Source organism: Nicotiana sylvestris, chromosome 7 (genome assembly GCF_000393655.2).
Source record: "Nicotiana sylvestris chromosome 7, ASM39365v2, whole genome shotgun sequence".
Taxonomy (NCBI): domain Eukaryota; kingdom Viridiplantae; phylum Streptophyta; class Magnoliopsida; order Solanales; family Solanaceae; genus Nicotiana; species Nicotiana sylvestris.
In genome coordinates this window covers 173,193,712-173,263,599 of record NC_091063.1, presented here as the reverse complement: position 1 = coordinate 173,263,599, position 69,888 = coordinate 173,193,712, and the positions used below count along the sequence as shown (strand labels likewise).

Below are 69,888 nucleotides of genomic sequence, written 5' to 3'. Positions count from 1 at the left end.
AGTTGAGATTTTTAGACATAGGGACTCAATTCCCTAGTCGCCTTTTGTCAACATACGACTCCAATCCCTAGTTGAGATTTTAAACATAGGGCCTCCATTCCCTAGTTGCCTTTTGCCAACATATGGCTCCAATCCCTAGTTGAGATTTTTAGACATAAGGCATCTATTCCCTAGTCGCCTTTTGCCAACATAAGTCTTCAATCCCTAGTTGAGATTTGTACACATAGGGCCTCCATTTCCTAGTCGCCTTTTGCCAACATAGGGCTCTAGTCCCTAGTTGAGATTTTTAGACATAGGGCCTCCATTTCCTAGTCGTTTTTTGCCAACATAGGGCTCCAATCCCTAGTTGAGATTTTAGACATAAGACCTTCATTCCCTAGTCGCCTTTTGCTAACATAGGGCTCCAATCTCTAGTTGAGATTCTTAGACATAGGGCCACCATTCCATAGTCTCCTTTTGCCAACATAGGGCTCCAATCCCATAGTTGAGATTCTTAGACATAAGGCCCCCATTCCCTAATCGCCTTTTGCCAACATAAAGCTTCAATCCCTAGTTGAGATTTTTAGACATATGACCTTCATTCCCTAGTCGCCTTTTGCCAACATAGGGCTCCAATCCCTTGTTGAGATTTTTAGACATAGGGCCTCCATTCCCTAGTAGCCCTTTGCCAACATAGGGCTCCAATCACTAGTTGAGATTTTTAGACATAGGGGCTCAATTCCCTAATCTCTTCCTCCTAAAGGCACACAATCCTTATTTTATCGCTTTCACAAAAAAATAGTTTAGATCTTGGTTACAAATATCTCACAAAATTTTCCTACTGAAAACTGGGGCAGAAAAATTTTGTTCGTTTGTTTGTTTTGGTGTCTGAACAGGTTTGACCTCGAGGCACAGGGTTCGAGACGACCAAAAGAATGAATCTCAATCCAAAATAAGAAAAAGAAGAAAAATAGCAAAAGAAATGAACTCAAAGGTCTAAAGTAGAGAAGGATGCGGACTGCTCAAGATATGATTGAAGTCACAGGCTTCGCGTGTCCCACCTTGATCCAAAGCCGAAGAATGAACCAACGGTTTACAGCTAACGAGCATCAAGATTCAGATTAGAGTCTGCAGCAAGAACCAACAAAGACTTAAGATCAGGCTTCAGAAGATTTATAGATAGGAATCTTGTAACTCATAGTTGATAGGCTTAGCTAGTTTAGCTTTTTATTTTTCACTAGTATCCGTACCCGCGCGTTGCGCAAAAAATAATAAATATAATCTTTTATAAGAAAATATATTCTGAAAAAGACTGTAGATACAAAGGAGTATGATAATGCTATTAATTTTTGGAACATGTAAATGTAATGAATATCGTATAATGAAGTAATAAGAAACACAATGAAGAGAGTCCAATAATGTTCTTTATAACTTCAATAAAGCAAGTCATGAATGGCGGCTAGAGTGCCACATATAAAGGTTTCTAATGGCTTAAAAATTCAGAAATACGACAAAGTCATAGTATTTTGAGATAGAAAAATCAGACCTCATAACATACCGTTACGAAAAAATAATTACTCCCCGCTTGCACAACCTTGACATCCACAATGTACACACTCTATCACAATAACTTCCCTGAGGTGCTTGGGACATGACATGTTGCAAAGTTGTGATTCCGAGGCTATATGCAGTGCAGGCAGCAGAGACGCTCATATCCAGGCTGCATGTCAAAACATAGAAAATGAGAAAAAAATTAAATATAAGAAACAAACAGATTATATAAGTTGTAGAGGATGTTGCCTTCAAATACCTTCGTCACCTTTTAATATGCTGCTCTACCAAATGCCATGAATCTTTTTAGCACATGAAGTGCATTGCTTTTTCCTCCCCAAACTCTCAAAGTTCTCGATATTGAAATATTTTTAATCATGTGGGATTACGTCACCTAAGAAAAAGAAAGAAAGAAATTGAAGGAAACTTGGAGCGAGCAAAGTTACACAAAAATAAAAAAGAAATAAATTGAATGAAGTCGCCTACTGTTTTATTTTACCGAGTGTTGAACTTGATCAACTAATAGAGTGCAGAGAAGAAAGGAAGAATATACAATGTTGTCTCTAATGACGCTATTATGATGGTATAATATTTTAAAATCTAACATAAAATTGAGTCGGAAAAGGAAAACATGAATTCCAAAAGGGCAAAGATAGAAATATGTCATTCTTTTTGGAACAAACTAATAAGGAAAGTATATCATCTAAATTAAAACGGAGGGTGTTGTATGAGTATCACTTTGGTTTCATGATTCACCTTATTTGTCATACTTTCATATACTTAAATTTTACATAAACAAATAATATAACTATAGACAATGAAAAGGTAAATCAGCTAACACCTTTATAAGAATGACATTAAAGAAACATACTTTGGATTCAACAACATAACCCCCACATGAACCAAATGACTTTGTGAAAGTTCTTATTATTATGTTCACATCAGCCGTGTCAATTCCCAAATTTCACAGACACCCCAAACAACTCCTATGTTGTGAGCCTCATCTGAATAAATATTGGAAGTATGGCTGAATTTGTTACATAACCCATGCCTGTAATGATGCAGCTGGCTTGCCAACAAAATTAGCCACACATTCTTTCAATTCTTTATGGATGATTGTAGTACCTGAGAAGATAAAATTTTAGAACCAAAGTTCACTACTGAGGGAGACACAACAATTTTTTTTTACAAAATCATGTTTACCTCCATCAACACAGGCAGTGCAAGTGCTTGCAGAAAACTTTATAAAAGACTCAATGATGCGAGGTGTACAATATATTCATTTGATGCAGCAAAACCAAGAACTCTCATTTTCAAATTCAATTGCATCGAATTGCTTGAAATTTCTCTGATTTAATGAACTGGTGAAGCCATCCTTCAAAAGTTATTGTAGTAAGGAGATTATTCAGAGCAGAGTAAAGAAAATGAAAAACTAATTTGGAAAAACAAACGACATAAATAGTAACTGCGTAGGAGAATGTAGGAGAAGTGGAGAACGCGGAGGTAGATTAGGATTGTAACTTCAAGCCACGTTTGCGTAGGAGATCGTATGGTTTAATTTTGGGGTGTTCTATATTTTTTTTTCCATGTATATGTGTAAAAATAAGTATCAAGTATATAAGTAAAGTTCAAAAAAAAACTTTTGTAATCGGCAGAAGGAAACGTGGTTTAAAGATTTTTACCATAAATATTAACTGCCAAGTTTGAAATTTTTAACTTCTTTTAAAAAAAAATTAAAATTCCAACAAAGTTGGAGAATTGTCCAAAAAATTTACATGTGCCACTTTAATATAATGTCACTCGTCATCATAACCTTCATTTGTCTCTCCTATTATATGTAAAATGATTTTGGTGTAATAAGGAGCTCAGCCAGCAGAAACAACAGCAACAACAGCGAAATCACAGCTTCTCGGTAGTCCCAGATGTAGACATGTGATTTTTGACCCTCCCCAAGACTTTTTATATTTTAGCATGTAAATATTTAATTTAGGCCTAATATAGCTATTTCAACTCATTTTGACTCTTTTACTTTATTTTATTATAAGAAAAATAAAAATTACAAAAATTATTTTAGTTTATGTGTTTTTCATAAATTTTAAAAAAATATAATACATAAATAGTACCTTATTTTTATCTTTATATAATTTCGAAAACACAAAAAATAGTTTCATGTTTAGTTTAATTAATTAGGATTAGCTTTGGCATTGTGTAGTATTTCAAATCATAAAAATATAATATATATATATATATATATATATATATATATTGCATCTGCATTTAGGATTTTATTTTATTATTTTTTAAATTAATTAAGTAAGTTGTTGTTTGACAAAATAGAAAAAATCATAAAAAATAGTCATGTTGCATTTTACTCTTTCATTTTTGAATTTTGGAAATTTTATTTTAATTTGATATTTAATTAGTTGGGATAATTATTATTTTGAGTAATTAATCCAATTTGGTAGGCTGAATCTTGGGTCAATTTGACCCATTTGATTTTTGAAGTAATTAACATGGGGTTTTAAGGGTAGTCTAGGGATTGTTTAAATTGGGGAGTCTTACCTAACTAATTAGGAAGCTTCTAGAGTGGTGGGGTTGGGAGTGCATTATTGAATAGAGTAAAGAAAAGGATATAAGTGGAGAACACACTCACAAAAGGGAACAATAAATCTGGGGGGACTGTAAAGCAAAAAGGGGAGCAGACAAAAAAACAACCCCGCCCCCTTTGGATCGTGGTTTTCACGAGACCATCCCCGGGCCTCGTTTTAATGGCTGGAGCAAACGAGAAAAAAAAGGAGGAAAAGGGCTGAGGAAGCAGCTGACATAGCTGCGCAAGGAACGACGCCCCCCCCCCCCACGCGCATCGTCTTCCCCAAACGAACTTACTGTCGTTCTCATGCCTCTTCAGTATCAATCTACGAGTTGTTTCTTCTTGAACGAGAGCCAAGAGAGCCACTGCTCATCTGCTTCTTCTTCGAGACCGACGATCGTAGCAGGCCACTTCAAGCTCGCCGGAGAAAACTCGTCGTCGACCCCCACTCGTCCTTTTCTTCTTCAGTAACAACCATCATCCACCAGCTCCACCTCCGTCGAATACCAGACGCACGACGCCACCAGTGACCCCTCGTCGAAAAACGTCTAGCAATCCCATCACCGGAAACTTGCGTACACCACCTACATCCATCTCCCTCAACGCACACAACCACACATACACACACTCGACCCAATCTCACTTCCCTTCTCCATCATCAACAAACCAACCTTAACTCCACCTAAGGTCGACCATCCACACCCTAGGAAACCATTGAAGTCGCTGTTGTTTCTTCACTCTTGAACGCTCGAAGCAACAGCCGATCTCGTCACTTCCATCAGCCAAGAAACAACTCCAGATTAGGAGCTACTGTCATGGAGTTAGTCGGGTCTGTTTTCTGGTTTAGTTTGAGCTTTCCGACGAGCGTCGAGGTTGTCGTTAGTCGTTGTTCGTCTCCGTTTCTGTTCGTGGTTGCCGGTCTGGGATATATTTTGTTGAGGTCGGGTTCGAGGATTTGTTTGTCTCTCGTCGTTAGATCAATACCAGCCTTTCTCTGTTGTTTCACAATTCATGGAGGTTTTGTATTGAATCAAGTATTGGAAAGGACTCAGGCTAAAGATTCTCTTAAAGGTTTAGTTTCTTAATTTAGATTTCCTTCTCTTTTGATAAATTTGCTCGTTTGATGAACACTTTTGACTGATTCATTACCCATTCGCCAATATTCCCCTCCCCTTTTGTTTTACATCGGTAGCTTGCTTTATGCGCATAATAAAGTGTCATAGCTACGGGCACGGTTCCCGTGTCATAGTTGTGATACATAATTTTAAAACTCAGGTGCGCATTTATGTGACCCAAATCTAAATCTCAACAATGTTAGATAAAATATATTGTGGATCGCAGGTGCATTTATGTAGCGTGGTTCGAAACGTGTTTTAATAACGTTGCAATTTTCTTTAAAAAATGAATAAAAATGGTTTAAGTTAAAATTTGCACATAGGTTTAAACATATACTAAAATCGGATAATATGCCAATTATAACAGTTGAGCGACTGTGCTAGAACCATGGAACTCGGGAATGCCTAACACCTTCTCCCGGGTTAACAGAATTCCTTACCCGGTTTTTTGTGTTCGCGGACTGTAAAACAGAGTCAATCTTTTCCTCGATTCGGGATTTGAACCGGTGACTTGGGACACCATAAATTATCCCAAGTGGCGACTCTGAATTTTTAATAATAAATGAATCCCGTTTCGATTGTCCTTTAATTAGAAAAACTCCCTTATATACCCTTCCCCGAGGGTGTAGTAAAAAAGGAGGTGTGACAGCTCTGGCGACTCTGCTGGGGATCCAACCCAGAATCTCTGGTTCAGGGTTCAAGAATTCGAGCTTAGGATAATTGTTATATTGGGCTTTATTTATTATCTGGTCTTATTTACATGTTTGGGCCTAATGTGTTAAATGTTGCTTTTTGCCGCTTTGATATTATCTGAACTGTATATAAATTGCTACGAAACCCCTCTCGTCTCTCTCCCGAGGAGTGCACGCTGGTCGTGACTTCTTTCTGTTAGAGTCCTATTCCAAATAGAATGAGGTTAGGACAAGTTGCAAAGCCGGATGATCTTTTGGTTACCGGTACGCAGCCCACCCTCGGCTCGAGTTATCCGCTCGGGTAAGCCAGGTCTAGAACAAATAAACCCAGGTTTTTAAACCTAGTATGACAATACCTCATGCCGGATCCCTAATAGGAACGTTTGTTTGCATCATGTGCATTTTGACTTTGGAGACTCAACACAGAGGTTGGGTCTATCTAGGACAGGTGTATCCAAAATTACTGACCATCTTGATGCATCCTATGTGCCATATGTTGCATTTCTTCGAAGGTAAAAGGGTCATTTGGCGGACTAATGATAGTTGAGGGCAAATGAAAAAATGAAAATGAAAATAAAAAGAGAGGGTGAATTATGAATAGAGTGGGCCCCAATTATGTTTTCTGTCACATTTTTTGTTGAGGGGAAAGAGCTTGAAAATTCAAAAGAAAGATTTTGCACTTTTTCATCGTTTTCAAAAATAAAAAATCAAAAAAAGGGAAAAGAAAATCCAAAAAAAAAAGATGTTGCATGTTTCATCATTTTCAAGGAAAAGATAAAAAATAAAAAAAAATAATAAACTATATTTTCTCTAAATTAGTTATTTTTGTTTTAATTCTCGCCCGTATCCAAATTACCCGAACTACGCATACCTGATTCTCTTCTTTCGGGGCATGATACGTAGGAAACCCACATAGAGTCCGGTCTTTCTAGTAAATGTTAGGTTCTTGGCTTTGCGGGTCTTAGCTAAATTTTGCATTTCTACCACCTTTTGGCCAAATAAGCCATTTTGCAAAAATAACCGCAACCATGTCTTGCATGTGTCTAGTAGGGAATGTTATTGTTTCACATAGTGTTGGTTTAAGTTTTCTTATACAGGTGTGGATTTACTTACTGGAGTTTGGGCATGACAGATACCCCAGGATCACTGCATTCAGAAGTTGCTCGAGGAGTTATTTTATATTTTTGAGTCAATTGTTCATATTTTACTTTCTAGTCATGTATAGTAGTATTCGGTCTTTTAGGTGATGTTAGACTTTGTAATAGTCTAGTTAAGTTTGTCTAGTCTTTTGTTATTGTATTCCTTATTTGGTATTTGGAAATGTGTTACAAGTCCAAAAAAAAATTGCGTTTTATATTTTCGTTATAAGTTTTCTTTAGAATACTAATTCTATATATGGAAAAAATTTCCTTTGAGGTTTTTTGCCGTTAGGCAATTAATATCAAAATAACTTTTACATTTCCTTTAGTATATTAAGACCAAAAATTAAAAAAAAAAGAGAAAGAGAATTTTCTTTAGTACCTCTTTAAAAGTTTTCTTTTAAAATATTAAATCCGAAAATCCAAAAAAGATTTTCTGTTGAGGTTTTTCTTTGGGAAATTGATGAAAAATAACTTGAAAAAAAAATCTTTTAATTTAAATTAGAACTTTAAGACATTGTACATATAAGAAAAAGAAAACAATAATACTTTTTCTTTGGTTTATTTTCAGAGTTTCTTCCTTAGGTAATCAAAAATTCAAATCCAAAAACAGTTTTTTTTTATTTATCTTTTTCATTTCTTGTTTCGAAGTCTTTTCTTCAGGATATCAAGTGAAAATTCAAAATATTTTTCTTTGGTATAGCCTTTAGATTTCCTTCTTAAAAATAAAAAAAAAAGAAAAAGATTTATATTTTTTTTCTTCTCTTCTAGAGTTTTTTCTTAATAGAGTATTTGTTTTAAAGAAAAGAAAGAAAAATCCGTTAAGCTTGAGTTTAAAATAGGTTATAGAACATTAAAGAAAAAGAAACGGAGAACGTCAGTTTGTTTCCTTTATTCATGATCTTCCAGAACTATGCAAAGATCTGATTCATGCGGGGTCATGATACGTAGGCAACCTACATAGGGTTCGATTGAATCACTTTTCTTTTACTGTTAAAAGAAAGGAAAAAGGGAAACGGAAAAAGAGAGGAAAAAAAAGGTGAAGTCATGGGATGTGGGAAATGAGAAGGAAGAAAAAGCGCGATAATCAGAAAGAAAAAGGGGAAGGAAAATGAGCGAGCTAAGAAGTACCAGAAAAACAAAGAAAAGAGAGGTTGAAATGAACAAAATGGGATGATGCAAACTGACCTTTGTACCCTCGAAGTCATTTTAGAACCGATAACTGTGGCTAGGTGCATTGCACATGAAGTGAGATTATCTTATGTTAAATGCCCTAACGCTAACGTGATGGTTTCCTTTTGTTATATTCATAGCAGAAGGGTGGTTGGTTTGTGGTTTTTAAAGTGGTAACTTTTCTCCACAACACAAAGTCAAAAGGCAATGGCAGACAACAACAGAACTGAGTTGGTTGATACCGATGCCCGAAAGCAGTTGGTTGAACATGATAGGGGGTTGGTTGAAGAGGTGAGGATGTTAAGACAACACATGACGGACATGTATCAAGCCTGGATGACTGGGAGGGCACCACCCCTCCACAAACTAGCTTCCTAAATGCTACCCTTACCCAAACACCGGTCACAGTTCCAGATGATCCCCCATACTCTCCAAATTCACCTGCTTACCATGGCTTTCCCAACCACCCTAGTAGCTCCGTCACTCATCTTCCAATTACCTTTCCTAAAAATTGTCCTCCTGTCTTTTCCACCATCCCCAACAATGAGCACCCACTCAAAGCTCACGATGCCCGATATTACCCCTCAGAGGTTGCCCACAAAGTTCCCAACTCATACAAACAGAGCCCTCGGGATAAGTTGCATGTTGAAAATGAAAGGTTCATAGGAAGAGAAAGGAAAGAGGGGATACCCAGGAGGCTTAAAGGCATAGAACAATCCTCGAAGAACAAACAAGAAAGGGAAGATCAGGGCAGCATGTCCTACAAAGAACTGTCTGTGTCCCCTGACGTTCGCCTGCCCGCGGGGTTTAAAGTGCCAAAGTTTAACTTGTATGATGGGTGTGAAGATCCAGTAGCCCATTTGAGGGATTATTGCAGTAAAATGAGAAGTGTGGGCGAGAAAGATGATTTGTTGATGGCACATTTCAGTGAGAGTCTGACTGGGGTAGCTTTGGAATGACATAATCGTCAAGATGTTGGTAAGTGGCCTACATTGGGTGACATGGCTCAAGATTTTTTTCGGTTCTTTCAATACAAATCAGGTGTTACCCCAGACCTCTCCTCCCTATCTAAAATAGAAAAGAAGCCGGAGGAAAGCTTTAGGGAGTTTGGGCTCAGATGGAGGGAGCAAGCTGCTCTAGTCAGTACCCCGATTGGTGAAGAATAAATGGTTGAGCTTTTCCTACAATCCCAGGGCCCCACCTACTTTAGTCATTTGATCCCGGCCTTGGGAAAGCCTTTCAAAGATGTGTTAAAAATGGGGGAGCTAGTAGAATAGGGAATCAAGTCAGGCAAAATCATGAGTTGTTCGAAAGACATTCAAAACATCCCAGTAAGCTTGGGTGGAAGAAAGAGAAACAGAAAAGATGATCCGATGGGCTTTCCCGATCAACACTTCCAGCCTCGACATCGTCCCCGGGGATATGCTAACGCACCAGATAATCCTTCCCAATGCCACTTCTCTCCACGGAACTCCCAAAATCGTACATCGCTCTCTCAGTACCCAGCTCCACGAAATGCCTATCCACCCACACGAGCCTACCGAAAACCCTCTGGATCAGGTTTCTGGCCCAATCAAGCATTTAAGAATGAGAGGTTGCTGAAAAAAGAAAAGGCTTTCACCCCATTGGGAGTGTCATACGCCAGTTTGTTCCAAAAGTTGAAGCAATTGGACATGTTGAAGCCGATCTAGATAAAAATGTCAAACCCTCTTCCAAAGAAGTTTGATTTTTCTCAAAGGTGCACATATTGCTCAAATGCCCCAGGGCATGACATATAGAAGTGTTAGAATCTGAAGAATACGATTCAGAAGCTTATTGATGCAGGCGATATTGTTGTGCAAAATCCAGATACAACAGACACTAGCCAAAGTCCATCGCCTATGCATAATGAGACGCATATGATGGGTATGATTTATTTTGAAAAGGAATATGAGAATTCTTCTGAGAACATCGTAGGTCCACATGCTACAAAGCTTTCAGCGCTATTAGAGGTTGATCCTAAGAAAGATCAGGTAAAGGGAACCCAAAAGAAATTTGTTAAGAACAATGTGATGGAAGTTTGTGAAGGTCCTAGTAATGTTGATGCGGAATTCAGTGGCTAAGATGCCGAGCTTGGCAATTGGGAAGACGCTCCTGTCTTGGTTAGCCAGGGAGGAGTTTTGGTGGTTTATTTTGTTGTCATTTCTATTGTCCTGGTTATCTCAGGGTTGTAATCTAGACATTGTCTCGTGGTTAAAACCCTTTTATCCTTTTATTTTGCTTAGTTTGTTTAGTCATAATAGCCCGTCTAGTGTCGTCTAGGTTTGTTCTAGGTTTGTGACCCCAATTTAGTTTGTTTGTTTTGTTGTTCAAACCCTTTCACCATCTGTCTAATGCAATTTTCTGTTTTCTGTAATTTCTAGTCATTTTCATTTAGTTCTCTTTTCTTTTTATGATTCTTTCCTGATTGACTCTAGTGACATGACATGCACGTGTAATTCTCAGCATGGTTTTAAAAGTCAATTTAATCACGAAGCAATGAAACAATGTTGAAGATGTAAGGACATTTGAGGGAAATAAGTAAAGGTATTTCGAGATCACTTCAAGCCCGAATTGTGTGAAACTGGAGCAGGTAGAACATAAAGAAAACCCTACTAAAATGCATCATGCCGCATCGGGTTGAAGCTAAAGGCAAGTTTGCCCAAATTGACAGGGGTCGTTCGTGATAATGAGAGTGGGAGTGTTGTCCAATGGGATTGGGTAATTAACATATGTAAAAGGCAAATGTGTGGATATGGTTATCAAGTCTAGTACAATCAAAAGATATAATTTTCCTTGGTCTGTTTAATTGTGTAGTTTGCACTTGACATGTTTTGGAGATTGGAATGACGAATGCATTCTGTTCTGCTATCTAAACACTTTATCCTTCGTTACCCCTTTGAGCCTCATTTATTTTCTTTCATACCCCTCTTTTGGAATCATTAGCAAAGATCAGAAACGCAAGCGCAAAAGATAAGTAAAGGAAGAAAAAAAAAGAGAGAAAGAAAATAGAAAAAGAGAAAAGAAAAGAATGAAAAGAGAGAGAAAAGAATGAAAAAAAAAACAACAAAAAGAGAAAAAGAAAGAAAAAAAGAGAAAGTAAGAAAGAGAAAAGAGAAAATCACAACAACAAAGTAACCCCTATGTCATGAACTACATTCAACCTGATTCCTTTTAAGGATACGTAGGCAGCCTCACGGTTCGGTCCCGACAAAATAAAAATCCAAAAGTTCCCAAACAAGAAACTAGGGGTAGAAGTTGTGGTTGTTGTAAGAAATTCGGTTCCAAAAGTTGTAATTTTGAATCCATGATGAGTTGTTTTGAGCCTTTTGATACCCTTTCTTCCTAACCCCATCCAAAAGATCACATTACGGTCCAAAGAAAGACCTTTCGACCAGTTTTCGAGAGATGCCAAGTCAAGCGAGTAGAGGTGAATCATATAAGGGGCAGCACTCTGGTCCAAGCAGAGAAATAAAATGAGAGTCTTAGAGGTGAAAACCTTCACGGGCAACGTAAGGCGATGTGAGCTAAGAGAAATAAAAATGAGAGAGTCTTATTGGTGAAAACCCTCGCGGGCACCGTAAGGCGACAGTAAGTTGAGAGAAAGAACAAAATGAGAGAGGCTTGATGGTGAAAACCCTTTGGGCATTACAAGTCGAATAAGGACTGTGAATCAGATTGGATAATCAGAACATTGAAGCCCAGTTTCACGGTTTAGGGGTATAACAGGAATTGAACATTAGACTTGCTCAACAGAATAGGCCACAGGTGCATGTCATGGTCATTAGAGTTGGTATCCACATCTAATGGTTTCTACTTTATAATTTTCTTGTTAGGAATCATCTCTTTCCTTTGTCCTTTACTCTGTTCCTCTTGTCTTATTTACTTCCTCTTCCTGAGTCTGTTTGGTCAAAATAAGTGAGAAATGACTTCAAAATTTGCCACCGGCTGTCCAATTGCACAAAACGGGGTCTGGCTAACACATCGAAATGTCATAATTCAAAAAAGAACAACAAGCGCATTGAGCTGGTAATAATCAACATGCTTTGGGATCCTTATGAAATACAAAGGTTTGGTACATATCAATTCAAGGACAATGCAACATATGGAGGGTGTTAGGTGAATAGATTAAGGGTATTTTCTGTGATAAGATTCACAAAAGTGGTTAACCAATGGCAAGCGAGGTCTTCCAAGCGGAAATCAAAGTTATCATGGCAAGCGAGGGAGCAGTAGACCTCAAGGCCAGGGCCAGTGGTTTAAGTCAAGGAAGAACAACATACACACTGAGTTGGTAACAATCAACATGCGTTGGGATCCATGTGAAATACAAGGGACAAAAAAGGTGGTAAACCAGTGACAAGCAAGATCTTCCATGCAGAAATCAAAGCTATCATGGCAAGTGATGGAGCAATAAACCTCAAGACCAAGGCTAATGATTTAAATTAGGAAAGAACAATGTGCGCATTGAAGTTGGTAATAATCAATATACCGTGGGGATCATGTGAAACACAAAGGTTTGGTAGATGTTGGTTCATGAGCAATGCAACAAATAGAAGGTATTGGGTCTGAATGGAAGAGGTATTTTCTGTGGTAAGGATGACAAAGAAAGTGATTAGTCAAGGAACAAGCAAGGTCTTTGAGTGGAAATCGATTATCATGAGAAGTGAAGGAGCAACCGCCCTCAAAGTCAAGGCCACAAACCAACCACCACATTTTAAACTAACAAGATTTTTCTTTGATTTGAAACTGGGGCAGAAAACTTTTCTTTGTTTTTGTCTATTTTGATGAAATCAGGTACCCGCCTGGAGAGCAAGGAATACATTTCAAGTTGAAGTCAGGAGCCCACCTGGAGAGCAGGGAATACATTCAGCGCAGCAGTCAGCATCCCGCCTGGAGAACAAGGGAGTACAATTTAAGTTTTAGCTTTCAAATTTTTTGTTTTGTCTATTTTAAAGTCAGGAGCCCGCCTGGAGAACAGGGAATACATTTCAAGTTGAAGTCAGGAGCCCGCCTGGAGAGCAGGGAGCACTTTCAAGTTAAAGTCAGGAGCCCGTCCGGAGAGCAGGGAATACTTTCAAGTTAAAGTCAGGAGCCCGCCTCGAGAGCATCGAATACTTTCAAGCGCAGCAGTCAGGAGCCCGTCTAGAGAACAAGGGAGTACAGTTCAAGTTTTAGCTTTCAAGTTCTTATTGATATTTGATAACATGATTCAGTTTACACTCACATATGTGCCCAACTACCAAATCGGGCCAGAAATTTTTCTTTGTTTTTGTCTATTTTGTTGAAATCAGGCGCCCACCTGGAGAGCAAGAGAATACAATTCAAGTTTCCGCAATCAGGCGCCCACCTAGAGAGCAAGGGAATACAATTCAAGTTAAGTAATCAGTCTAATAATATTTTATTTTATTAAAATAAAAATTTAATAACTTTGAGTATTTAAATTAACTTTAGGTGCTACTGTTTTGAACTCATCATTGGATGTATATTAAATTGAGGTGATAAGAAATTTATCTTCATATTTCAAGTAAACAAGAACCCGCCTGAAAAACGAAGGGAAGAAGCAATTCAAGTTCAGGCAAATAGGCGCCCACCTAGAGAGCAAGAGAATACAATTCAAATTCAGCAGTCAGGAGCCCACCTGGAGAGCACGGGAATACAATTCAAGTTCAGTAGTCAGGAGTCCACCTGGAGAGCAAGGGAATACAATTCAAGTTCAGCAGTCAGGCATCCACCTGGAGAAAGGGAAAACATCTCAGATTACAATTCAAGTCGGCAACAAAGGGATTTCACCGGGAGAATACAAGTTTACATGGAAACAAGAGCTGCAAGATCAAGTTTGAAGATGTAGATAGGAATCTTGTAAACTCGTAATTGACAGGCTTAGTTAGTCTTTTTCATTTCTTTTGATTTTGATGTAATAACAGGACCGCGGATCGGAACCTCGACGGAACGGCACCTCGACAGGCTCTCCACCTCGACATACTCAATCATCTCACTCACTTCTGAACTACACGTGACCTGATTCCTTTATAGCCAAGGATATGTAGGCAGCTTAAATACCATGGCTCGGTCACATTCCCCCTTTTCTCTTAGTTTTAGTCTCTCCAAATAAGGGTCGGGTAAAAAAAACCCTATCTAGTCGTTATTTGTCTGAAAACTCTTCATGTTTCCAATCAAATAGGGGCAGCTGTAGACATGTGATTTTTGACCCTCCCCAAGATTTTTTATATTTTAGCATATAAATATTTTTTATATTTAATTTATGTGACCCAAATCTAAATCGCAACAACGTTAGATAAAATATATTGTGGAACGCGGGAGCATTTATGTAGCGTCACTTACGACGTGTTTTAAATAACTTTGAATTTTTCCCGAAATATTTAAAGCGACTAAAATAATAGTACCCTTTTGCTTTTGCTTTTGCTTTTGCTTTAACTTTAGCTTTAGCTTAAACAAATGTACAGCATGAGCCGATTGTTCTTTTGGAGTATATTTAAGTTTGTTGTCATATGGTTGAAGCTCATGAATCAAAGTTTAGTTTTTAAATTAACTTTAGGTGCTACAAGTTTGAACTCATCATTGGATGTATATTAAATTGAGGTGATAAGAAATTTATCTTCAGATTTCAAGTAATCAGGAACCCACCTGAAAACTAAGGGAAGAAGCAATTCAAGTTCAGGCAATCACGCGCCCACCTGGAGAGTAAGGGAATACAATTCAAATTCAGCAGTCAGGAGCCCACCTGAAGAGAACGGGAATACAATTCAAGTTCAGTAGTCAGGAGTCCACCTGGAGAGCAAAGGAATACAATTCAAGTTCAGCAGTCAGGCATCCACCTGGAGAAAGGGAAAACATCTCAGATTACAATTCAAGTCGGCAACAAAGGGATTTCACCGGGAGAATACAAGTCAACATGGAAACAAGAGCTGCAAGATCAAGTTTAAAGATGTAGATAGGAATCTTGTAAACTCGTAATTGACAGGCTTAGTTAGTCTTTTTCATTTCTTTTGATTTTGATGTAATAACAGGACCGCGGATCGGAACCTCGACGGAACGGCACCTCGACAGGCTCTCCACCTCGGCATACTCAATCATCTCACTCACTTCTGAACTACACGTGGCATGATTCCTTTATAGCCAAGGATATGTAGGCAGCTCAGATACCATGGCCCAGTCACATTCCCCCTTTTCTCTTAGTTTTAGTCTCTCCAAATAAGGGTCGTGTAAAAAAAACCTGTCTAGTCGTTATTTGTCTGAAAACTCTTCATGTTTCCCGTCAAATAGGGGCAGCTGTAGACATGTGATTTTTGACCCTCCTCAAGATTTTTTATATTTTAGCATGTAAATATTTTTATATTTAATTTATGTGACCCAAATCTAAATCTCAACAGCGTTAGATAAAATATATTGTGGATCGCGGGTGCATTTATGTAGTGTGATTTACGATGTGTTTTAAATAACTTTGAATTTTACCGAAATATTAAAAGCGACTAAAATAATAGTACCCTTTTGTTTTTACTTTTTCTTTTGCTTTTTCTTTAACTTTAACTTTAACTTTAGCTTTAGCTTAAACAAATGTACAACATGTGCCGATTGTTCTTTTGTTGTATATTTAAGTTTGTTGTCATATAGTTGAAGCTCATGAATCAAAGTTTGGTTTTTAAATTAACTTTAGGTGCTACAGTTTTGAACTCATCATTGCATGTATATTAAATTGAGGTGATAAGAAATTTATCTCCCGATTTCAAGTAATCAGGAACCCACCTGAAAAATGAAGGGAAGAAGCAATTCAAGTTCAGGCAATCAGGCGCCCACCTGGAGAGTAAGGGAATACAATTCAAATTTAGTAGTCAGGAGCCCACCTGGAGAGCACGGGAATACAATTCAAGTTCAGTAGTCAGGAGTCCACCTGGAGAGCAAGGGAATACAATTCAAGTTCAACAGTTAGGCATCCACCTGGAGAAAGTGAAAACATCTCAGATTACAATTCAAGTCGGCAACAAAGGGATTTCACCGGGAGAATACAAGTCAATATGGAAACAAGAGCTGCAAGATCAAGTTTAAAGATGTAGATAGGAATCTTGTAAACTCGTAGTTGACAGGCTTAGTTAGTCTTTTTCATTTCTTTTGATTTTGATGTAATAACAGGACCGCGGATCGGAACCTCGACGGAACGGCACCTCGACAGGCTCTCCACCTCGGCATACTCAATCATCTCACTCACTTCTGAACTACACGTGGCCTGATTTCTTTATAGCCAAAGATATGTAGGCAACTCAGATACCATGGCTCGGTCATATTCCCCCTTTTCTCTTAGTTTTAGTCTCTCCAAATAAGGGTCAGGTAAAAAAAAACTGTCTAGTCGTTATTTGTCTGAAAACTCTTCATGTTTCCAGTCAAATAAGGGCAGCTGTAGACATGTGATTTTTGACACTCCCCAAGATTTTTTATATTTTAGCATGTAAATTTTTTATATATTTAATTTATGTGACCCAAATCTAAATCTCAAAAATGTTAGATAAAATATATTGTGGATCGCGGGTGCATTTACGTAGCGTGGCTTACGACGTGTTTTAAATAACTTTGAATTTTTCCCGAAATATTAAAAGCGACTAAAATAATAGTACCCTTTTGCTTTAACTTTAACTTTAACTTCAGCTTAAACAAATGTACAGCATGTGCCTATTGTTCTTTTGGAGTATATTTAAGTTTGTTGTGATATAGTTTAAGCTCATGAATCAAAGTTTGGTTTTTAAATTAACTTTAGGTGCTACAGTTTTGAACTCATCATTGGATGTATATTAAATTGAGGTGATAAGAAATTTATCTTCAGATTTCAAGTAATCAGGAACCCGCCTAAAAAACAACGGGAAGAAGCAATTCAAGTTCAGGCAATCAGGCGCCCACCTGGAGAGCAAGGGAATACAATTCAAATTCAGCAGTCAGGAGCCCACCTGGAGGGCACGAGAATACAATTTAAGTTCAGTAGTCAGGAGTCCACCTGGAGAGCAAGGGAATACAATTCAAGTTCAGCAGTCAGGCATCCACCTGGAGAAAGGGAAAACATCTCAGATTACAATTCAAGTCGGCAACAAAGAGATTTCACCGGGAGAATACAACTCAACATGGAAACAAGAGCTGCAAGATTAGGTTTGAAGATGTAGATAGGAATCTTGTAAACTCGTAGTTGACAGACTTAGTTAGTCTTTTTCATTTCTTTTGATTTTGATGTAATAATAGGACCGCGAATCGGAACATCGATGGAACGGCACCTCGACATGCTCTCCACCTCGGCATACTCAATCATCTCTTTCACTTCTGAACTACACGTAGCCTGATTCCTTTATAGCCAAGGATATGTATACAGCTCAGATACCATGGCTCGGTCACATTCCCCCTTTTCTCTTAGTTTTAGTCTCTCCAAATAAGGGTCGGGTAAAAAAAAACCCTGTCTAGTCGTTATTTGTCTAAAAACTCTTCATGTTTCCAGTCAATTAGGGGCAGCTGTAGACATGTGATTTTTGACCCTCTCCAAATTTTTTTATATTTTAGCATGTAAATATTTTTTTTATTTAATTTATATGACCCAAATCTAAATCTCAACAACGTTAGATAAAATATATTGTGGATCACGAGTGCATTTATGTAGCGTGGCTTGCGACGTGTTTTAAATAACTTTGAATTTTTCCCGAAATATTAAAAGCGACTAAAATAATAGTACCCTTTTTCTTTTGCTTTTGCTTTAACTTTAACTTTAATTTTAGCTTTAGCTTAAACAAATGTACAACATGAGCCGATTGTTCTTTTGGAGTATATTTAAGTTTGTTGTCATATGGTTGAAGCTCATGAATCAAAGTTTGGTTTTTAAATTAACTTTAGGTGCTACTGTTTTTGAACTCATCATTGGATGTATATTAAATTGAGGTGATAAGAAATTTATCTTCAGATTTCAGGTAATCAGGAACCCGCCTGAAAAACGAAGGGAAGAAGCAATTCAAGTTCAGGCAATCAGGCGCCCACCTGGAGAGCAAGGGAATATAATTCAAATTCAGCAATCAGGAGCCCACCTGGAGAGCACGGGAATACAATTCAAGTTCAGGAGACAGGAGTCCACCTGGAGAGCAAGGGAATACAATTCAAGTTCAGCAGTCAGGCATCCGCCTGGAGAAAGGGAAAACATCTCAGATTACAATTCAAGTCGGCAACAAAGGAATTTCACTAGGAGAATACAAGTCAATATGAAAACAAGAGCTGCAAGATCAAGTTTGAAGATGTAGATATGAATCTTGTAAACTCGTAGTTGACAGGCTTAGTTAGTATTTTTCATTTCTTTTAATTTTGATGTAATAACAGGACCGCGGATCGGAACCTCGACGAAACGGCACCTCGACAGGCTCTCCACCTCGGCATACTCAATCATCTCACTCTCTTCTGAACAACACGTGACCTGATTCCTTTATAGCCAAGGATATGTAGGCAGCTTAGATACAATGGCTCGGTCACATTCCCCCTTTTCTCTTAGTTTTTGTCTCTCCAAATAAGGGTCGGGTAAAAAAAACTTGTCTAGTCGTTATTTGTCTGAAAACTCTTCATTTCAGTCAAATAAGGGCAGTTGTAGACATGTGATTTTTGACCCTCCCCAAGAGTTTTTATATTTTAGCATGTAAATATTTTTTATATTTAATTTATGTGACCCAAATCTAAATCTCAACAACGTTAGATAAAATATATTGTGGATCGCGGGTGCATTTATGTAGCGTGGCTTACGACGTGTTTTAAATAACCTTGAATTTTTCCCGAAATATTAAAAGCGACTAAAATAGTAGTACCCTTTTTCTTTTGATTTAACTTTAACTTTAGCTTTAGCTTAAACAAATGTACAGCATGTGCCGATTATTCTTTTGGAGTATATTTAAGTTTGTTGTCATATGGTTGAAGCTCATGAATCAAAGTTTGGTTTTTAAATTAACTTTAGGTGCTACTGTTTTGAACTCATCATTGGATGTATATTAAATTGAGGTGATAAGAAATTTATCTTCAGATTTCAAGTAATCAGGAACCCGCCTGAAAAACGAAGGGAAGAAGAAATTCAAGTTCAGCCAATCAGGCGCCCACCTGGAGATCAAGGGAATACAATTCAAATTCAGCAGTCAGGAGCCCTCCTGGAGAGCACGGGAATACAATTCAAGTTCAGTAGTCAGGAGGCCACCTGGAGAGCAAGGGAATACAATTCAAGTTCAGCAGTCAGGCATCCGCCTGGAGAAAGGGAAAACATCTCAGATTACAATTCAAGTCGGCAACAAAGGGATTTCACCGGGAGAATACAAGTCAACATGGAAACAAGAGCTGCAAGATCAAGTTTGAAGATGTAGATATGAATCTTGTAAACTCGTAGTTGACAGGCTTTGTTAGTATTTTTCATTTCTTTTAATTTTGATGTAATAACAGGACCGCGGATCGGAACCTCGACGGAACGGCACCTCGACAGGCTCTCCACCTCGGCATACTCAATCATCTCACTCACTTCTGAACTACACGTGACCTGATTCCTTTATTGCCAAGGATATGTAGGCAGCTTAGATACCATGGCTCGGTCACATTCCCCCTTTTCTCTTAGTTTTTGTCTCTCCAAATAAGGGTCGGGTAAAAAAAAACTTGTCTAGTCGTTATTTGTCAGAAAACTTCTCATGTTTTCAGTCAAATAGGGGCAGCTGTAGACATGTGATTTTTGACCCTCCCCAAGAGTTTTTATATTTTAGCATGCAAATATTTTTTTTATTTAATTTATGTAACCCAAATCTAAATCTCACCAACGTTAGATAAAATATATTGTGGATCGCGGGTGCATTTATGTAGCGTGGCTTACGACATGTTTTAAATAACCTTGAATTTTTCCCGAAATATTAAAACGACTAAAATAGTAGTACCCTTTTGCTTTTGATTTAACTTTAACTTTAGCTTTAGCTTAAACAAATGTACAGCATGTGCCGATTATTCTTTTGGAGTATATTTAAGTTTGTTGTCATATGGTTGAAGCTCATGAATCAAAGTTTGGTTTTTAAATTAACTTTAGGTGCTACAGTTTTGAACTCGTCATTGGATGTATATTAAATTGAGGTGATAAGAAATTTATCTTCAGATTTCAAGTAATCAGGAACCCGCCTGAAAAACGAAGGGAAGAAACAATTCAAGTTCAGGCAATCAGGCGACCACCTGGAGAGCAAGGGAATATAATTCAAATTCAGCAGTTAGGAGCCCACCTGGAGAGCACGCTAATACAATTCAAGTTCAGTAGTCAGGAGTCCACCTGGAGAGCAAGGGAATACAATTCAAGTTCAGCAGTCAGGCATCCACCTGGAGAAAGGGAAAACATCTCAGATTACAATTCAAGTCGGCAACAAAGGGATTTCACTGGGAGAATACAAGTCAACATGGAAACAAGAGCTGCAAGATCAAGTTTGAAGATGTAGATAGGAATCTTGTAAACTCGTAGTTGACAGACTTAGTTAGTCTTTTTTATTTCTTTTGATTTTGATGTAATAACAGGACCGCGGATCGGAACCTCGACGGAACGGCACCTCGACAGGCTCTCCACCTCGGCATACTCAATCATCTCACTCACTTTTAAACTACACGTGGCATGATTCCTTTATAGCCAAGGATATGTAGGCAGCTCAGATACCATGGCTCGGTCACATTCCCCCTTTTCTCTTAGTTTTAGTCTCTCCAAATAAAGATCGGGTAAAAAAAACCCTATATAGTCGTTATTTGTCTGAAAACTCTTCATGTTTCCAGTCAAATAGGGGCAGCAGTAGACATGTGATTTTTGACCCTCCCCAAGATTTTTTATATTTTAGCATGTAAATATTTTTTATATTTAATTTATGTGACCCAAATCTAAATCTTAACAACGTTAGATAAAATATATTGTGGATCATGGGTGCATTTATGTAGCGTGACTTACGACGTATTTTAAATAACCTTGAATTTTCCCCAAATATTAAAAGCGACTAGAATAATAGTACCATTTTGCTTTTGCTTTAACTTTAACTTTAACTTTAGCTTTAGCTTAAACAAATGTACAACATGTGTCGATTGTTCTTTTGGAGTATATTTATGTTTGTTGTCATATAATTGAAGTTTATGAATCAAAGTTTGGTTTTTAAATTAACTTTAGGTGCTACTGTTTTGAACTCATCATTGGATGTATATTAAATTGAGGTGATAAGAAATTTATCTTTAGATTTCAAGTAATCAGGAACCCACCTGAAAAACGAAGGGAAGAAGCAATTCAAGTTCAGACAATCAGGCGCCCACCTAGAGAGCAAGGGAATACAATTCAAATTTAGCAGTCAGGAGCCCATCTAGAGAGTATGGGAATACAATTCAAGTTCAGTAGTCATGTGTCCACCTGGAGAGTAAGGGAATACAATTCAAGTTCAGCAGTCAGGCATCCACTTGGAGAAAGGGAAAATATCTCAGATTACAATTCAAGTCGGCAACAAAGGGATTTCACCGGGAGAATACAAGTCAACATGGAAACAAGAGCTGTATGATCAAGTTTGAAGATGTAGATAGGAATCTTGTAAACTCGTAGTTGACGGGCTTAGTTAGTCTTTTTCATTTATTTTGATTTTGATGTAATAACAGGACCGCGAATCAGAACATCGACGGAACGGCACCTCGACAGGCTCTCCACCTCGTCATACTCAATCATCTCACTCACTTCTGAACTACATGTGGCCTGATTCCTTTATAGCCAAGGATATGCAGGCAGTTCAGATACCATGGCTCGGTCACATTCCCCCTTTTCTCTTAGTTTTAGTCTCTCTAAATAAGGGTCGGGTAAAAAAAACTGTCTGGTCGTTATTTGTCTGAAAACTCTTCATGTTTCTAGTCAAATAGGGGCAGCTGTAGACATGTGATTTTTGACCATCTCCAAGATTTTTTATATTTTAACATGTAAATATTTTTTATATTTAATTTATATGACCCAAATCTATATCTCAACAATGTTATATAAAATATATTGTGGATCGCGGGTGTATTTATGTAGCGTGGCTTATGACGTGTTTTAAATAACTTTGAATTTTTCCCGAAATATTAAAATCGACTAAAATAATAGTACCCTTTTGCTTTAACTTTAACTTTAGCTTTAGCTTAAACAAATGTACAACATGTGCCTATTGTTCTTTTGGAGTATATTTAAGTTTGTTGTCATATGGTTGAAGCTCATGAATCAAAGTTTGGTTTTTAAATTAACTTTAGGTGCTACTGTTTTGAACTCATCATTGGATGTATATTAAATTGAGGTGATAAGAAATTTATCTTCAGATTTCAAGTAATCAGGAACCCGCCTGAAAAACGAAGGGAAGAAGAAATTCAAGTTCAGCCAATCAGGCGCCCACCTGGAGATCAAGGGAATACAATTCAAATTCAGCAGTCAGGAGCCCTCCTGGAGAGCACGGGAATACAATTCAAGTTCAGTAGCCAGGAGTCCACCTAGATAGCAAGAGAATACAATTAAAGTTCAGCAGTCAGGCATCCACCTGGAGAAAGGGAGAACATCTCAAATTACAATTCAAGTCGGCAACAAAGGGATTTCACCGGGAGAATACAAGTCAACATGGAAATAAGAGCTGCAAGATCAAGTAAGAAGATGTAGATAGGAATTTTGTAAACTCGTAGTTGACAGGCTTAGTTAGTCTTTTTCATTTCTTTTGATTTTGATGTAATAACAGGACCGCGGATCGGAACCTCGACAGAACGGCACCTCGACAGGCTCTCCACCTCTGCATACTCAATCATCTCACTCACTTCTGAACTACACGTGGCCTGATTCCTTTATAGCCAAGGATATGTAGGAAGCTCAGATACCATGGCTCGGTCACATTCCCCCTTTTCTCTTAGTTTTAGTCTCTCCAAATAAGGGTCGGGTAAAAATAACCTGTCTAGATGTTATTTGTTTGAAAACTCTTCATGTTTCCAGTCAAATAGGGGCAGCTGTAGACATGTGATTTTTGACCCTCCCCAAGATTTTTTATATTTTAGCATATAAATATTTTTTATATTTAACTTATGTGACCCAAATCTAAATCTCAACAACGTTAGATAAAATATATTGTGGATCGCGGGCGCATTTATGTAGCGTGGCTTACGACGTGTTTTATATAACTTTGAATTTTTTCCGAAATATTAAAAGCGACTAAAATAATAGTACCCTTTTGCTTTTGCTTTAACTTTAACTTTAACTTTAACTTTAACTTTAACTTTAGCTTTAGCTTAAACAATTATACAGCATGAGGCGATTGTTCTTTTGGAGTATATTTAAGTTTGTTGTCATATGGTTGAAGCTCATGAATCAAAGTTTGATTTTTAAATTAACTTTAGGTGTTACTATTTTGAACTCATCATTGAAGGTATATTAAATTGAGGTGATAAGAAATTTATCTTCAGATTTCAAGTAATCAGGAACCCGCCTGAAAAACGAAGGGAAGAAGCAATTCAAGTTCAGGCAATCAGGCGCCCACCTGGAGAGCAAGGGAATACAATTCAAATTCAGCAGTCAGGAGCCCACCTGGAGAGCACGAGAATACAATTCAAGTTCAGTAGTCAGAAGTCCACCTGGAGAGCAAGGGAATACAATTCAAGTTCAGCAGTCAGGCATCCACCTGGAGAAAGGGAAAACATCTCAGATTACAACTCAAGTCGGCAACAAAGGGATTTCACCGGGAGAATACAAGTCAACATGGAAACAAGAGCTGCAAGATCAAGTTTGAAGATGTACATAGGAATCTTGTAAACTCGTAGTTGACATGCTTAGTTAGTCTTTATCATTTCTTTTGATTTTGATGTAATAACAGGATCGCGGATCGGAACCTCGACGGAAAGGCACCTCGACAGGCTCTACACCTCGGCATTCTCAATCATCTCACTCACTTCTGAACTACACGTGGCATGATTCCTTTTTAGCCAAGGATATGTAGGTAGCTCAGATACCATGGCTCAGTCACATTCCCCCTTTTCTCTTTGTTTTAGTCTCTCCAAATAAGGGTCGGATAAAAAAACCCTGTCTAGTCGTTATTTGTCTGAAAACTCTTCATGTTTTCTGTCAAATAGGGGCAGCTGTAGACATGTGATTTTTGACCCTTCCCAAGATTTTTTATATTGTAGCATGTAAATATTTTTTATATTTAATTTATGTGACCCAAATCTAAATCTCAACAATGTTAGATAAAATATATTGTGGATCGCGGGTGCATTTATGTAGCGTGGCTTATGACGTGTTTTAAATAACTTTGAATTTTTCCCGAAATATTAAAAGTAACTAAAATAATAGTACCCTTTTACTTTTCCTTTAACTTTAACTTTAACTTTAGCTTTTGCTTTAGCTTAAACAAATGTACAACATGTGCCGATTATTCTTTTGAGTATATTTAAGTTTGTTGTCATATGGTTGAAGCTCATGAAACAAAGTTTGGTTTTTAAATTAACTTTAGGTGGTACTGTTTTGAACTCATCATTGGATGTATATTAAATTGAGGTGATAAGAAATTTATCTTCAGATTTAAAGTAATCAGGAACCCGCCTGAAAAACGAAGGGAAGAAGAAATTCAAGTTCAGTAGTCAGGAGTCCACCTGAAGAGTAAGGGAATACAATTCAAGTTCAGCAATCAGGCATCCACCTGGAGAAAGGGAAAACATCTCAGATTACAATTCAAGTCGGTAACAAAGGGATTTCACCAGGAGAATACAAGTCAACATGGAAACAAGAGTTGCAATGTCAAGTATGAAGATGTAGATAGGAATCTTGTAAACTCGTAGTTGACAGGCTTAGTTAGTCTTTTTCATTTCTTTTGATTTTGATGTAATAACAGGATTGCGGATCGGAACCTCGACGGAACGGCACCTCGACAGGCTCTCCACCTCGGCATTCTCAATCATTTCACTCATTTCTGAACTACACGTGGCCTGATTCCTTTATAGCCAAGAATATGTAGGTAGCTCAGATACCATGGCTCGGTCACATTCCCCCTTTTCTCTTAGTTTTAGTCTCTCAAAATAAAGGTCGGGTAAAAAAAACTTGTCTAGTCGTTATTTGTCTGAAAACTCTTCATGTTTCCAGTCAAATAGGGGCAGCTGTAGACATGTGATATTTGACCATCCCCAAGATTTTTTATCTTTTAGCATGTAAATATTTTTTATATTTAATTTATGTGACCCAAATCTAAATCTCAACAACGTTACATAAAATATATTGGGGATCGTGGGTGAATTTATGTAGCGTGGTTTACGACGTGTTTTAAATAACTTTTAATTTTTCCCGAAATATTAAAAATGACTAAAATAATAGTACCCTTTTGCTTTAACTTTAGCTTTAGCTTAAACAAATGTACAGCATGTGTCGATTGTTTTTTTGGAGTATATTTAAGTTTGTTGTCATATGATTGAATCTCATGAATCAAAGTTTGGTTTTTAAATTAACTTTAGGTGTTACTGTTTTGAACTCATCATTGGATGTATATTAAATTGAGGTGATAAGAAATTTATCTTCAGATTTCAAGTAATTAGGAACCCGCCTGAAAAACGAAGGGAAGAAGAAATTCAAGTTCAGCCAATCAGGCGCCCACCTGGAGATCAAGGGAATACAATTCAAATTCAGCAGTCAAGAGCCCTCCTGGAGAGCACGGGAATACAATTCAAGTTCAGTAGTCAGGAGTCCACCTAGAGAGCAAGGGAATATAATTCAAGTTCAGCAGTCAGGCATCCACCTGGAGAAAGGGAAAACATCTCATATTACAATTCAAGTCGGCAACAAAGGGATTTCACCGGGAGAATACAAGTCAACATGGAAACAAGAGCTACAAGATCAAGTTTGAAGATGTAGATAGGAATCTTGTAAACTCGTAGTTGACATGCTTAGTTAGTCTTTTTCATTTATTTTGATTTTGATGTAATAACAGGATTGCGGATCGGAACCTCGACGGAACGGCACCTCGACAGGCTCTCCACCTCGGCATTCTCAATCATTTCACTCATTTCTGAACTACACGTGGCCTGAATTCTTTATAGCCAAGAATATGTAGGCAGCTCAGATACCATGGCTCGGTCACATTCCCCATTTTCTCTTAGTTTTAGTCTCTCAAAATAAAGGTCGGGTAAAAAAAACCTGTCTAGTCGTTATTTGTCTGAAAACTCTTCATGTTTCCAGTCAAATAGGGGCAGCTGTAGACATGTGATATTTGACCCTCCCCAAGATTTTTTATATTTTAGCATGTAAATATTGTTTATATTTAATTTATGTGACCCAAATCTAAATCTCAACAACGTTACATAAAATATATTGGGGATCGCGGGTGAATTTATGTAGCGTGGTTTACGACGTGTTTTAAATAACTTTTAATTTTTCCCGAAATATTAAAAGCGACTAAAATAATAGTACCCTTTTGCTTTTTCTTTTGCTTTAACTTTAACTTTTACTTTAGCTTTAGCTTAAACAAATGTACAGCATGTGCCGATTGTTCTTTTGGAGTATATTTAAGTTTGTTGTCATATGGTTGAATCTCATGAATCAAAGTTTGGTTTTTAAATTAACTTTAGGTGTTACTGTTTTGAACTCATCATTGGATGTATATTAAATTGACGTGATAAGAAATTTATCTTCAGATTTCAAGTTATCAGGAACCCGCCTGAAAAACGAAGGGAATAAGCAATTCAAGTTCAGGCAATCAGGCGCCCACCTGGAGAGCACGGGAATACAATTCAAGTTCAGTAGTCAGGAGTCCACCTGGAGAGCAAGGGAATACAATTCAAGTTCAGCAGTCAGGCATCCACCTGGAGAAAGGGAAAACATCTCAGATTACAATTCAAGTCGGCAACAAAGGGATTTCACCGGGAGAATACAAGTCAACATGGAAACAAGAGCTGCAAGATCAAGTTTGAAGATGTAGATAGGAATCTTGTAAACTCGTAATTGACAGGCTTAGTTAGTCTTTTTCATTTCTTTTGATTTTGATGTAATAACAGGACCGCGGATCGGAACCTCGACGGAACGGCACCTCGACAGGCTCTCCACCTCGACATACTCAATCATCTCACTCACTTCTGAACTACACGTGACCTGGTTCCTTTATAGCCAAGGATATGTAGGCAGCTTAAATACCATGGCTCGGTCACATTCCCCCTTTTCTCTTAGTTTTAGTCTCTCTAAATAAGGGTCGGGTAAAAAAACCCTATCTAGTCGTTATTTGTCTGAAAACTCTTCATGTTTCCAGTCAAATAGGGGCAGCTGTAGACATGTGATTTTTGACCCTCCCCAAGATTTTTTATATTTTAGCATATAAATATTTTTTATATTTAATTTATGTGACCCAAATCTAAATCGCAACAACGTTAGATAAAATATATTGTGGAACGCGGGAGCATTTATGTAGCGTGACTTACGACGTGTTTTAAATAACTTTGAATTTTTCCCGAAATATTTAAAGCGACTAAAATAATAGTACCCTTTTGCTTTTGCTTTAACTTTAACTTTAACTTTAACTTTAGCTTAAACAAATGTACATCATGTGTCGATTGTTCTTTTGGAGTATATTTAAGTTTGTTGTCATATGGTTGAAGTTAATGAATCAATATTTGGTTTTTAAATTAACTTTAGGTGCTACTGTATTGAACTCATCATTGGATGTATATTAAATTGAGGTGATAAGAAATTTATCTTCATATTTCAAGTAATCAGGAACCCGCCTGAAAAACGAAGGGAAGAAGAAATTCAAGTTTAGGCAATCAGGCGCCTACCTAGAGAGCAAAGGAATACAATTCAAATTCAGCAGTCAGGAGCCCACCTGGAAAGCACGGGAATACAATTCAAGTTTAGTTGTCAGGAGTCCACCTAGAGAGCAAGGGAATACAATTCAAGTTCAGCAGTCAGGCATCCACCTGGAGAAAGGGAAAACATCTCAGATTACAATTCAAGTCGGCAACAAAGGGATTTCACCGGGAGAATACAAGCCAACATGGAAACAAGAGTTGCAAGATCAAGTTTGAAGATGTAGATAGGAATCTTGTAAACTCGTAGTTGACATGCTTAGTTAGTCCTTTTCATTTCTTTATTTTGATGTAATAAGAGGACCGCGGATCGGAACCTTGACGGAATGACACCTCGATAGGCTCTCCACCTCGGCATACTTAATCATCTCACTCACTTCTGAACTACACGTGGCATGATTCCTTTTTAGCCAAGGATATGTAGGTAGCTCAGATACCATGGCTCAGTCACATTCCCCCTTTTCTCTTTGTTTTAGTCTCTCCAAATAAGGGTCGGATAAAAAAACCCTGTCTAGTCGTTATTTGTCTGAAAACTCTTCATGTTTTCTGTCAAATAGGGGCAGCTGTAGACATGTGATTTTTGACCCTTCCCAAGATTTTTTATATTTTAGCATGTAAATATTTAATTTAGGCCTAATATATCTATTTCAACCCATTTTAACTCTTTTACTTTATTTTATTATAAGAAAAATAATAATTACAAAAAATATTTTAGTTTATGTGTTTTTTCATAAATTTTAAAAAAATATAATACAAAAAATAGTACCTTATTTTTATCTTTATATAATTTCGAAACGCAAAAAATAGTTTCATGTTTAGTTTAATTAATTAGGATTAGCTTTGACATTGTGTAGTATTTCAAATCATAAAAATATAAAAAAATATATATTGCATCTGCTTTTAGGATTTTATTTTATATTTTTAGATTAATTAAGTAAGTTGTTGTTTGACAAAATAGAAAAAATCATAAAAAATAGTCATGTTGAATTTTACTTTTTCATTTTTGAATTTTGGCAATTTTGTTTTAATTTGATATTTAATTAGTTAGGATAATTATTATTTTGAGTAATTAATCTAATTTGGTAGGCTAAATCTTGGGTCAATTTGACCCATTTGATTTTTGAAGTTATTAACATGGGGTTTTAAGGGTAGTCTAGGGATTGTTTAAATTGGGGAGTCTTACCTAACTAATTAGGAAGTTTCTAGAATGGTGGGGTTGGGAGTGCATTATTGATAGAGTAAAGAAAATGATATGAGTGGAGAACACACTCACAGAAGGGAACAATAAATCTGGGGGGGTTGTAAAGCAAAAAGGGCAGCAGACAAAAAAATGACCCCGCCCCCTTTTGGATCGTGGTTTTCACGAGACCATTCCCGGGCCTCGTTTTAATGGCTGGAGCAAACGAGAAAAAAAAGGAGGAAAAGGGCTGAGGAAGCAGCTGACATAGCTGCGCAAGGAACGACGCCCCCAATGCACATCATCTTCCCCAAACAAACCTATTGTCGTTCTCATGCCTTTTCAGTAACAATCTACGAACGATTTCTTCTTGAACGAGAGCCAATAGAGTCACTGCTCATCTGCTTCTTCTTCGAGACCGGCGATCGTAGCAGGCCACTTCAAGCTCGCTGGAGAAAACTCGTCGTCGACCCCCACCCGTCCTCTTCTTCTTCAATAACAACCAACATCCACCAGCTCCACCTCCGTCGAATACCAGACGCACCAGTGACCCCTCGTCGGAAAACGTCTAAGAACCCCATCGCCAGAAACTTGCGTACACCACCTACATCCATCTCCCTCGACGCACACAACCACACACTCAACCCAATCTCACTTCCCTTCGTCATCATCAACAAACCAACCTTAACTCCATCTAAGGTCGACCATCCACACCCTAGGAAACCATTGAAGTCGCTGTTGTTTTTTCACTCTTGAATGCCCGAAGCAACAACCGATCACTTCCATCAGCCAAGAAACAACTCCAGATTAGGAGCTATTGTCATGGAGTTAGTCGGGTCTATTTTTTTATTTAGTCTGAGCTTTTCGACGAGCGTCGAGGTCGTTGTTAGTCGTTGTTCATATCCGTTTCTGTCCGTGGTTGCCGGTCTGGGATATATTTTGTTGAGGTCGGGTTCGAGGATTTGTTTGTCTCTCGTCGTTGGATCAACGCCAACCTTTCTCTGTTGTTTCACAATTCATGGAGGTTTTGTATTGAATCAAGTATTGGAAAGGACCGCGGCTAAAGATTCTCTTAAAGGTTCAATTTCTTATTTTAGATTTCCTTCTGTTTTGATAAATTTGCTCGTTTGATGAATACTTTTGACTGATTCATTACCCATTCGCCAATATTCCCCTCCCCTTTTGTTTTACATGTGAATTGATTTGTTTACTTATTTTATGATTTTGTTGTGTTTAGTGACGTTGAGTACCCAAATGGACCATGCACCTAAGAAGTAATTTCTATACATAGATCATACGGATTAGTAAGAAAATAAAAAAAAAACTTTAAAATACTAAATCTCGTTCACTAATGTGGTTCATAGAAGATATGGTACCTTTTAATTGGTTTGTATGCTTTTCTATAGTAATGATTGATGTCGAGTCCATGCTCTTTGACTAGTTTGTGAATTGCGTGAATGAATGCTTATTATTAATCTGTGTGATGTTATGGAGTAAATGCACAACAAAATCGAATTAAAGTGTGGTTGCCATATTTTGAATATGTTATGGTATTTTTATAGTAAAATAAAAATTAAAAAAGAAGAAGAATGTATTTCTACTTTATTTGCTTGGATCAATAGTAGCGTATTTAGGCTGTTAATATTCATAAACATCTATAGCTTGCTCTATGCGCGTAATAAAGTGTCATAACTACGGGCACGGTTCCCGTGTCATAGTTGTGATACACAATTTTAAAACTCGGGTGCGCATTTATGTGACCCAAATCTAAATCTCAACAACGTTAGCTAAAATATATTGTGGATCGCGGGTGCATTTATGTAGCGTGGCTTACGACGTGTATTAAATAACTTTGAATTTTTCCCGAAATATTAAAAGCGACTAAAATAATAGTACCCTTTTGCTTTTGCTTTTGCTTTTGCTTTAGCTTAAACAAATGTAAGCATGTGTCGATTGTTCTTTTGGAGTATATTTAAGTTTGTTATCATATGGTTGAAGCTTATGAATCAAAGTTTGATTTTTAAATTAACTTTAGGTGCTACTGTTTTGAACTCATCATTGGATGTATATTAAATTGAGGTGATAAGAAATTTATCTTCCTTGTTTTCATTTAGCATAGTATTTAGGTACTGGATTATTTTTAGCATAAGAAATTTTTTTTTTGCCACAATTCCCTATTATTCTTGTTTGAAGTTCGTGTATCAAGTTTCAGTGACTCAACTCTGTTTCGCTTGGTGATGCTCGTTATTGGTTTTTTGGCACACATTTTGTATAGAAATTCGAGGTGTGCCGTGATAAACAAAAGTCTTAAATACACGACCCTCGTTTAATTAACTTGTTTATTTTTTAGAAATCAAGGCGCGCGATTTAGCGAATTTTCCATGGCACTGGCAAAGTTGTAAATTCGCAATTGCTTTAGGCGCGTTAGTTTAATAATATTACATTCTTAATTTCGGGTGCGCATTTATGTGACCCAAATCCAAATCTTAACGATGTTAAAATATGTCAAAATCACGGGTGCATTTATGTGACGTGGTTCGAAACGTGTTTTAATAACGTTGCAATTTTCTTTAAAAAATGAATAAAAACGGTTTAAGTTAAAATTTGCACATAGGTTTAAACATGTACTAAAATCAGATAATATGCAAATTATAACAGTTGATTGACCGTGCTAAAACCACGGAACTCGGGAATGTCTAACACCTTCTCCCGGATTAACAGAATTCCTTACCCGGATTTCTGTGTTTGCGGACTATAAACAGAGTCAATCTTTTCCTCGATTCAGGATTGAACCGGTGACTTGGGACACCATAAATTATCCCAAGTGGCGACTCTGAATTTTTAATAATAAATGAATCCCGTTTCGATTATCCTTTAATTGGAAAAACTCCCTTATATACCCTTCCCCGGGGGTGTAGTGAAAAAGGAGGTGTGACACCAGCTACCAAAACTTCCAGAACTACACTGACCTGATTCCTTTATAGCCAAGGATATGTAGATAACCTCTGAAGCAAGGTTGGGTCAGAGTTTTCCAAAAAATGCTTCTCATGGAGTTTCCCAAACGGGCAAAAATCTCTCGTAATTGTTCATTTATCTTTGCCAGAAAACTCTTCGTGTTCCGAGCAAAGAGGGGCAGCTGTGAGCACGTGATTTTTGCCCTATATGAATTACTCCTACAGAATCCCATAAAATCAAAGAAAATAGACTTTTTCCAAATATTTGCCATTTTATAGGATTTTGTAGGATTTTTATTTAATTGTTTGCATTTTTTTGCATGTTTAAGTTCTATTTAAATCATAAAAAAAATACCAAAATATCATGCATTGCATTTAGGATTTGTTTTCACATTTTTATGATTAATTAGTTAATTATTTGCTTTACTAAAAATGAAAATCACAAAATAGCTCATTTTACATTTACACCTTTTAATTTTTAGATCATTGATTTTTTTTTTCTTTTGATCAAGTAATTTTTATAATTAGTATAAATAGATAATTATATTGATTTAGGACTTAATTTAGGATTTTTAATTAATAGAATTTTAATTAAAAGAAAAGAAAAAATTAAAAAATAAAAGAAGGAATTGGAAAAAATGCTTGTCTTATGAAATTGGGCTAATTCTCACCTAGCCCATGATCTGATCCAAAACCTTACTTGACCCGCCTAACCCGAGCCGCCTAGCCCATAACCGGATCCCTTCCCCTTCTTCAAAATCCTTTTCTATCCTAGACCTAGAGGAATAAGCAGAGACTGTCTTTCATCACACCCAAGCGGCGCACAAGAACAAAGGAAAATGGAGAGCTCTTCATCTTTTTCTGGACAGATGAGCAGACCCAAGAATTCTTGCTACTCTCCACTCTAAATCCCCTCTTCATCTTCTTCTACACTCACTCACACACATACAGGCGCCATCGATTCTTGTCCGAAATTCAAGCCCAGCTTCTATTAGATTAGCTGAATGTTTATTTTTCTTTTCAAGGTAAGGGTGTAAAATACAAGCTTAACCAAGTGGTTGCACTTCAAATTGTCTGAAAACAGACAGTTCTTCTACATTAGCACAACACGCATATGAAATTGTGATCAAGCTAGCATCATCTGCAATTCATTGCTTGCAGAGTGACATCTTAAGCATGAAGCTCATTGCACGGTTAAGATCCATCCATGCTTGTACATCTCTTCGCGAAATTATAGGGCCTCTGCAGTCTCGTTCGTTTCAACCTGATTTTGTTCCCAGAGATCCCAATGCCAAGCCCAAGAGATATAAATATCCTGCTGTCTATGAACCATATGGCCCTAGGGCCCCACCATCAGACAAGATAGTTCAGCTTGCTGAACGTATTGCTGCCCTACCCCCCGAAGAGCGTAGACAGATTGGTCCTACGCTCAGGGAGATACTAAGGCATCCTAATTTGAAACAAATTTCAGTGGAAGGCATGGATTTGGGTGCAATGGGAGGAGCAGGGGGTGGACCGGCAAAGGCTGAGGAGAAGAAGGCAGAGAAGACGGCATTTGATGTCAAGTTGGAGAAATTTGATGCAGCTGCAAAAATCAAGGTGATCAAAGAGGTTCGATCCTTCACTAGTCTAGGTTTGAAGGAAGCCAAGGACCTGGTCGAAAAAGTGCCTGCTATACTTAAGCAAGGAGTAACAAAAGAGGAGGCTAATGAAATAATAGAAAAGATCAAAGCTGCTGGAGGAGTTGCAGTTATGGAGTAGTAACCTCTACTGGATTTAGCAGGTTTTCTTGTCCTGCCATCTTTTGTTAATGTAAGGGAACATGCCAATTACCATAGTTTATGTGTGTTAGAATTTCTTTCTTGGATTATGACTTGATTATTACCTTTGTCGGGCTAGGGCAGAATATGAGCTTCTTTATTTCCATTGAAGCTATCAATAAATATTTTGGAGTCAATTGCAAGTTTACAAGCTTGATGAAAGTAGAGCCTATGAACCTGAGTAGTTGGTTCTTGTGAAGTTTTCTTGCTTTTGCAGCTCTAATCCCATTAGCCCATATCGAGGTCTATTGGAAACAACCTCTATCTGCATCAGGCTACCCTCCCTAGATCCCACTATATGTGATTACACTGGGTATATTAACATAGATCCCACTATATGTGATTACACTGGGTATATTGTTATTGTTACTGTAAACCTATTACACCATATAAGTGTGATGATCATTAACTTATAATCTGATATTCCGTTAATTTTCGATACATTTTTCTCTTATACATATCTGATGACTAGTTACCTCTTTCTTGGAACCACCAAAATGAAGTTGTTTCATTCGCATTTTGTGGTACTCCCTCATACTCTTTAAGTTGCACCAGAAAAAAATAGGTGCAGTTCTAGCCAAAATAGCATTGTTTTTGTTTCGGCATGATTTGGAAAAGGAATTTGTCTAAATTGGAACAGGAAACCTCCTAATTAGTTTGATTTTCTAAACCAACTTGAAATTTTTATTTGATTCTGCCTAATTATGAATAGGAATGTATTATCCAACTTAGAATATTGGTCATATTTAATTTTTTAATAGTAATTAAAGTCAATACTCCAATTTATGACTTATGTAGGACAGTAGGAGTAGGACTACGGACTAGGAATTTTGTGCGGCTCCCAATTAAGTCCCATATCTTCCTAAATAAACACGGATAAGGAATATTTAAATAACGTGATTAATTAAGAGATTCTAATAAGAAGTAGAAGCCCAAGAAATACCCAAGAAGAAAGGAAACTAAAAGCCCAAATATTATATTCTCAAATCAGTTAGCCCAACCCCATAAATAGCTCAAATCGCAGGCCTGCTTCCACCAGCCGACTTACTCTACTATGTGCCATGTCATCTCCACATAAGCTCCACGTAACTACCATGTCAGTGCCAACAGTAAAACAACACACACCAAACTCACGCTTTCTCCACTTTTTCACAAAAAGTCAAAAAAATATTTTCTTTCGCCAAAAAAATAAACGTCCCCTCCCCTTTCCATCCTTTTCAATCCTTACCTCCTTTTCCTTTTCAATCCTTTTCCTTACGTCCACTATTTCAGGTATAACCTGAAGCATATCAATAAAGAATCACGCGGATATTGAATCCATCCTAAGGTTTCAACGATAATTTAATAAATCCGTCTGACAATTTCAAATCCCCGCTCAAAGTAGAAGAACCCTAATTTTAAGATCTGAAATGTTTGTTTGTTTGTTTTAAAAATCTTGTCTCCAGTTTATTTTCCATTGTAAATTTGTTCATGTATGAAATCATGCAAGACTATTTTTTTTAAATTATCTCTAAATTAAGTAAAATAAAGTGTCGATGGTCATATGAATATATTAGTGCATTAGTTGCCCTCTTCATGGTTGTCTTCTAGTAAGTATGAGTTATATTTACTTTAATAATTCATCCTATATGATCCGGATAGTGTTTGCTTTCGTAGAGTATTTCTTTTGTGAAATAAGTGTTTATATTACCATTTGGGACTTTATGGATATTAGCTTAATCTTACTGTTTAAATTGGTTAATTAGAAGCCATGTCCATATGATTTAGAATTTCTCACAGTGATATAGACTTTAGCTAACGGAAACACATGTTATTGTGAAATATTGGTCTATGATTGTAATCCTTTTATAAGTATTGACATTGTTGCTTAACTTAAGAATTAAAGGGGTTACTTTAAAATAATTTGAGTCACATAGTTGCCCATTCATTTTATTATCTATTATATATAGGTAATATTAGTTTCATGATAGCATGAATGACGGTAGTAATATGAGATAATAAGCTATGAGTGTGCTAATAACTTATTTAAATAATTTGAACATCAATATTACTTGAAGTGATTCTACTTATTATTAACCTCTGCTCTTTAGCACTAAAATTAGATTTTTCTCTTCCTAATTCTTGGCTTGTTTATTTCTTTTGCATATGTAATTTGAGCAAAATATGGAGTCTTAATGCAAGACTCTCCCATTCCCGAGCATGGAATCATCACATACCATACCATCCTCCTTAAATTGCACCATCTAAAAGAAAAACAAGCGAAACGCTTGGTGTTGGCTATGGCATCTTTTCTTTTATTATCTATTGTAGCTAATCTTTTATGATTGTTGATTTACATGCATGTTTGGTGTTTATCACAATTTTGGAATTTAATCATCTAGGTTTTTGTCTATTACTTGCATTACCTCACATGGTATGGCAGTTGGAATAAGAGGTTTAAAATCAGTAATAAATTTCTCCCATTTGCCACTAGCTTATCTATTTTTCTAAGTAAATCACTATACTTATATTCTTCCAAACAAAATCAATTTGTTAAGGTGACACTCACGAAAGCTTGTAGTCATATTTGTTTTCAATATTGTTAAGTTGGAACCTTCTTTATAAATGGTGTAACACTAGCTAAGTATTTCCAGGAATAAACCCAACCTATGCTTTAGCAACTTGAGCAAATTCCTCTAATTTGAAATTCCTTCGGCTCCCCTCTTTTAAGTCATTTTATTTTTAAGGAAGAACTCTTCTTCGATTTTAAATAAAAGATTTTCCTAAAGCATAGAAGCTAAGTCCAAAGGAACTTAGTCAATATGTTAAACACAGCCTTATTTTGCCTACGTATGATACTTTGACATTTGGGCGTACAACTATGTAAATTATTTTAAGTTTATTAATTAACCTAAGTTTGACCGGTTAACCGTAGTTAACGGATCATATAGGGTGCTTTAATAACCTTCCCTATAGGATTAATTAGAACCCTTACCCATACTCTTAAGGCTAAGTAGACCATAAACATAGTTAACTTTAAGCACTATTTAGCTAAAATTGGTGTCCTAATTCACCGTTAAAATAATTAGGTGAAGATTCTCTTTAATTAATTAAACCTTCAGAATTACCAATATGTTATACTCTAGTTTGACCTGTGTTAAAATGGGTATAACACTTGTAACACTATATTAATTATTCCAAGTGACAACTCTAATTAGATAAATAATACTTTTCGAATTATGTCACTTTAATTGGAAAAACTCCCTATTTCTCGAAAAGGAGGTGTGACACCTACTCATCATATTAAAAGATTAATGTCTTAAAACATTAATTAGTTTTTAAAATTTAATTATTCTTAATATTTAATTAATTAATATTGTATATGAATTGTAGAGGTAGATGAAAGTGAAAATGTTAAAGACAACATTCTCACAATCGAATTCAAATGTATTTGATGAAGATGATGTGTTAGCTTTCGTCATGAACGTTCTCTTGAATAGTTTGTTTTGAGTTTTGACTTTTAGTGAATGAAATATAGTTTTGTCTTTTACTTTTTAGTGTTTATTGTGATATATTTGAACAATATAAAATGTTATTGAGTTTTATGAAATATTTATCTTTTTAGGTTAAAATTTGAAGAAAAAAAATATAAAATTATATTTTAAAAAATGATGGTCCAGCCTAGCAATGCCCATATTGATTGCATTCATTTGTTTTAGTTATTTTGAAACCAAGGTGTTGTTACCTCCTATTGTTGTAAGGATAATGTCACGTAGGAGTTTGTGTGGAAGTCTATTTGTATGTAATTGCTGAATATTAGGATTGACCTAAAGATGTTGTAAGTATTCTATCATTATGAGTCCTTAGCAGTCACAACTTTAGAGTCTTATTCTCTAAGAAACTCATGTATATATTAATGTATTTGCACACGAGAATATGAGTTGAGAAGCGTTTTCTACATGGTATCAAGAGCCATTAGAGGTTAAACCAACCCAATTTTTTTTTCTACGCTTCCATGGGTGAAAACAGCAGCTCTTCAATGGCCTCAAGCCTATCTGTTGTCTCTCCTTCTCCAAATCTCGCCCATCAATTGCCTGTGAGACTCACATCTTCAAACTTTCTTCTGTGGAAGACACAGTTTATGCCTATGGTATATGCATGTGGTTTGAACCATCACATTGATGATAGTAAACAGATGCCAACACAATTCCTAGATGATACTAATACCAAACCCAACCCGACCTATACGGTTTGGTTACGTGAAGACCAACTTGTTTTAAGTTGGATTGTTGCTTCTGTTTCAGAAAGTATCCTGCCTCAGTTGGTTGGAGCAGCAACTGCTCGTGACGCTTGGAATAAGCTTGTTGCTGCATATGCTTCCGGCTCAAAGCCACAGATTCGTGACCTTAAGACGCAGTTGCACACTTTGCGTCGTGATAATGCCAGTATTGAGTCATATGTGCAAAAGGCAAAGGCAATAGCAGATAAGTTGGCTGCATTGCAACATCCAGTTCCTAATGATGATCTGGTGGAATTTGTTCTTGCTGGACTAGGACCTGTTTATCGTCCTTTTACTAGGTCGCTTGAATCGCGTCAAGAGGATATTACTTTTGATGCATTATATGGATTGTTATTGAATGAAGAACGACAGTTAAAAAGGGATGAAGCCATTACTGTCATTGCACCTACAGCACAATTTACTCATAGTTCCTTTCCTGCTACTCGTGGACGTGGTAGAGGCCGAGGGGGTCGAGGTCGTGGACGCTCCTCCAATCAAGGCTTTAATCGATTTTCTCAACATCGTGGGTTTCAAAATTCTACTCAACAGACCAATACTACTCAATCCCAAGCCTCGGACATGTCTAGAATTATTTGCCATAACTGTGAAGGCAAAGGTCATATTGCACGCGTATGTCCATCTCCTAAAATTAGCAATGGCAACAAAACTTCGAGACCACCTGTTTCCAATTTAGCAAGAACCCCTTCTGCCCAAGACTGGTTAATGGATAGTGGCACCACACACCATCTCACAGCTGACCTTGATAACTTGGGTATTCATTCTGAATACCAAGGTCGTGAAGAAGTCACATTAGGTAATGGTTCCAAACTTCCTATTTCTCACGTTGGTAAAAGCTCCGTTATTATTTCTGACAAAAAGTTCAATCTTGATGATATCCTACATGTTCCAACTGCTACTCAAAATTTATTATCTATCAGTTCTTTTAATAAATCTAACCAAGTTTCAATTGAATTCTTTCCTAACCATTTTTTGATTAAGGACTTGGTGACGAGGGCAATACTGCACACAGGTCCTGATAAAGCTGGATTATATTCTCTTCCTGTGTGGAAGTCATCTGCACCTGCTTCTTATGCTGCGTCTCTTGGGGTTTGGCATGCTCGTTTGGCTCATACATCCTATCCTACAGTTCGTCAAACATTATCGTCTAGCGTCATCGTCCCTTCATTTAAATCTTCTCGTTTATGTTCTACATGTGATGTTAGTAAGAGTCATACAGTTTCTTTTTGTGAGTCTAGTTTTCAAGCCTCCGGGCCTTTAGATTTAGTTTGTTCAGATGTTTGGGGTCCTGCTCCAGTTTTTTCTAGTGACGACTATCGATATTATGTGATTTTCTTTGATCACTTTAGAAAATATACATGGATTTATTTTCTTCGCTTTAAATCTGAGGTCCTTTCAATTTTTATGCAATTTCGCACAATTGTTGAAAAATATTTTGGTCGTCCTATTAAAAGTTTTCAAGCTGATTGGGGAGGGGAATATCAAGCCTTAACAAATTATTTGAGAGATAATGGAATTGTGCAACGTTCCTCATGTCCGTATACCCCCGAACAAAATGGTTGTGCCGAAAGAAAGCATAAGCATATTGTTGAAACTGGCCGAGCTTTGCTACATCATGCTAATGTCCCACACAAATTTTGGATAAACGCATTTGATACTGCTGTGTATACTATTAATCGTCTACCAACCCCACGCTTAAGAAATAAAAGTCCATTTCATATGTTGTTTAAAACCGATCCAGATTACTCTCTGTTGCGTATTTTTGGTTGCCTTTGTTTCCCATGGCTTCGTCCTTATACGAAGGATAAATTGTTTCCTCGATCCAAACCATGTGTATTTTTGGGCTATAGTAAGTTGCACAAAGGGTACAAATGCTTTGACCCAGTTTCTTTAAAATTTTACGTTTCTCGTCATGTAATCTTTGATGAAAATATTTTTCCATTTGTTTCACAGGATGTCGTGGTGCCTCCATCTATACCCAATGCTAAATCTGAACCTCTAAATGTAAAGTTGCCATTCCAGCCTCTTGCTGACCCTTCAAGTCTTCAACCATCTCTGCCACAACTTTCATCCCCATCGCATATATCGAATCCGCCTTCACCCTCTCCACCTGCAGAATCTTTGTCTAAGCACCCATCCTCATCATCTGTTGATCCTACTCATGGACATACAATTGCTATTGATCAGCCTTTACAAGTTAGAGTATCTCATGGTGTAGACTTGATGTCACCCACTCTGGTTGAAGAAAATCCTCTATCTGGTACAATGCACTCTCCTGATCTTGGAGACACTTCAACTGCTACACTACAACCAGCAGCTCCGGCTTCTCTAAGAAACTCATGTATATATTAATGTATTTGCACACGAGAATATGAGTTGAGAAGCGTTTTCTACAATTGTCACTAATTCTTTTTTATCTTGTTTTTAGCCGAGGTTCTATCGAAAACGGTCTCTTTTCCCTCTAGGATTGGGGTAAGGTCTGCGTACACACTATCCTTCCCAAAACCCACTTGCGGGAACTCACTTAGTTTTTACTTTTTTGTTGTTGTTGGTAGTGCTAATACTGATGATATGTTTCCTCTTCCTTCATTGCTTTGTGGACCACAACTTTGAAGTGGTTACATTTGTCATCTGATGATGCTGAAGATGATAATGAGATCATGATCATGACACTGACACGTAGTTTTGAAGCTTAAATATCTTGACTCTAACAAACATTTCTATTCTTAGCCACAATATCTGTTAATTACTTGTCATAAATGTTAACTTTTACTACAAGTTATTCAATACCTTTAGAAGGAAATTTAACTTTGAAATCTCACATTTAGACAAAAGCTAACAAGTACAGATAGTTCCAAAGGAATAAGAAAAATGGAGATGATGTACACAGATAAGTATGACAGAAAAGCTGAATTACAAGCCTTCGATGAGACCAACGTCGGCGTTAAGGGACTAGTAGATGCAGGTATCACCAACAGGGGCGGATTTAGGGGCGCAAGCGTGTTCACCCGAACACCCTTCGCCGAAAAATTATACTGTACATATAAGGCAAAATCTATTTTTTATCTCTATATATTAAGTTTTGAACACCCTTAACATAATCCAAAAGTGTAGTTTAGTGGTCAAGGGAGTTCAAAATCTACATAAGGTCATGGGTTCAATTCTACTAGCTACAAAAAAAAATTTTTGAACCCCTTTCGTGGAGATCCTGTCTCTGCTACTGATCACCAAAGAACCCAAACTTTTTGTTTAACCACCACAGGATGAAGAATTCCCCCGTCTGCAGGTATTTTTTGATCAATATAGAAATAAGATATTCTCAAATTTAATATTGTTGGATGCACGAACAAAGTCTCACATTGATAGTTGAAAAGATCGAGAGTCTACATATAAGTTGTAGGAATATCTTAATTAGGGTTGTCAAATTTGGCCCAAGCCCAAATTACCCGCTCAGCCTGCTCAAGGTTGGGCTGGTTATTGATCTATTCATTTATTGAACTCAGCCATCTTGACCCAACCCATCACAACTTATTTGGGCTTATTTTTAGCCCAAATTGATCCATGAGTAACTTTGCTAAAATATCTTAGATTTCTTTTTGGATATATTATATATGAACATAACAAAAGAAAAAAAGTCTTATTTAGTAATTATATAATTAATAAGTAAACAACTTATATTAATTAAAGCTTGGTAAGAGTTGGGTGGGTTGAGCTATGATCCAAATTTTAGCTCATCTCAGCCCAAATAACTTTTGTGCGGATCATTTATTGACTCTGACCTGCCCAAAGTCAGGCTAAACTCGCCCATTTGACTCATATTAATTCTCAAATTTTTAATGTGATATGTCATAATTTGCTTATTGTGTACCTGCGATAGGGATATTCTCTTCGAGTACACAAACCAAGTGATGAAACTAGCAAACACTCTATTTGAACTGCTGTTAGAGGCTCTTGATCTCAAACCAAATCACTCAAGGATATGGGATTAGAGGTAATCCTTAGGTTTACAAAGAGTTTTGTAAATGCTGTTTTGGCTCAGTGATTTAATAAAGTGTTAGGGAAAATCTTCAAGGATATGGGTTGTACCGAGGGGCTTTTTGCTATAGGCCATTATTATCCAGCATGCCCGCAACCAGAACTTACCCTAGGCTAGGGGTGTCAATGTATATTCGAAAACCGATTAAACCGACCGAGCCGTACTGCACCGAATCGATTTTTAGGTTTCTTTTTAAGAAATCGTAGGTTTTTATATAAATATATAACCGCACCGATAATTAGGGTAGGTTTTTTATTTATAAAAATTAACCGAAAAAAAAACGAACCGTACCGAATAAATTTTACATGTAGAAAATATATTTATTTCGTAAGTTTAAAAATAATAATGCATTAAATTTTCTTTGAGCCTTGAAATTATGAAAACTATTACAAGCCAACAAGTAATTAAACTCAAAATACTAATTCCTAAAACCTATTATGCTACTTCTACTTAAACTAAGTTATTTCAAGTATCTTTATTAGCAAGACACAAAGTATTCTAGCAATTATGAGTAGCAAACTACAATGTATTGAATATGTTTCCTTTCATATAATTTAGATTTATCTTTTTGAATATTTAATCTTCTATAGACTTTATTCTTGAGTCTCAGCTTGGTATATCTTTCAACTCGTGTGATTACTATTTTCTTTGCTTTTGTTTGATTTCTTTTACGCTGTTGTAGAATAGTTGATGGATCTATACTCTAGCCATATTTCTTTTTTTTTTAATTCATCACCCTTTAAATAGTAAAAATGTCTAGAGAGTTTTGCTAAGTCCTATAAAAGAACGTACGTTATTGCAATTCTACTTCTACTGGTGAATTTTACATGATATTAAAAAAATACCGAAAATTAATCGAACCGTACCAATACCGAAGAGAAACCGACATGATTGAGACGGTTTTGAAAAGTTAATTTTGGTTATACATAATAGAATAACCGAAAAATTGGTATGGTACAAATTTTATAAAATAACCGACCGAACCGAACCATTGACACCCCTACCCTAGGCACCGGTAAGCATGCTGATAGCAGCTTCCTCACTGTGCTTCTCCAAGACAATATTGGCGGCCTCCAAGTTCTACATCAAAACCATTGGGTAACTGTTCCCCCTACTCCAGGAGCTCTCGTTGTCAATATTGGTGATCTTCTTCAGGCAAGTGTTACATTTCTTTAATCCCTCACGTTATCAGCATAACATAAGTTTTGTATGATTATAAACAAAAATAGAAACGCATGGTTGATCCATGATTTTTGGCTCTGTCATTTTCAGCTTATATCAAATGACAAGTTCAAAAGTGTTAGAACATAGAGTATTGGCAAATAAGGTTGGTCCAAGGGTATCAGTGGCATGCTTTTTCACGACAAATTTTCTTCCAACAGAAAGGTTATATGGACCTATCCAGGAGTTGATATCAGAACATAATCCTCTAAAGTACAAGGAAACCACAATTAAGGAATACACTACTTATTACAGTAACAAAGGACTGGATGACACTTCTGCTCTGTTGCATTTTAGACTTTAGACTAGACTTTAGACTAAATAATTGAGCCGGAAGGGGAGCCTTGGCGCAATCGGTAAAGTTGTTGCCATGTGACCAGGAGGTCACGGGGTCGAGCCGTGAAACCAGCCTCTTGCAGAAATGCAGGGTAAGGCTGTGTACGATAGATCCTTGTGGTTCGGCCCTTCTCCGGACCATGCGCATAGCAGGAGCTTAGTGCACCGGGCTGCCCTTTTAGACTAAATAGTTGAGCCATTATTGGCCCCAATGTAAGGGGTGCGTTGGAGTAATTCTGAAGATGATAGAAATTGTGGCAAATAAGGTTTGTAGAACCATGTATGAATATAACAACATCAAATCTTTGTCATTTTTCTGTTTTCGTTTGATTGGCAGTTAGGAAACATTCAGTGATGTTATATCCATGTTATCCTTTATAAATTCATTCTGTATTGCAGAGATGTTTATTATTGGAAATGAAAAGGAATGCAATTACAACTCAAACTCCAATTGCTAAATTTGGTTAATCTTGAAATATCACCTTAATATATAAAAGCTAAAACGTTTCTCAGAATAGACTATATAAACCATGTCAGTCCATCCAATCAACATCTTTGTCATATCAAGTCATCTAAAACAACAATCCCCTCCTTATGTGCATGAGAATATTTGAAACATACCAACATTAGAATCAAATATGAATATTTCTATGTAAAAGGGAAATGAATTTATCTCATAAGCTCTTTCTGCAATGACACCCAGCGCTAGGTTAACGATTTCTTTTTTTAATTTTTTACCTTTCTTCTGGAAAAATATAGGTACAACCTGCAGCAGGCCTTGAAAAATTATTAACTAAACAAACCAAGCCATGATCCATTATGTGCGTATCAAAACAACAACAATAACAAACCCAACAAAATCCCACATGTGGGTCTGGGGAGAAGAGAGGCGGACCTTACTCCTAACTTATGAAGGAAGAGAGACTGTTTTGATAGATCCTAAGCTCAAGAACAATGTTAGTCTTGTTGGGATAAAATTTATCTATTGTTGGGATGAGTTATACCTGGTCTATTGCCAAATGTATTAACATGTTATTATTAAGAAATAAGCTAAAATTTATAGTTCTAATTTGTGTACATTTCAACGTCAAAGTAGAAATACCCGTATCCTTTGCTCTAGATTCGCTCCTGGATACGCCCCTTGTATTTTAAAATTAAATACTTATACTCCTCATACTATGAAATCCTACACATATACTCCCTATATCTATAACTAAATATATTAGAATATAATATTATGAGATAAACTAAAACTATAAACAGAGTTTTCCTCATTGTCATTTTAGCTTGTTTATTTAGTTATTTATTCTTTAGGTTCAAAATTACATTAAATTTACTTTCATTTGTTCTATTATATAAGAGGTTTAACTATTTTTAGAAAAATAGGGATAACAATATTATATTTACGAGTGACCAACATTACCTTCTTCAGAATCCTTCTACGAATGGACAACATTTTAATAACTCCAACGCAACAGCTAGGGGTGTACATAGGTCGGGTTGGTTCGAATTTTACAATTACCAAACCAAACCAATCGTGTCGGGTTATTAAATCTAAAGACCAAACCAAACCAATAAAACTCGGGTTTTTCACTCTCGGTTTTTCTCGGATTTTTGGGTTATTCGGGTTTTTTCGGGGTTTTTTTCCCAGTAAAATCTTTGTAGAACAAAACATATAAAATTGTGCTCAAAATATTTCTTTAATCCTAGTAAGATACAACTATATAAAATATTTTCCAAAAAAATAATATAAAATATGAGATGTGTCATGACATTATCCTAAAATATTCAACAATAAAGATAATAAAATTATGTAATATAAATATTGCTAATTAAAAAGCCATAATAAAAATAAACATAATCTAACAGTACTAAGTCATGATAAAATAAGTAGATTAATAAAGGAGTATTAATTACATGACTAAACGCTAAAGAAAAAATAAAAAAAGGTTATGCATTTTTATCTAAATTATTGCAAAATAAAAAAAATAGATATTCAATACATTCACGTTCGTAGTATTGAATTGAGTGTCTTTTGTTAACATTAATATTGATTTGATTTTGGTTTAGGCTTTTGTTAGTTTACTTAATTTACTAATGTTAATGGCTATAAACTTATTGTAACATTCAAAAGTTCTAAGTACAATCTTGAAATAATACCTTAAAAGATAAAATTATGAACATTTTAAGAAATATTTATAAATACATCACAATAAGTATATTTATATAAGTATTAAATATATCTAAAATTTCTATATATGTAATATCGGGTTGGTTTGGTTTCGGTTTGATTTTCTTTAGTTAAAACCAAACCAAACCAATTATGGTCGGATTTTTTTTTTCCAACACCAAACCATAATCAGATTTTTTCTCGGTTTGACTCGGATTATCGGATTGGTGTGATTTGTCGGTTTCCCTTGTACACCTCTAACCACAACCATTTAACTCAAATGTCAATTTTCTCGTAAATAATATTTTCTCTTAATACAAGGGAACCAATAGAGCCCGTTTGGCTTCGCTGATTTAAGTGGCTGATAAGCATTAGGTGCTGAAAATCACTTTTAAGTGCTGAAACTGATTTAAAAAATAAGCAGTTACGTGTTTGGATAAAAGTGCTGAAATTAATAATAAGCAACTGAAGAATTGGGTATACGAAGAGTTTTGTTTAAAAAGAATTATTTTAGGGATAGAATAGTAAATTTTTTGGTCAAACCTAAAGTGCTTATAAACTGAAATTTGATAAGTTGGGGGAGACCAATTTATTGCTTTTGACTTATTTTTGGCTTATAAGCACTTAACTTATAAGCACTTTTAATTTTACCAAACGCGTAGATAAGCCAAAAAGTACTTATAAGCCAGTTTGACCCGCTTATAATCTTAGTCAAACACCCTCTAAGTTATTTTATGGAAATTTTCGTTTTGCCAACTTTGAATACATTTCACCCTTAAGAGAAATGAAAAAATAATAAAGAATATCTTTCACCTATATTAAATACAGTCAAACCTCTCTATAATAATATCCTTATATAATAGCCATTCACTATAAATTCGAGCTTTTTCTTGGAATCGAATATTATGTTATATTATAATATATGTCCTCTATAATAACACTTCACTGTAGTAGCCAAAAAATTTCTAAACAAACGAGACTGTTATAAAGAGGTTCGACGGTATACGAATTTGATAAGTCATAAATGATGTATGTGTACGGTGTACCTGAGTTGGCGCATTATTTAAATGCAAATTAAATAGAACTCTGCAAAATTTAATTAACTATCAATATAAACTATTTCCATATGTAGAGAAACTTTATAATTCATAAAAAAATTCTGATCTGATTTTAACATATCTACTGATTCGATCTAAATGGACAATATATTTAGCAATCTCAATAATGTAAAAACATGCTCATTTTTTAAATATTTTTCGTGATAGTTTTTATATTATTATTTTCCATCATCTATTTTGATACATACACAGCTTACCTGCACATGGAATGATAATGATTTTGCCAGATTAAGTAAATTATTTTTTAAAATGGTATATAGTAAGAGAATCTTTTCTTTTTATTGGTACAGTTGACTATGATATGAAATTATATTTTGCCCGTTAATGTTTTTTTTTTTTTTTAAAAGTTAGTATTTCACACATAAGAGAATTATAGCAGCTAGACATTCCAAGATATCATGAAAAAGGACAGTTTCAGTGCACAGAATATTCCCTGTTCACACAGGATTCGAGGAAGGGTCGTATCCCAAGGGTAAAACGTATAGACAGCCTACTCTAACACAAATATTAATGACTATTTCCACAGTTCGGTCTGTAACTTATAAGTCATACGAAAATAATTTTACTATTGCATGCAGGTAGGGGTGTTCATAAAAATCCAAAAATCTGAACCAAACCGAAAACCAAACTAAACCAACCAAAAAAAACCGATACTTAATGGTTTGGTTTAATTTTGGTTTTGAAATTTAAAAATCGATCAAATTTGGTTTGGTTTTGGTTTTAATATAAAAAAATGAACCAAACTGAATATAGGAGTAGCTATTTTAAATTTATTATTACACCTATATATATGTATACTTTTATACAAAGTTTCAAAAATTTTATAGTAAATGTTAATCGTTTGCACTTTTAGTACAAGTCTTTACCTTTACATTCTAGTTTGACTGGTAGTTTTCTTTTGTTAAGTGTAAGAATCTATTTCATGTTAAAAATAGTATATTTTTAATTGAGTCCTTAAATTATTCATCACTATTTGATTCAATTATCATCAATATATCTTGGTAAATAATAAATTTCTCAAAGGGCAATTGATTTGATAGTATTACTGATCACGCCCAACTATTCCTTATAAAAAGGACAATGCGGTCGTTGCAAATATAATCCGGTTTACAAGTTCAGAGTCGAATCCCACAGAGAACTAAGGCTTAGCTACAGTTGTTCACTATCACCAAGAAGACAAGCTTGAACAATTCCTAACTTATAGATATTTAGATTCTTGTGTTTAACTAATTGATTAACAAATTAAAATAATAAATTAACAACTAAAGATACTAAGAGTTAGAGACAAGATTAAGGAGGTCTAGAGTTATGATTTCCCCAATTGTCGGAATCCTTCCCGCTATGTCTTCTATAATTTTGCCTAAGTATTCTCTACCGATCATGAGCACTCTTATTACCGTAAATCTCTCCCGAGTAATCACGACAATTTACTAGACGCACTCTCCCGAGCTAGCTAGCTGGCTTTTGATACAACTCACATCAGATCGCACCCAAGACTTCATTATCCCTAATCCCGCCTTTAAACCCTCGGTTATTGATCCCTCATATACTATGGGAGTGGTGTTGTTCAACAATTACCTAAATATGCACTCTCTCCCGAGTTATGCATACTAAATAGGCACAGCTAATTGAGAGCCCTTCAATTAACTCAATAAGAACGTAGTTGAACAAATAGAGATTATACTACGACTCAATTATATAAAAACATAACAAGAATTTATCCTACAAAAGGTTCTATCAAAACTCTAGATAACAAATTAGCTATTCATAATAGTATGTAAAACTACAATACTAAAAGTCATAACCAACAATGAAAAATAGGAAGAGGAAAGAAAAAACTTGTAGAAGAATTCTCAAGCCTTGCTCCTATTGTGTCTCTGCTTCCTTAGGTCAAATCTATGTCAAAAATATGTCCAATTCTTTTCTTGGCCGGCTTCCTTGGTTTAATATAGGGTTTAGGGCTTAAAATCCCGTGTTTTGCACCTTGGTCCCTGAAATTTACGCATCCTGCCGCGGTTCCACCGCGGTCGCGCCGGAACCGCGGCCAAACACCCTCTCAGATTCTTCAGTTGTCCGCGACTGCCCTCTGCCGCGGTTCTGCCGCGGTTCTGCCGCGGTCGCAGTTTTTGACCCTGTTTCGTTTGAAATTTGGAAAAACATAAAACATGAAAGTTGTAGCTCTTTGAGTTATATTTCCAACCATATATTGTGGAGCCAAAATAGAGTTTAGAGTAAAAAGTTATGTCTATTTTACTAGACAGTACGTAATATGCCTCTTCGAGTTTTTGTTTTGTTGTTTTATCATCCGTTGATCCCCGAACACGATCCCGGCTTAATTCCTTGAGCTCTTACTCAGACTTCAAAGCTCCAAACTACTTAAATTCATTTTATAACATCTATATAGCTCGGAATCACACCTACAAGGCATAAAACACACAATTAGTGCAAAACACTAGCGATTAAAGCGCAAACTCAACTAAAGTGCAGTAAATTAGAGTGTAATAATCGACTAATATACGTAATTATAGCCTATCATCAGTTACGTTGAAAATGTGGTTGTCAAAATATGTGTTTGGTAGTATATGTCTTATATTTAAGAAAAAATCGACAAATAACCGCAAAAAAACGAAAAAACGACATAAACCGAATCAAGAAAAAATCGACTTAATTAGTTTGGTTTGGTTCTAATATTTGAAAAACCGACTTACTTGGTTTGGTTTCTTTTTAGAGAAAAACCGATCCAAACCGAACCATGAACACTCCTACATGCAGGGGCAGATCTAGCATTGAAATACTTTGTTCACGCTACAACAAAATAAGTATTTAGCGGTAATAATTTTGTGGCAATAGATTAATAGCCGCTAATTTATTTATGGAGAAAGATTACTGGCAAATAAATATTGGCCAGAAAAAGATACTCTTGTACCGGCAACCCAATAAATTGACACGAAGTATAAATGTGTATATATAAATCTAGCAAAATTATAATAAATAATAAATATGAAATCCTAACTTTAAAAATATAATAATTCAAATGCAATATATATATATTAAAAAAATTAAAGATTGAAACAATAAAATTTAAATCATGAATTCGCCTCTAATGGCAGATCATATTTACAATCTCATTCTACACTCAAGTGGCTCAGGCTTCAAATATCTCACTTCGCCTTCTCCTCTGATCTATTCACCAACCCATCTTTCTCAATTAAAAAACGGCAAAGGGCCAAATATATCCCGGTGTTATGATAAAAGGTTAAAATATATTCTCGTTATACTTTAAGTTCAAATATATTACTGCTGTAATACTATTGGTTCAAATATACCTCATTTCCATTAAGTTTATCCAAAGTGAACAATCCAATCTTACGTGACATTGATATTTGATGAGGTGGATGCTACATAGCTTGCCACTTCAGCGCTTCTAACCCATTTTACCCCTCCCTTCTATTTTTTTTTCACTGCTAAAATTTTCTTCCCCTCCACTACTATTGCCACCATTACCGATCATAAAAAATATTGTATTTTAAATTTTAATCTTTTATACGTGGATTAGGAGAAAAAAACTTAATAGTACTATTAATGTAGGAAAAAAGATAATCAAACATTATCTCAAAAAGTAATTAAAAATACAGATGGAATCTCAGATATAATAGTGTATCAGCTGCTTGCTGGCTTCTGTTGTGCAAATCTCGAGCACTACCTTCTTCAAAATCTTTGTATAAGTGGACAATATTTTTGCTCCTTTAACACCACAACCACTTATTCAAAATGTCAATGCTTTTCTCTAAAAATCTTTTTTCTCTTAACACAAGGAAACAAACTAAGTTGTTCTCAAAAAATCCTCATTTTGCTAGTTTTGAATATAAATTTTCATCATTTGAGAGTGATAAAAAGTCAGCAAACAAAACTTGTTACCTAAATTGTCACTATGGCAAGTCTTCACTTTCTTCTTCTCCTAATAAAGCAAGTAATGGTATAGGAATTGTTGAGTTTTTCGAAGGAAAAAACCTTCTTGTCACGGGTGCCACAGGGTTTCTCGCAAAAGGTATTTTCTTGTATGGTCTTAGGCAATCATCATCTCTTAAGCTAGCTTTCGGGATCGAATTAAGCTCAAAATTCAATTATTCGTGTTATCAGAATCAGAACCGTCGATTTATTATTTTACCCGATGTTTGGTTCCTATCTTATATTGTCACTGTTCTAGATATATTGTGTCCATGCTTTCGAGTCCTGGGCGGGCGGGGGAGGTTAGAGTCCCACATCGGTTGGGTAGAAGGCTAGAGCTAGCTTTTGGGGTGAGTTAGACCCAAAGTCCATTCCTTTGTCATGTTATCATAGCCAGATCCATCCATTTACTACTTTACTCGATGTCTCTAGATGTCAAGTCCTAGGCGCGTCGGGAGGGGGGGGGGAGGGGGAGAGGGAGGGGTGAGAAGGCTACTTGTATATCCTTATATGATATTGAGCAATCTTCACCTCTTGAGTTAACTTTTGAGGTCCATTTTTTTGTCAATATTCACGACCAAAAGAAAAAAGCAGGAGATAGCTACGGAGCCATCAAATAGGGGTAGAAACAGATATTTGCTATTTAGTGCCTAAATTTGTCCGTCGCTAATTTCTTTTACTAAGTAATTTAATTAGCCTTTGATAAGGTCTACTCACATTTATTTTCTTTTAAAAATCATATACAAGTAAATCCTTTAAATTGATAATTCATATTATTCAATTATGATGTTGAGTTTCTAAAGTTTTTTTAATACGATGAGTAAGAAGGTTTGAAGATCTTATGAAAAATTAGCATCACTAATATCACTTATTTGACCTAGTACATGCATTCCTTTCTTAGAAAAATAAAGAAATTGCATGCATGTCTACTAATGTGCTTATTTGTTTCAGCTACTAATAAATTTCAAATAAAAAAAATATTTTGCAGCTCTGATAGAAAAGTTGCTAAGAGCAACACCAAAAGTAAACAAGATCTACCTCCTCATCAGAGCAAAGGATAAGGAAGCTGCATTTGACAGATTAATAAGTGAAGTATGTTTATTAATGTTTTCTTTCTTCATATTTCAAGGGATTTTTACACAAATAGCTAGTCAAATTCACTGTTTACTTTTCGTATTCGGCATACACAAATTTTTTATATATATATATATATATATATATATTCACCGACTATATTTAGTTAAAGTGGTGGGGTGAGCGATTATTTAGGTTAATTCATCTACTTTTGTTTTACTATTTTAAATTTACGGTCCGAACTAATTATATTTTTTCATCAGATTATAGAGTCAAAATTGTTCAAATGCCTAGAAGAAATGCATGGTGAATCGTACAAGTCATTCATACAAGGCAAATTGATTCCTATTGCTGGAAATGTTCATGAAACAAACCTTGGAATGGATATTGTTACTGCTCACCAAATTGCAGAAGAAATTGATTTGATCATTGACTCTGCAGCAAACACCACATTTGATGAGAGGTTCTTTTTATTTTATTTTTTATATTAAGCTTTTACAAAAATTCTTATATAATTTAACAAATTACTCCCATTTGTACTGTTAAGGACGTTTAGCACATTTGACTGCTCGACCAAAAATATTTATAGCCCCTAGCCAGTATATATATATATATATATATATATAGAGTTATGACAGCTCGATGTACGAAGTATACATCCTTCACGCAGAGTCCAGGAAGGGCTGCTGCCCAAAGGGTATGATATAGGCAATGTACCCCGGTACAAGTATCACTAATCGATTTCCCGGATCGAACCTGTGATTCATAGGTCACATGAAGATACCTTTACCGTTGCTCCAAGACTTTCCTTCCAGCTATTTTTTGGACGGGGACTATTTAACTCAATTTTGTGCTAACTTACTGCCCATTTGATATGTCTAGGTATGACTTAGCTCTTGAAGCTAATGTGAATGGTCCATGTCAAATCATGATGTTTGCCAAGAAATGCAAGAATCTTAAACTTCTTATGCATTATTCCACCGGTATGCATTTGGATATTCTTCAATAATAATATGCTTTAATTACAATAATTCATTATGAGTTATTTTTATTTATTTATAGCATATGCCAATGGAGAAAGAGAAGGCATGATCCATGAGAAGCCATTTACCATGGGAGAAAGCATAACAAAGGAAAAAATCACTTCAATTTCTCCCTATACTAATTTTCCATCCCTGCATGCTGCCAATGAGTTGGACTTAGTCTCACTGTTTAAGAACGCTATTAAAAACAATAATGGCTTGGAGCAAATAATGAAGTTTTTAGGAGTTGAGAGGTACGTTTATTCATCATCTGATACTAGCTTATACGAAGGTAACTTTACTGTTGTTCTAAGTAGAATCATATGTAAACAAACAAAAAAAAAAGGATAATCTGGTGCACAAAACATCCCGTGTTCATGAGGGTCTGGGGAAAGACCGCATTCCAAGGGTGTACAGTCAGGGGCGGATTTGGGTAGCAGAAGAGTGTTCACCCGAACCCCCTTCCCCGAAAAATTATACTGCGTATGTTAGGCAAAATCTATTTTTATCTCTTTCTCTCTCTCTCTCTCTCTCTATATATATATATATATAGAGAGAGAGAGAGAGAGAGATATATAATGTTTTGAATCCCCTTGATATATATAGCGCAAATTTATAGCTTAGTGGTCAAGGGGTCCAAAACCTTTATGAGGTCACTAGTTCAAATCAGCTTGTCCTAACGATGGCTGATTCCGAGGCTCCCTTTCTGGAGAATCCGTGACCTATAGGTTATACGAAGACAATTTTATCGTTGCTCCAAAGCGATCTTCTTCTAGAGAACTATATGTAATCAATTACCTATTGATGTTTTGTAAATTAAAAAGGGCAAAGGTACATGGATGGCAAGATACATATTCATTCACAAAGGCCATTGGTGAAATGATGATTGATAGCATGAGGGAGGAAATACCAATACTCATTCTTCGTCCTTCTGTAATATCGAGTTGCTATAAAGAGCCCTTTCCTGGTTGGATACAAGGATTCAGGTGCAATATTCTTTTTTCAACTTATTTTTCTATTATCATTAATAAAGATTTAGGGTTTGAGCTTTGGGTATTTGTTAAAAGCGCTTTACTCTTAATATGAGACTTTTTGACGTGAATTCGGAGTAGAAATGGCGTGGGATAGCCACTTTTTAATAAGGTATTTAGTTTTTATCCAGTATTTTTAATATTGAGCAAAAATAGCCACAACTTTATTAAAATTAATACGAAAAGATGTTTTTATCCTTTGTTCACGAGTGATGTGTAAATATTAAGGAGATGGTGTCCTTAACATTTATACTGCACACATGAAGTTAAAGACGCCATATCCTTAACCTCTACACAACACATATGAAGTTAAGAACATGATGTCTTAAAGTTTAACAACGGAAGGTGCAAATAAAGGACACTTTGTCCTTAATATTTACACAACATTCATGAAGTTAAGGACATCATATCCTTAATATTTACACAACACTCATAAAGTTAAGCTCACTATATCCTTAACATTTACACTGCACAAATGAAGTTAAGAACATGAGGTTAACAAAAAGTGCAAATACAAATTAAGGACATCATATCCTTAACATTTACACTACACACATGAAGTTAAGGACGTCATGTCCTTAATATTTACACTATACATATGAAGTTAAGGACATGATGTCCTAAAGTTTAACAATGGAAGGTGCAAATATAGGACATTTTATCCTTAACATTTACACAACATTCATGAAGTTAAGGACACCATATCCTTAATATTTACACAGCACCTATGTATAGCACATGAGTATTTTCGTCCGGACTGGTAAAATTTATTAAGCACTGGCTAAAGAGTAAATACATTTTATACAGTAGCTAAAAAAGTAAAGACTTCTCTAATTAGTGGCTAATCTAATTAGTGGCTAACTGTACACTTCTCCCAAATTCGGATTTAGTCGAGCCCTAATACAGATACCGAACTCCCCAAAAAAGTTTTTCTATATTCCTAGTTATATTAATTCTTCTCCCCCTCTCTCTCACAAATTAGGGTGATCGAGCCTTTAATTTTTTTCTACGGGAAAGGCCAACTTCCCGGCGTTCTTGCTGATCCAGATTGTCTTGTTGATGTTGTAAGTATATGTACATATATCCAATAAAAGCTACTTTGTTTGTCCCAATTTAAGTGATGCAGTTCGGATTTCGAGAGTCGAATTTTTTTATTTTGACTTCAAATTAAAACATAGGATCTTTAAGTTTTTTTTTTTAAAAAATACATATTTGAAAACGACATAAAAAAATTCTATAAGTCACTCTAATTAATAGTTCAAAATATTTAAAAATTATATAATAAAAAATTACAATAAAAAAGTCATTTGATTCTCGAAATACGAACTGCATCACATAAATTAATTTTAGTATTATTAGTATATCAAATTACAATATCTGACTATTTTTTCACTTGATTAATTAATTAGGTACCAGTTGATATGGTTGTAAATGCTACAATGGCTGCAATTGCCAAACATGGATATATGCAAAGTCCAGAATTAAATGTCTATCATTTAACATCAATGCCTATGAATCCTTTATCATTCTCTCAACTTTTTGACTATACCTATGAATATTTCAGTTCATTTCCTTTTATTAACTCAAAAGGAAATGAAGTGGAGATTAGAAAGATGAGATACTTTGACAAAATTTCAGACTTTTCAAATTTTATTTGGGAAGATTTTTTCAGGCAAAAATATGGTATGCAAGATTTATCTGAAGAAGAGATTTCAAAATCTGAAAGGTATTTTAAAAGAAAGGTGGAATACCTCAAGCAGTTCAGCAAGCTCTATGAACCATACTTATTCTACAAAGGGTGGTATGATATTTTTCTTCTCTTAAATACGTGATTTTTTTGAATTTTATGATATTAAATATATTATATTATTTTTATTAGGAAGTGTCATTAAGGGTAAAATGTGAATGTTGGAATTAAATAGTAATTATTAAATATAAAAATACGATATTTTTCTTAAACGTAAACTCAAAATAAAAGTAAGACATAAATTTAACCGGTAATGGTATTAGTAGCAAAAATGTGGAATTTGATAAAAAAAAAAAAAATTAAGGATTTCTGAAGCCATAACTAAAACTAGCTAGCGATATATATTATGCATAATGAAGAGTTAATTCCTTGGATAATCACCCAACTTATGAAAATAAACCTACCAATTTTTTACTTTTTTAGACAATAAAGTCATTCCACTATTATTTTTTCACTCAAAAAAAATACTTATTTAGCATACCATGTCATATTAAATATGCTTGAGAATTGAGAGTGAATATTTATACATAATGATTATTAGGCCCAATCCCAAGTAAGTATAGATCCGTTATATGAATCTTTGTTAATCATGTCGCTTCACTTGTTGATCATGTCGCTCCATCTAAACTAATCTCAATTTAATGTTATACAACATAAATTTAACTAAAAATTCTCTGATTCTACTCCTAGAAAACATAAGATAAGAGTATATATACTAACATAACTAAAATTTAATCCCAACTAAATCATCAATATAAATGATTTCTTTCATTGTGCCTTAATTGTGAGATTTATTTCGATTTTAAGAGATTGTAGGTCCTTCGTGATAACTTCCTTCCACGAAATTTTACGTCTACCATATTCCCTTATAGTAACATCTTTTGCTACCATGATTTCACACCATCTAATTTGACTATTTATAAAGTTCTTTCATTTTTTATTTTTTTTTTGCTTATGTTGTTTTTCCCTTCTGCAAGGTTTCACAATGGAAACATGCAAAAACTAATGGAAGATATGTCAGAAGAAGAGACAAAGAGCTTTGAGATTGATATGGGAAAAATAAATTGGAGGGATTACTTCTTGAAAATCCACATTCCTGGTGTACAGGAGAATGTATTGAAAGGCAAAAGAGTACTATGATTACTTCTTGAAAATCCACATTCCTTCCTTGATTATGAAGGGAAAAACTGGAGATTTTTTTTATATTGCATTTATAAAGTTGTATTGGGTTTTTAAATTACCAAATATATTGGCGGCCCTTAAAGTTGTCATCATTTTTACTTAAACACCCTATTTTATGTCCGTTTCATTTTAACACTCCAACCATATCTCAAATGTATCATTTAAACACAAAATTCATAAATAGTCAACCATATAAGACGCGTGTAATTCACTTGCCAAAGTGATGAATAAAAAGGGGACATGTGGATTTAACTTGGACAAATTATAAAAAAAAAAAGTTTTTTAACAAGAACCCTATGCCACCCCTCAGTCACCCCCCCCCCCCTCATCTACCAAAAGAAAAAAATACAGGTACCTTTTTTGGATTTTTAGACCTGGGGAAGGGAGAAATTTATGTCAATTTTTTTCTTTCCTTTTTAGGTTGAAATTCCCTTCTTTTAGCTAACTGGAGAAGAAAAAAATTGAGTTGAGAAAAAAGGAAAGAAACAAAAAAGAATCTGGCGATTCTAGCAACCATCGGCCATTGCTTATTTCCTTTCCTCCTTCATCTCTATTATTCTACTTCGTTATTGTTTCAACTGATAAAAGAGCAGAACTGAAAGAAGTGACCGGGCATTTAATATTTCGGCGGCTACGATTAAAATAGGCGACATTTATTACCATTTTTGGTATTCCATCGTTATGGTATCAGAGATTCGTTCGTGTTATGTCTATTACTGATTTCATGGTTACGTTAAAACCTTGATAACATATTACTGTGGCTTGTCGCCTCTTTGGACCTGGCCGGAGTTCTGACTTTTCTGACGCCATTAATTTCGGCAATAAAATTTAAGGCAACAAGGTGATGGTGGTGAACTGGCGGAGGGAAAAATAGAGAGGAAGGGGGTGATGTGGACAAAGAATAAGAGGAAAATGAAAGTAAAAAAATGAAAAAATAGAAATATTGATTTCTCACGCTCGGAAAATAGTATAATACATGTAGTATGCCACATCATCAAATTGTGTTTAAAGGACACATTTGAGATATGGTTGGAGCGTTTAAATGAAACGGGCGTAAAATAGAATGTTTAAGTGAAAAGTGATGATAACTTTAAGGGGCTGCTGAAGTATTTGGCCTTTTTAAATAGAAGGATATGTCGTAAAAAAATTGACATAATTGTGAATGACTTAATATGTGACTCCCAAATTCCCGCAAGTGATAATCTGTTGTTTATATTTTAGTTCGAGTCACGAATTCATCTGTTGTTTAAGTATTGAGGAGAGGTGATTAGGTAGGACATGACATATATTCAGCTTGACGAGGACATGATCCTTTGATAAAAGCGTGTGAAAATTGAGAATCATGATATTAGATTACAGTTGTCAAGCGTAATTCTTTTTTGTATCTGTCTTGCTTTTTAATACCTGTAACACTAGTGTATTCTGATATTTTCATTTTGCAGATATCTAATACTATCGACTGCTTCTTTTGCTTCGGTTATCTTCTTCTTCTTTTTTTCCTGATGGTGATTACTATTTTTCTTTATATGAATTCTCCTTTGTTGTGTTTCCTTATGCTATTTGTTGTGATTACGTGTTTCTTGAGCTGAAAGGTTTATCAGAAACAACCTCAATACCTTCTCAAGGTAAGTTTAAGGTTAGCGTACACACTAGTTTACCACCAAGGTAAAGCGCACTTTTTCAAGGACGTCTTTATATTTAGAACTCGAACCTGAAACCTTTCGTTAAAGAGAAAGGAATAAACAACAAGTTAGATTTATTAATAATAATTAATATAAAAGATAATAAGAGCAGTGATGCTTTATTTGTCCACTTTATAGTACTTTTCACTCAATATATTTGTCCATTTCCATGTACCTTCTTAGCTATCACTCAATTATAATTATCACACACCACACTCCCATCTTTTCATGGCTGAGGAAGAAAGCAGCACCACCGCAGCTCCGCCGTGTGAGTTTGAAACCCGGCCGGCAGGTAACACCGAGCACAGCTGGTGCAAGGCGGTTCCCAGTGGCACAGGGATAACAGTCTTGGCTCTCCTCTTATCAAAATCACCTGACATTTCAGTTCTCCAAAATGCCCTCCACAAACTCCAAAATTCCAATCCTATCCTCAAATCCAAACTTCACTATGAACCCACAACTAACTCCTACTCTTACATCATTCCCTCCACTTCTCACCTTCAAATCCAGCCGTTCGATCTCTCATCAACGGCTCAGATTCTTCAACAGCTCAAAAACCCTAATCACACCTCAATCTCCGATTTTCACCTAATCCTCGAGCACGAAATCAACAATAACTCCTGGGCAAATGTCGCCACGTCGTCTGATCACTCCGACTCTGATGTTCTATTCGTGAGCATTTATAGATTAAGCGATGAGAAATGGGCAGTTACTTTACGGATTCACACGTCAACGTGTGACAGGGCGGCGGCGTTGGCGTTGCTGAGGAAGTTGCTGGAGCTGATGAGTAGTAAGAAGGGAAAAGGGATGAATGAAAATGAAGGAGGAAGGGCAGAATTGGAATTAGGGGAAAAGATGGAGGTTGGTTTGGGAATAGAGGAATATATTCCTGCTGGAAAAGCTAATAAACCATTTTGGGCACGTGGGATAGATATGGTTGGGTATGGATTGAATGCACTGAGATTTGCTAATTTGAATTTCATAGATAGTGAATCAACAAGAGGATCTCAAGTTGTGAAATTGCAGTTGAATAAAGAAGATACTGATCGCATTCTTGATGTAAGTTTATATCACATTATTATAATTTCCATGTTTTCCTTTTTAGTTTCCTTAATTTAATAAAAGAGAGCAGCCCGATGCACTAAGCTACTGCTATATACGGTATTCGGGAAAGGCCGGATTATAAGGGTTTATTGTACGCAACCTTACTTTGCATTTCTACAAGAGGCTGTTTCCACTACTCGAACCCGTGACTTCCTGGTCACATGACAACAACTTTTAGTTTCCTGAATTAAGTAGACCGATAATAATATTTCATCAAGAAGATAACACAATAGTTTGAGAAATTTATTCATATTCGGTATTTATACTAAACTAATTGATTCATATGTGTATTTATATGCACTTTTATCACTTATTTATTAACTTTGTATTTTACCTCAAACTACTATTTCATTAAAAAAAAACAAAAAAAAAGGTTAATTCGGACTCAATATTTACATCAAATCACATTTGATGTAATTTTTTCATATTTATATGTGATCTGAACTTTAGGTTTCTTTGATGTTAGCACTCTCTGTTAGGTCGTGATACAAGATATGTGTATTTCACCGAGACATCATGGTTAAGTGATATGTATGCTAGTTTTAATTTTTAACTGCTAAGATTAAATTATTTGGTTTGATGTAAATACTGGTGTAAGTATTTACCTACATTAAACTACATATGTTGTGACTTCTATTTCTTTCTTACAAGAAAATTGTGTTATTAGTTTGAAAATGTAACAATAAGGTCTTCTGACTCAATGTTTACATCTAATCATATTTTGGTAGATTGAGGTAAAAATATAAAGTAAATGAATTATAATTAGGTGATCAAAGTGCATGGAAAGACACATTGAAAAAATAGTTAGGTAATCTCTTGGTTTCATTTTTTATAAAGTTAGGCAAAGGTAGACCCAATAAAAACTTCTTTGGTCCCATTATCTTGTTATGTTGGTTGAAAATTTGCGGTCCTTGTTGAATGCAGGGTACTATTCTCTTCACGTGATGTACAACTTTACATATGCATGTACTATTTGTCGAAAAATAGATATACAGGTCACATGTGAAACATAGAGTATGTCAACAATAGCATGTGGTGAAATATAAGTTTTCTGGCTTTAGTACAAGGCCTTGGATTCTAGCGTTAGTCATAGTTTCAGTGTTTTAATTCAAATGATTCAATATGTAAGAGCGTGATACGTGATGTGTGGATTAGGACATGTCACAAGTTCGAACCTTGTCGTAGAAAAAAAGGTGGTATTTAGGTGGTGACGAGTAAAGGGGCAACCCATCATCCCCCAAGTTCCGTGACGTGCACCGCTGTCTCGGAGATTTCTTGGTTGTCAAAAAAAGGAAATTGGCCCATGGGGTCTAAACCATTGCTCAATTTAGAACATGTTTGTAGCTTGATTAATGGTTTAACTTTGGACACTGACAAGGTACAAATACTTTTAATGGTGAGGTTTAGAAGTTAGTTACATAGAATTGTGTACGGTAAATGTGAGTTCGTTACCTTAAAAAAGAAAGTAACCTGTCACAACCCCCTGATTGTAAATGTACATAGTTTGCAATTTAGTCCGAAAAGGAATATTAGCAGATAACAAAGTCTGAATTTTGGCAGGGCTGCAAAACAAGAGGTATAAAATTGTGTGGGGTGTTGGCTGCTGCTGGATTAATTGCAGCTCATTCCTCCAAAGACTTACCTGAGGATCAATGGGAGAAGTATGCAGTTGTAACACTTATTAACTGCCGCTCAATTCTTGATCCAGTGCTTAGCCCTGATTTTCCAGGTTTGTTAATGCATTCAACTTCCATAAACTGTTTACCTTTTCTTGTCCATAGTTTCAATGATAAAGTGATTATTTTTGCAAGTATTTTCTTACTCTCTCTGTCCCAGGAGTTCTCCTTATTTCACTCTTAAAGGTCAAAATTGAATATTGGCCAATGAGGGACTCAAGTAGTTCACTATTGTCGCTCCCGCTTGAGGACCAACGACCTCATCCACATGTCTGTAACCACTTCCTGGCTACAGACTATTGTTCTTTGCACCCATCTGGCCCCAGTTATAAGTCACGGCTGGTACCACTTGTGACGTCCTACAAGTTAGTCACAGCTAGCACCCCTCCATAGTCCAGGTCACTACTCCTTGCATCCTACCAATTGATTACGGCTAGCACCCCTCCCGAGGTCCAAGCCATCACCCCTAGCACTCTCCTCGACAGCCACTTCAATTTACAGCCTCATGTGTTGCTAAGCTACTATGCTACTAATTGTTGTAGACTAAGTAGAAGAGCCCGACCTAAAAGACTAGCCTATTGGGAGTCCATCTATCTATATCTCATTACCTACATTCATTGCAATCAATCCGGGACTCAATTGGTCCATGGCTAATTACTTCCAATTAAATACCAAAGTTGCTATATGTGACTTGCAAGTTTATTAATTGCACATCATCCATTTACTTGTGAAAAGCTCAAACTATCCATAGTCTGCTGGAAACATCCTATTAGCCCTTTAACAAACATCCGGTGTCCGGCACCCACATTGGGGCCCGATTAAATCTGAATTCACATTGGAAAGTCCCACATGTGGGGGGGGGGGAGGGGTAAAGTACTCCCTAACAAAGACACTTTAGCTTAGTGCTTGGGCAGGTACTCCGTACTCCAATACCTTCTGTTGCTCTTATATTTAGTAAAAACTCTCACCACTCTTGAACTTCTTTGTCATTTCTATTCTTGTACCCTAAAGATGTTTACTGCACAGAGTATATTAAAATGATGACCTAAATCATGCAGGTTTTTATCATTCTGCTATCCTCAACATGCATGACGTCAAGGGAGGAGAAGATTTATGGGAGCTGGCAATGAGAAGTTACACATCTTTTATCAATGCAAAGAACAACAACAAGCATTTTTCTGACATGGGAGACCTGAATTTCCTTATGTGCAAGGCCATTGATAATCCTGGCTTAACGCCCGCCTCTTCACTTAGGTCTTCTCTAATCTCTGTGTTTGAAGACCCCGTGATCGATAACTCCAGCACAGTGCATCAGGAAATTGGATTAGAAGATTTCATCGGCTGTGCGTCTGTGCATGGGGTAGGCCCTTCTATTGCCATATTCGATACGATTAGGGATGGACAGTTGGATTGTGCATGTGTTTATCCCTTCCCTTTGCATACTAGGGAACAAATGCAGGAATTCATTGGTGAAATGAAAAGAATCCTTGTTGACTGGTAGCAAATTACAGGAATATTATTGATGATTGAATAAAAGCATTATGTTTCCCACTCATGTTTAATGAATTGCACTAAGTTCCCTGAAGAACAGTTTCATTGTGACAATAAGTTTCAAGTTCTTGTTCTTTTTCTGCTTATGCAAGATGCCGAGTTTGTCAACTCCAAGTAGGAAATCCATAGGCCAAAGAATGACTCATTAACAGAAAATTGGCTAGCTTGGTCACTTTTTTATTCTTGGATCACTAATTTGCTTTGTGTGCTTACTTCCCTGATTTGTGGCGGTAGGGATAGAATCCCTCCACTTTTAATCAAAGGTTCGGGTTCAAGTTTTGTAAATGGAAGAAATCCCGATAGAAAGCATTTCTCCCTTTAATGAGCCTTACGACAGCACAAATACAGATTAATTGCCGACTTAACGAGAGTATTAGACACCGAGTAAGAAACAATAGAAACATTCCCTAGATTCTAGCGGATGGGTAGATCGATATAGAAGTTATATTCTGTAGAACATTCTTTTTTTGGTGAGATATTAGTATATTCACTATATCTATTAAAAAAAATTTTATATAGCATAAAGTTTAACAAAAAAATAAAAAAAATTCCATGAGTCATTCATGTCCAGTTCCTTATAATACACTACCTAACTACTCAAATGCTGCAAAACTAACACTAAACTTACTTTTCCTCCAACTAACATGCAGCCAACTACTTTGTTTTCGGCTAATTTTGTCTAACACAGTGTTTAGTATTTAATATTTGACCAAATCAAAATTAAATATATAACATGCATGCACCTCTTGATGATAAATCAAACTAACAATTTTCCCTTTTGAATATGTTTTAACCTAGCTATTTGACTAGCTAGATAATTATGCCTACTACATACTTTAGTAAAAACTTGTGACTTGACAAGAAAAAAAGGTGAAGGGAAAAATTAAAATGATAGAGATGAATATCCTTAAATTGGCATTAATTTAAATTGAAAGGGCAAAAAGTAAATAACAAAGGATATTTCTCATTCCATTCTTGTCACTACAAATTTACATTAACTAGTTGACACTAATTTAAAGAGAAAAACAAAATGATAAGATTACTTCTCTAATGCTTTCTCCTCTCCAATTCTACCTCATGGGGAAAGCAAAAGGAAGCTTACCTAGGATATTTGATGGTGTCTTAATTTACACTAACTCTTTAATACCAAAAAATAAAATTAAGACTTAAAATGTAATTACCTCCTTAAGGTATATATCCTTGAATCTATTTCTCCATAGGCTATCGTCACACTAGAAAAATAGCTGACCTCAACGTGTTTGGAACTGAAACGTTCTAGTTGTTGTTATCGTATCCTCACACTCGAAAAGTGATACAAAAGTAACAATATACCTTGTATCCGTCCCAATTACTAATATAATCCTTCTGGATCAAGGTCAAACATGATAAATATCGCACTACTTTATAGAAACTCCTCTACTAAGTCCCCAAAATCAAACTTCCCATTGCAGCATTCCACAGCATTGACCACTTCTTGAAATGCAGCAACACTGCATGGCACCACAAGTCCATTTGTTTGTTGAAAACCAAACTCATTATATGTCTTCTCCAACAAAATCTTGAACAATGGATGAGAAAGATAGCTCGTTGGCACCGCGAATCGTTCTCTTTCTTCCCCTACATACACAACAAAAGTTCCTTGTTTTTTTGAGGATTTAGCACTTGTAGGAGTAGACACTTGATCTTGATCATCTTGATCTTTTACAAGCAAGTTTTCAAGTTGCTCATGTTGTTGCTTAGCTTTCTTGGATAATTTCTTCATTGAACCAAACTTTTTACCTAGCATTTTGTAGAAAGATTTTGAATTGTATGTAAGTAGAAGAATAGAAGAAATTAAGAGGAAGATGCAAAGAAGGAGAGACAAGTTTCTTGATTATTGCATTTGAGAAAGAGTGGGTGGCAATGGTTTTTGTAGTGTGGAAGGAGGGGAAGAATTTCTCAAAGAGGGCCAGCCTTTGACTTTAAAAATTGGAAAGAGGGTATGATTGTGGTGGTTTATTTGTCCTTAATTAAATGTTGTCTTATGCACTTTTGACTTATCAACAAGTTATAATAGCATCATTTAGTGCATATCAAACTTGGCCTATATAAACCAAGGAATCCTAGAGTTATTATAGAGGTAGTAGTTGTTAGTGGCAGAAGCAGGATTTTTATTAAGTGGATTTAAAAAATAAATATAAAAAGTAAACACACGAAGAAGTTAAGGAAAATCAATATCTAATATATAAATCAAGGAAACCTAAAGTTATTATATAGTAGTAGTAGCCAGTGACAGAAGCAAGATTTTTACTAAGGGGGTCCAAAAAATAAAAAATAAAAAGTAAACATACGAAGAAGTTTGACCTTATATATGTACAATATAATTTTCGACGAAGGAAATTCGACCGAATCCCTCCCGCCTACCTAGCTGCGCCCTTGGCGGTAGCATGTGTTTACACTACATCAATTAATTAACTTAAAGGTTACACATTAATGAAAGTGAAATTACATATGTCATAATCATAATTAAGTGATAAAAGTTCATATACAAAACACATGTATATCATTGATTAAGTAAACACCGGCTGAGGGTAAATATTTTTCGAATGCTAGTGTTTGAGCTATTTGGGATTCCATTAGGAGAATTATTTCACCATATAAAAAAAATTAATCTCCTTAATTAGGTAAATGGATGGTAGATCTAGAATCTAGAGTTGGTTATATCAAATTATTTAAAAACATTTTAAAAGAAAAAAAATCACTTTCTTTAAATAGAATTCTAACAGCATGCTATACTTTAGCCGTTAATCCATAACTTAAAATGGAATACTGGATTAGTTACAACCAATAGATTCCTTTCTAACCAACAAAAATAATTTTAACCATTACATAATTAAATCAAGAATCAAGTTTTAAGTTAAAGTATAACTTATTAAACTTCCTATCAACTAGAAAAATTGACTTATCACCAACCCTTCAATATATTGGACGGCTGAAAATGGTGGGTACCCATGAAACCAAAAATTAAGGGATTTTAAAGTATATATTATAATTAAAAAAACTTCCAATATTTATCACTTTAGGTGATTAAAAATTAGTCAAGCGGCCAAATTTTTTTTTAAAAGAAATAAAAAAGAATGAAAAGTTGAAGAGTGGAGACCCATAACATTTGGAGAGAAGAAGGAACAAAGAGAATTGGGCAAATAAGTAAACAAGGACGGCACTACTTGCCAAATGTAAAATAAATGGTTGAAATTATGGGAATATTCCATCCACAAAAGGACATAATTAGAATTTTCATCCACTAAATGAACTAGTTTTTGCCCAACTAATTAGAATTTTCATATTCGAAATTTATTGACCCAACTAATTAAAATTTGCGTCGTATATGATATGTTCTTGTCGACCACAACGATTGAAACGACACGAAAAATCCCGACACATGAGGTGAAGTGCCGACGGGGGGTATTTGGGAAAGTCAGCCTATTGGGGGTCTCCATTCAAGCGACGATACCAATAAGAATAAAATTAGTGACAGACAAATTCTATAACTAAATAGCAAAATCAATTCTTACTTAGTAACGGTTAGCTACAGGTTATTAAAAAAATCTTTTAGCTACGAGCGATTTAGCGACGAAGTTCGTAGTTAATTCTAGTTTTCTTAATAGTGATGCTCTGGAAATAGAAACAATCAAAATTAGGAATATTTTCCTTTAGTATTTATGCCTAATTTAATATGTCTTGGACTAATTGACAGTACTAAAATGTGTACCTTATTCAAGGGAGAAAAGAGGGTTAGAAAATTTGAAGTTTTATTAGAAGTATCCATAAAGGCTGTCTTTTTCACAAAATTCAAACTCTAGAAGAATACCTTATATTATAATATGAGTAGTATTTATTTTGTTCTTCCTTTTTTTCTTTTCAGGATATTGAAGAAAGGGACATCATTCTTTTTTTTCATATTTTTCTTATATATTGGAAAATTATTATATATATATAAAATAAGAGCAGTGGCTTTTAGAATATCTAAAGAAAAGAGTACAATTGGATGTACTTTTGCTTCGAGTAACATCTAATTAAAAACTAACCATGCAATTTTTAATTCCTTATATTAAACATTAAAAGTAAATAAGACACAATACATTCTCAACGTATATTATTGAAAAAGTGTGTACTTCCTAGATTAATTACTCCTATAATTTAAGTTTATTAGATTTAGTTTTTTTAGAAAAGATTCTAATTTGAATTAGTGAAATTTTACTTGACAAAATAACAGATTCTCATCTTCTTCCTTATGTTTATTTCTGCAGCAACAACAACGGTCCAGTGTAATCTCACAAATGGAGTTTGGAGAGGGTAATATGTACGCAAACCTTACCCCTACCCCGAGGGACAGAGAGGTTGTTTCCAGAAGACCATCGGCTCAAAAAGGCCTTATGTTTATTTCTGGTTGACTAGAATTGATTTTATAGTCCTTTACAATTTATTTTTTAGTTTTATATTTTTTTCACAAGAAATTTTTATTTTTACACATAAGAGATATAAAAATAACACATAAAAGAAATTTTTATTTTTATTTGTAAGTTGTATCGAGTAAAATGATGCTTGTAATGAAAACGTGAAACATGTTTAAGGGGTAAAATATGTTTTAAGATGTAGATAAATTAAACATACTTCTCCTCTTATTCAGTGACGGAGCAAGAACTTTTATTAAAGAAGATTAAAATATGAAGAAGTAAACAAACGAAGAAGGCCAGGGATGTCAATATGTATAGTATATGTCCATAATATTTTTATAGAAAAATCTAATTACATAGAATAATTTTTCAATAAAGAAGTATCGATTGACACTCTTGAATACATGTGGCTCCACCTCTGCTCCCACCCCCAACTTCCCCTCCCCACCACCTCCGACCACCACCAAAAAGGGTAGAAAAACAAAATGTCTCATGAAAATAAGGTTCAAGTTGGTACATTTGTTAAGACTAAAAGAATAATTACCTTTAGGGTATTATTATTTTTAGCCCGCGCCAGAAACTATTTACATCTGATAACCGAAAAAGTGTATAAAATGTGTATAATATTTGTATATAACATACAGAATGTATATATATACAAATTTTATACATTTTTCTGCTATTATCTTTACAGCGGCTATACAGTGTCATTTTTCCTATATTTATTATTTAGGATCTTTACACAAATAGCCAATTGAATTTACTGTTTACTTTTTCTAGCTAATATACATAAATTATACATAGTTATATATATCCACCATCTATGTTAGTTTAAGCGATTGAGTAAGTGGTTATTTAGTTAATTCTTCATATAATCCTGAGGAATAGGCCCCCTGGGTTTCTGTCCAGTTGAGGACTTAGACCTAATTCGGGATTAAAGCCCTTTGTCTCAGGATTTGGGCCCCAAATGAGAAATGGGGCTATTTGGTTATTAGAAGAGAAATGAAGTGGTCATTTAAAAATAACCAAAGTTTCAAAAGTAATCGAAATTTAGCCACTTTTCATGTAAAGATAAATCTGAACAAAAATAGTGTTCAAAATCCGGAAAATACTCTAGCATAATATACTGGAGTTCCAGCATAAGTATACTGGAACTCCAGCATAATATATTGTAGTTCAGTATAATATACCAATCCAGTATAATATGCTGAAGTTCATACACAGGTGCTCCAATCTCCAGTATATTATGCTGGAACTTTCCGCGTGTTGGAGTTCCAGCATAATATGCTGGAAGTTCATACACAGGTGCATCGATCTCCAGTATATTATGTTGGACCGGTCCCTGTTGCAGCAAAATAATGGCTATTTTTCAATGACTTTGTAAACGCTGGTTATTTTTGAATGACCAGTCCGATAACTAGCTAGTCAGTGCTATTTTAACGTTCTAAGACCATGAGATTCTTTAATCATAGCCTGTGCAGTTTCGGTAAACTTGATCTAAAACTATTTTTTGTTTGCTAATAAATAATAACCAATTCAAAGTCTGTTTGATTTGATTCACAATAAATATTAAAATAATTATAGTGGTTTTAAAACTATTATGAGGAAAAAAACAATGACTACAACTATGTAACATGATATGCAATAAACCAGAATTATATTATAATGCATAAAAGATTGATCCTTGAAAAAGATAAACAAATTATAAAAGTAATTCCTTGTGTTTACAAGGTTTTGTCGAAATAATATACTTAAAGTACGATATTAAGATATTAATTTATCTTATACAGTATGTTGCTGCAAGATATTAAAGTACAACAACAACCCAGTATAATTCCACAAGTGGGGTTTGGGGAGGTAATATATACGCAGACCTTACCCCTACCCTGAGGGGCAGAGAGGCTATTTCCAGGAGACCCTCGGCTCAAGAGAGCAACAAGAGACAATATATTAGTCCTATCAATAGACTCAGAATAAATAACATAAAATCATAACATAAAATAACAAAATAACAACAATATAAGAAATACGAAAAGGATGAAAAAAAGGTGTAAGGTATACTAATATCCAATAGATACAACCCTGCATCAGTAGCTGATCAGTAGCATCCTAAGAGTAACTCCTAAATGGCTAGTCTCACTCTAGTGCGCTGTAGTAATATTCACAAACTTCCCCCTAACCTACAACATTAATGCTCGACCTCCACAATTTCCTGTTAAGGGCCATATCCTCAGTAATCCTAA

General features: G+C 35.5%; 4 protein-coding genes and 1 pseudogene across 4 annotated transcripts; 4 read left to right on the top strand and 1 right to left on the bottom strand.

Annotated features, from left to right (window-relative positions):
* The first annotated feature begins 32,982 nt into the window (after nt 1-32,982).
* Nucleotides 32,983-34,172, top strand: LOC104238977 (uncharacterized). Its single transcript, XM_070151441.1, has one exon. It carries the CDS (start codon nt 33,392-33,394, stop codon nt 33,974-33,976), a length of 585 nt encoding a protein of 194 aa, XP_070007542.1. The 5' UTR covers nt 32,983-33,391; the 3' UTR covers nt 33,977-34,172.
* Nucleotides 34,173-41,182: 7,010 nt separating this feature from the next.
* On the top strand, nt 41,183-43,872 carry LOC138874163 (1-aminocyclopropane-1-carboxylate oxidase homolog 1-like; annotated as a pseudogene).
* A 7,091-nt stretch (nt 43,873-50,963) lies between these two features.
* Nucleotides 50,964-57,154, top strand: LOC138874162 (fatty acyl-CoA reductase 2, chloroplastic-like). The gene is made up of 9 exons (XM_070152670.1): nt 50,964-51,240; nt 52,129-52,232; nt 52,478-52,677; nt 53,097-53,197; nt 53,277-53,490; nt 54,061-54,222; nt 55,250-55,331; nt 55,677-56,068; nt 56,992-57,154. Exons 1-9 carry the CDS (start codon nt 50,964-50,966, stop codon nt 57,152-57,154), a joined length of 1,695 nt encoding a protein of 564 aa, XP_070008771.1.
* A 1,832-nt stretch (nt 57,155-58,986) lies between these two features.
* On the top strand, nt 58,987-63,213 carry LOC104238976 (uncharacterized). Its single transcript, XM_009793508.2, has 3 exons — nt 58,987-59,937; nt 61,543-61,711; nt 62,717-63,213. Exons 1-3 carry the CDS (start codon nt 59,107-59,109, stop codon nt 63,157-63,159), a joined length of 1,443 nt encoding a protein of 480 aa, XP_009791810.1. The 5' UTR covers nt 58,987-59,106; the 3' UTR covers nt 63,160-63,213.
* A 947-nt stretch (nt 63,214-64,160) lies between these two features.
* On the bottom strand, nt 64,161-65,074 carry LOC104238975 (auxin-responsive protein SAUR19). The gene has a single exon (XM_009793507.2). The coding sequence runs from the start codon at nt 64,993-64,995 to the stop codon at nt 64,612-64,614; it is 384 nt and encodes a 127-aa protein (XP_009791809.1). The 5' UTR covers nt 64,996-65,074; the 3' UTR covers nt 64,161-64,611.
* Between the last annotated feature and the right edge of the window lie 4,814 nt (nt 65,075-69,888).

Coding starts and splice junctions, on each gene's coding strand:
- LOC104238977 (XM_070151441.1), top strand. CDS start 33,392: ATGAAGCTCATTGCACGGTTAAGATCCATCCATGCTTGTACATCTCTT.
- LOC138874162 (XM_070152670.1), top strand. CDS start 50,964: ATGTCAATGCTTTTCTCTAAAAATCTTTTTTCTCTTAACACAAGGAAA. Junction 55,332..55,676: donor CAGATTGTCTTGTTGATGTT/GTAAGTATATGT, acceptor TTAATTAATTAG/GTACCAGTTGATATGGTTGT. Junction 56,069..56,991: donor TACTTATTCTACAAAGGGTG/GTATGATATTTT, acceptor CCCTTCTGCAAG/GTTTCACAATGGAAACATGC.
- LOC104238976 (XM_009793508.2), top strand. CDS start 59,107: ATGGCTGAGGAAGAAAGCAGCACCACCGCAGCTCCGCCGTGTGAGTTT. Junction 59,938..61,542: donor ATACTGATCGCATTCTTGAT/GTAAGTTTATAT, acceptor GAATTTTGGCAG/GGCTGCAAAACAAGAGGTAT. Junction 61,712..62,716: donor GCTTAGCCCTGATTTTCCAG/GTTTGTTAATGC, acceptor TAAATCATGCAG/GTTTTTATCATTCTGCTATC.
- LOC104238975 (XM_009793507.2), bottom strand. CDS start 64,995: ATGCTAGGTAAAAAGTTTGGTTCAATGAAGAAATTATCCAAGAAAGCT.